We start from the raw sequence: 57,148 nt of genomic DNA, 5'->3' as shown, positions 1-57,148 counted from the left end.
GAGAAAATATTTTATATAGAGAAGTTCAAAATATGATGAGAAAGCGCTGTGATGTGCGAAATTTGACGTCGTTGAAGTTCACATATATTTATGATCATCGATTGAAAAAAAAAAATTTTCATCTGGATAATAATACAAATTTTAACCAATACATTTTTCTTTTAAAAATTTATAAAGTAATGTTATAAATTTTTTTAGACAAAAAGAATAATAATTTATTTAGAAAAATTAAAAATTTTAAAAATATTCAAAAGCCACTCATAGTCTATTGAAAATTGATTTAAAAAATGTTCTTTCCAAAAATATTGGTAATAATATGATTTTATCAAGTTTTGGAAAAATTGAAAGATCATTTGCTACAAGTGCACAATATTTACTTACAAAATTCCGTTTTGACGCCACAATTCTCAATGAATTTACATAATTTTCGGCTTTTGAGCCTAAAATATTCATAAATTTGATTTTTATGTTAAATTAGCTTTTAATCAAAAGGAGAAAAATAATTCGAGGTCATTAATATATGTTGATTATACATTTATTTAATTCTTTTGTTACATTTTCAACATTATGTATAATTTTAATTCCATTGTATTATATTAATTGTTGATGCAATGTTTTCTGTAATTTTGAAAACTGCTTCATTTTCATTGATAAGGTTAATGCTGTTCTAAATCTCCGCATTACTTTTTATATTTGTTGTTAAGTAGCAATATACTGAAAATTAAAACAAAATGTTAAATTTTCATCTTGAATGTTTGAAATTTGTGAAATTCTATAATAGACGTTTCAGAAAACTAATTGTTACAACTATATTTATAAAATATGAATTATTCCAACATTTAAAAAAATAATATTTTAAAATTAAAAAGACTATAAAAAAATAATAATATAATTATAATTATAATAATAATAAAATATGTAGTATTCATAACATTTTAAGTATGTAAATAAAGAAAAAAAATTTTAAATACCTCATATTTATTCAAAAAATGAAGTCTATTAGAGAGCAGTTTAGTTTCCTTTTTTACCTTTAGAACCTGTTGAATGGTGAAAAATTTTAAATTATTTGAGAACAGGAGATTTAAAACAGTATTAAATTAAAGCATGAAATTATCGATAATAGAAATAAAACATATTTTGAATCCATCTTTGAACATTCTATATTCATTGTATTTATATTCAAAATCGCAAAATTTTTTTTCAATTCTACGTTAGCTTTGAACTATTTATCAAAAGTTTATATCTACAGTGTCTTAAAATAAATTTTCTATCTAAATTGAAATCGTCACAAAAATGAGAATAAATACTCCGAGCACAAAAAGCATACCACGACATAAATGTTTTTTACCTTTAGTCTTCTTATTGTCATTCTTTTCTGGAAGTTTGTCTTCTTTCTTCATTGGCTGAGAAATACAACATTCATCTTTTTTTGGCTGTTTTTTTGTATTATTTGTACATCCTTTTTGGAGTTCTTCATTTTTTAAAGATTTCGCATCATCAGTAGTTTTAAAAACCACTATTCCAGCTTTTGACATTTTTTCTTCAATAGTACCACGTTTGCAGTCTTCAATGAATTCCATGGTTATAACCTTAATATTTTTTCCCATTATTGTTTCGATTGCTTTAATTGACTTAGCTACTTTTTCTGCCTTTTTAACTTGTTTTGATTCTTTGTTTGTTTCCTTAATATCTATCTTCACTTCATTTTCTGGATGTGCAAAGAAACCCACAAGTTTAGACAAAATTCCCGATTGTTCAGATGTCTTATCTTCTTGATTATTTTTAATATCGACAACATCTTGCTTTGCACTTTTGGTAATGCTACACTTTTTGTTCACTATATCCTGATCAATATTTTTCAAAGTGTTCTTTACTGTATTATTCTGTTGACACACGGCTTTCCCCTCATTAATTTGAGAAACTTTTCCCTTTAATTGGGTTCCAGATACTTTAGTTAAATCGTCTTGAATCTTTACTATCTTCTCTGTGGTTTCAACAAGACGGTTGCTCGAAGCAAATTTCTTCTCGTCATGCACCATCTTGTCACTATTGATAGAACCACAACTTTCTTTGTTAATAATTTCATTCTGGTTACCACAATCTGATATACGAATTTCAGCTGCACTATCGTTAGTCGTCTTAATGGCTGAACTATTAACATTACTATGAATGCTGGTGGTAGTAATTTTCTTCTCATCATGTACTGTACGTTCTCCACTTAATGACATTGCTTCGGTTATTTTTTTCTCCTCCTGTTTAGTGCTTTCTGATTTAACAGTTACACCAACGGTGGAAGCACTGCTTCTATCAATGGATGAATTCTTGAGTTCAACAAGACGGTCGCTCGCATCAAATTTCTTCTCGTCATGCACCATCTTGTCACTATTGATAGAACCAAAACTTTCTTTGTTATTAATTTCATTCCGGTTACCACAATCTGATATACAAATTTCAGCTGCACCAGCATTACTCATATCCAAAATTTTTTTTTCAACATGTCTGCTACTAGTTGCTGATTCATTCTCGGTATGAACTTTAAGCTCATCTGAAGTGGAAATTACTTTACTAATCTCCTTCTTCTCTCCCGTTTTAGTATTACCTGCATTGACAGCTAAAGCTGCATTTTTTTCTACGTTGATGTCGAATATTTTTTTTTCAACATAACTGCTACTTGTTGTTGATTCATTCACGGCATGCACTTCAAGCTCATCTGAAGTTGACATAATTTTACCAATCTCCTTCTTCTCTTCCTTTTTCGTATTATCAGCATTGTCAGATAAAGTCGTGATTTTAGCATTGCTAGAAGTGAAGATTAATTTTTCTTCTTTACCATAAGAGCCAGTAGAAGAAGTTTTTTGTTCGATATGCAAGTTATTGTCAACTGAGTTAGAAACTTGATTGTCGTTCTCCTTCTTCTCGTCCTTTTTGGTATTATCAGCATTGCCAGTTGAAGTCGTGATTTTAGCATTGCTAGAATTGAAGACTAATTTTTCTTCTTTACCATAAGAGCCAGTAGAAGAAGTTTTTTGTTCGATATGCAAGTTATTGTCAACTGAGTTAGAAACTTGATTGTCGTTCTCTTTCTTCTCGTCCTTTTTGGTATTATCAGCATTGCCAGTTGAAGTCGTGATTTCAGCATTGCTAGAGTTGAAGACTAATTTTTCTTCTTTACCATAAGAGCCAGTAGAAGAAGTTTTTTGTTCGATTTGCAAATTATTGTCACCTGAGTTAGAAACTTGATTGTCGTTCTCCTTCTTCTCTTCAGAAAAGGCAATAGAAGACACGAAACCATAATCGCTACAATCCGTAACTTTATAGTAGTTCTCCTTCTTCTCTTCCTTTTTGGTATTATCAGCATTGCCAGTTGAAGTCGTGATTTTAGCATTGCTAGAGTTGAAGTCTAATTTTTCTTCTTTACCATAAGAGCCAGTAGAAGAAGTTTTTTGTTCGATATGCAAGTTATTGTCAACTGAGTTAGAAACTTGATTGTCGTTCTCCTTCTTCTCGTCCTTTTTGGTATTATCAGCATTGCCAGTTGAACTCGTGATTTTAGCATTGCTAGAATTGAAGACTAATTTTTCTTCTTTACCATAAGAGCCAGTAGAAGAAGTTTTTTGTTCGATATGCAAGTTATTGTCAACTGAGTTAGAAACTTGATTGTCGTTCTCTTTCTTCTCGTCCTTTTTGGTATTATCAGCATTGCCAGTTGAAGTCGTGATTTCAGCATTGCTAGAGTTGAAGACTAATTTTTCTTCTTTACCATAAGAGCCAGTAGAAGAAGTTTTTTGTTCGATTTGCAAATTATTGTCACCTGAGTTAGAAACTTGATTGTCGTTCTCCTTCTTCTCTTCCGTTTTGGTATTATCAGCATTGCCAGTTGAAGTCGTGATTTTAGCATTGCTAGAATTGAAGACTAATTTTTCTTCTTTACCATAAGAGCCAGTAGAAGAAGTTTTTTGTTCGATATGCAAGTTATTGTCAACTGAGTTAGAAACTTGATTGTCGTTCTCCTTCTTCTCTTCCTTTTTGGTATTATCAGCATTGCCAGTTGAACTCGTGATTTTAGCATTGCTGGAGTTCAAGACTAATTTTTCTTCTTTACCATAAGAGCCAGTAGAAGAAGTTTTTTGTTCGATATGCAAGTTATTGTCAACTGAGTTAGAAACTTGATTGTCGTTCTCCTTCTTCTCGTCCTTTTTGGTATTATCAGCATTGCCAGTTGAACTCGAAATTTTAGCATTGCTAGAATTGAAGACTAATTTTTCTTCTTTACCATAAGAGCCAGTAGAAGAAGTTTTTTGTTCGATATGCAAGATATTGTCAACTGAGTTAGAAACTTGATTGTCGTTCTCCTTCTTCTCGTCCTTTTTGGTATTATCAGCATTGCCAGTTAAAGTCGTGATTTCAGCATTGCTAGAGTTGAAGACTAATTTTTCTTCTTTACCATAAGAGCCAGTAGAAGAAGTTTTTTGTTCGATTTGCAAATTATTGTCACCTGAGTTAGAAACTTGATTGTCGTTCTCCTTCTTCTCGTCCTTTTTGGTATTATCAGCATTGCCAGTTGAAGTCGTGATTTTAGCATTGCTAGAATTGAAGACTAATTTTTCTTCTTTACCATAAGAGCCAGTAGAAGAAGTTTTTTGTTCGATATGCAAGATATTGTCAACTGAGTTAGAAACTTGATTGTCGTTCTCCTTCTTCTCGTCCTTTTTGGTATTATCAGCATTGCCAGTTAAAGTCGTGATTTCAGCATTGCTAGAGTTGAAGACTAATTTTTCTTCTTTACCATAAGAGCCAGTAGAAGAAGTTTTTTGTTCGATTTGCAAATTATTGTCACCTGAGTTAGAAACTTGATTGTCGTTCTCCTTCTTCTCGTCCTTTTTGGTATTATCAGCATTGCCAGTTGAAGTCGTGATTTTAGCATTGCTAGAATTGAAGACTAATTTTTCTTCTTTACCATAAGAGCCAGTAGAAGAAGTTTTTTGTTCGATATGCAAGTTATTGTCAACTGAGTTAGAAACTTGATTGTCGTTCTCCTTCTTCTCGTCCTTTTTGGTATTATCAGCATTGCCAGTTGAACTCGAAATTTTAGCATTGCTAGAATTGAAGACTAATTTTTCTTCTTTACCATAAGAGCCAGTAGAAGAAGTTTTTTGTTCGATATGCAAGATATTGTCAACTGAGTTAGAAACTTGATTGTCGTTCTCCTTCTTCTCGTCCTTTTTGGTATTATCAGCATTGCCAGTTAAAGTCGTGATTTCAGCATTGCTAGAGTTGAAGACTAATTTTTCTTCTTTACCATAAGAGCCAGTAGAAGAAGTTTTTTGTTCGATTTGCAAATTATTGTCACCTGAGTTAGAAACTTGATTGTCGTTCTCCTTCTTCTCGTCCTTTTTGGTATTATCAGCATTGCCAGTTGAAGTCGTGATTTTAGCATTGCTAGAATTGAAGACTAATTTTTCTTCTTTACCATAAGAGCCAGTAGAAGAAGTTTTTTGTTCGATATGCAAGATATTGTCAACTGAGTTAGAAACTTGATTGTCGTTCTCCTTCTTCTCGTCCTTTTTGGTATTATCAGCATTGCCAGTTAAAGTCGTGATTTCAGCATTGCTAGAGTTGAAGACTAATTTTTCTTCTTTACCATAAGAGCCAGTAGAAGAAGTTTTTTGTTCGATTTGCAAATTATTGTCACCTGAGTTAGAAACTTGATTGTCGTTCTCCTTCTTCTCGTCCTTTTTGGTATTATCAGCATTGCCAGTTGAAGTCGTGATTTTAGCATTGCTAGAATTGAAGACTAATTTTTCTTCTTTACCATAAGAGCCAGTAGAAGAAGTTTTTTGTTCGATATGCAAGTTATTGTCAACTGAGTTAGAAACTTGATTGTCGTTCTCCTTCTTCTCGTCCTTTTTGGTATTATCAGCATTGCCAGTTGAAGTCGTGATTTTAGCATTGCTAGAATTGAAGACTAATTTTTCTTCTTTACCATAAGAGCCAGTAGAAGAAGTTTTTTGTTCGATATGCAAGTTATTGTCAACTGAGTTAGAAACTTGATTGTCGTTCTCTTTCTTCTCGTCCTTTTTGGTATTATCAGCATTGCCAGTTGAAGTCGTGATTTCAGCATTGCTAGAGTTGAAGACTAATTTTTCTTCTTTACCATAAGAGCCAGTAGAAGAAGTTTTTTGTTCGATTTGCAAATTATTGTCACCTGAGTTAGAAACTTGATTGTCGTTCTCCTTCTTCTCTTCAGAAAAGGCAATAGAAGACACGAAACCATAATCGCTACAATCCGTAACTTTATAGTAGTTCTCCTTCTTCTCTTCCTTTTTGGTATTATCAGCATTGCCAGTTGAAGTCGTGATTTTAGCATTGCTAGAGTTGAAGTCTAATTTTTCTTCTTTACCATAAGAGCCAGTAGAAGAAGTTTTTTGTTCGATATGCAAGTTATTGTCAACTGAGTTAGAAACTTGATTGTCGTTCTCCTTCTTCTCGTCCTTTTTGGTATTATCAGCATTGCCAGTTAAAGTCGTGATTTCAGCATTGCTAGAGTTGAAGACTAATTTTTCTTCTTTACCATAAGAGCCAGTAGAAGAAGTTTTTTGTTCGATTTGCAAATTATTGTCACCTGAGTTAGAAACTTGATTGTCGTTCTCCTTCTTCTCGTCCTTTTTGGTATTATCAGCATTGCCAGTTGAAGTCGTGATTTTAGCATTGCTAGAATTGAAGACTAATTTTTCTTCTTTACCATAAGAGCCAGTAGAAGAAGTTTTTTGTTCGATATGCAAGTTATTGTCAACTGAGTTAGAAACTTGATTGTCGTTCTCCTTCTTCTCCTCCTTTTTGGTATTATCAGCATTGCCAGTTGAAGTCGTGATTTTAGCATTGCTGGAGTTCAAGACTAATTTTTCTTCCTTACCATAAGAGCCAGTAGAAGAAGTTTTTTGTTCGACATGCAAGTTATTGTCAACTGAGTTAGAAACTTGATTGTCGTTCTCCTTCTTCTCGTCCTTTTTGGTATTATCAGCATTGCCAGTTAAAGTCGTGATTTCAGCATTGCTAGAGTTGAAGACTAATTTTTCTTCTTTACCATAAGAGCCAGTAGAAGAAGTTTTTTGTTCGATTTGCAAATTATTGTCACCTGAGTTAGAAACTTGATTGTCGTTCTCCTTCTTCTCGTCCTTTTTGGTATTATCAGCATTGCCAGTTGAAGTCGTGATTTTAGCATTGCTAGAATTGAAGACTAATTTTTCTTCTTTACCATAAGAGCCAGTAGAAGAAGTTTTTTGTTCGATATGCAAGTTATTGTCAACTGAGTTAGAAACTTGATTGTCGTTCTCCTTCTTCTCCTCCTTTTTGGTATTATCAGCATTGCCAGTTGAAGTCGTGATTTTAGCATTGCTGGAGTTCAAGACTAATTTTTCTTCCTTACCATAAGAGCCAGTAGAAGAAGTTTTTTGTTCGACATGCAAGTTATTGTCAACTGAGTTAGAAACTTTATTGTCGTTCTCCTTCTTCTCGTCCTTTTTGGTATTATCAGCATTGCCAGTTGAAGTCGTGATTTTAGCATTGCTAGAATTGAAGACTAATTTTTCTTCTTTACCATAAGAGCCAGTAGAAGAAGTTTTTTGTTCGATATGCAAGTTATTGTCAACTGAGTTAGAAACTTGATTGTCGTTCTCCTTCTTCTCGTCCTTTTTGGTATTATCAGCATTGCCTGTTAAAGTCGTGATTTCAGCATTGCTAGAGTTGAAGACTAATTTTTCTTCTTTACCATAAGAGCCAGTAGAAGAAGTTTTTTGTTCGATATGCAAGTTATTGTCAACTGAGTTAGAAACTTGATTGTCGTTCTCCTTCTTCTCCTCCTTTTTGGTATTATCAGCATTGCCAGTTGAAGTCGTGATTTTAGCATTGCTGGAGTTCAAGACTAATTTTTCTTCCTTACCATAAGAGCCAGTAGAAGAAGTTTTTTGTTCGACATGCAAGTTATTGTCAACTGAGTTAGAAACTTTATTGTCGTTCTCCTTCTTCTCGTCCTTTTTGGTATTATCAGCATTGCCAGTTGAAGTCGTGATTTTAGCATTGCTAGAATTGAAGACTAATTTTTCTTCTTTACCATAAGAGCCAGTAGAAGAAGTTTTTTGTTCGATATGCAAGTTATTGTCAACTGAGTTAGAAACTTTATTGTCGTTCTCCTTCTTCTCGTCCTTTTTGGTATTATCAGCATTGCCAGTTGAAGTCGTGATTTTAGCATTGCTAGAATTGAAGACTAATTTTTCTTCTTTACCATAAGAGCCAGTAGAAGAAGTTTTTTGTTCGATATGCAAGTTATTGTCAACTGAGTTAGAAACTTTATTGTCGTTCTCCTTCTTCTCGTCCTTTTTGGTATTATCAGCATTGCCAGTTGAAGTCGTGATTTTAGCATTGCTAGAATTGAAGACTAATTTTTCTTCTTTACCATAAGAGCCAGTAGAAGAAGTTTTTTGTTCGATATGCAAGTTATTGTCAACTGAGTTAGAAACTTGATTGTCGTTCTCCTTCTTCTCGTCCTTTTTGGTATTATCAGCATTGCCAGTTGAACTCGTGATTTTAGCATTGCTGGAGTTCAAGACTAATTTTTCTTCTTTACCATAAGAGCCAGTAGAAGAAGTTTTTTGTTCGATATGCAAGTTATTGTCAACTGAGTTAGAAACTTGACTGTCGTTCTCCTTCTTCTCTTCCTTTTTGGTATTATCAGGATTGCCAGTTGAAGTCGTGATTTTAGCATTGCTGGAGTTCAAGACTAATTTTTCTTTTTTACCATAAGAGCCAGTAGAAGAAGTTTTTTGTTCGATTTGCAAATTATTGTCACCTGAGTTAGAAACTTGATTGTCGTTCTCCTTCTTCTCGTCCTTTTTGGTATTATCAGCATTGCCAGTTGAACTCGTGATTTTAGCATTGCTAGAATTGAAGACTATTTTTTCTTCTTTACCATAAATGCCAGTAGAAGAAGTTTTTTGTTCGATATGCAAGTTATTGTCAACTGAGTTAGAAACTTGATTGTCGTTCTCCTTCTTGTCTTCCTTTTTCATATTATCTACATTGGCAGTTGAAGTCACGGTTTTAGTATTGTTAGAGTTGAAGACTAATTTTTTTGATTCATCATGAGTGATTCTGGAAGAAGATTCTTGTTTGATATGCAACTCATGCTGATCTGAGTTCGAAACTTGAATGTGGTCTTTGTTTGTCGTTGGTGTTGGGAGAAGTGTTCGGGGTGAAGAATAGCAACAGCAGCAGCCGCAACTATCATATCCTCCTACACCTGTTGTTGATGTTGTTTTATTCGAATCGGCCATGATTGTAAACTATTAGAGTTTTAGAGAATATTAAGAATATTGGTTAGTATGTTATAGCTAACTATTTGTTCTATTATATTATGTATTTAGGATTTTGTCCTGTGTTTATAGGTCGCCTTCCAAATTTTAAAATTGTTATTACACTGTAAAAAGAAAGTACTAATACAGTACTGATTTTAGGTATCAAAATTGAACCAAATGAAAATTTAGTGCCTGAAATCGGTCTTACATTAATACCTTTCTTTTTTCAGTTCAAAGAAAATTGTTTTGCTTTTCGTATTGTTTTATGAAGAATAGAAATATCTTTTAAGATAAATTATATGGTTGAAACAAGACTTTATTAAATATTAAGTAGTTTAATTTTATGATCTTGGTTTTTAATAATTATTTATATCGATTGTAGTTTTTAATTATTTTAAAAACTATTCTCTATATCTGAATAAGTGAAATTTTACTTAGAATGTTTCAAAATTCTGCCACGTAGAAAAGTAAGTTTATATGCACCTAAAAATGAATCATTTTCATTTAAAAATAAGTGATATTTCACCTATTTTTATGTGAATATACACTTATTTTTCTACGTTAAACACTTTTTAAACATTCTAAGTGAAATTTCACTTATTCAGATTTAGAGAGTAAGTTCTGGGAAAAAATGCATTTGGGTATACAGAATGTTTTTTAGTGCGACTTACATCTTTGCTTTTTAGAATCGTTTAAAAAATGTTGCATATATTACGAAAAGACCAGGAATATTTTTTATGCTTTTTATGGAAAGTATTAAAACTATATAACTTCAATCATTCTTATTTAAAGTTGTAATCACATTTTTATCTGCGTACGCCCAGTGGGCAAAATACCATGTTCGTTCTAAAAACATTTTTAGGACGTTTTTAAAACGTTTCCCATTCACGGGATGTTAACAATAACCGTACGTCGTTTCCTTTTGTGAAGTTTCAGTGTTAAAGTTTTTAATGTTTTTCAGACATTTTTTTAAAAAAAAGTTTGTGTAGTAAGAATAAATAAATAAAACTTGTTAAAAGAACTAAAGTTTTTTCCAGCATTTATACATTGTGAAAATGATTTAATCTTAAATTGTTAGTAGGATTCGTAGAGTAGTGGTCAGCGTTCTCGACTTGCTTTGCGTAGTCTGAGGGTTCGAGCTCCAGCAGTGTTAGGTTTTTTCCGCGATATAAATTAATTTAAGTAGGCATAGGTAGATTATATAAATCGAAAAGTGTTATCCAAAAAATAAGTTGGTTGAGAAAAAAAAATTTCATTCAACAAAATTTTTTCATTGCTTAAAAACAATAATTTAGTTGTGCGAAACAAAAAATTTGGTAGACCGAACAAAACGATTCATCAAAAAAATTTAGTTCTGACAACCAAACGGCCTAGTTGCATCGATATTAAATAAAAAGTTTTCAAAACGAACAAGGTTTTTGCCCACTGGGCAACTAATAAAAGTATTATATCGATCAAATATTATTATTAAGAGCATTTGAACCTTCGTGACGTCACAAATCATGGCGCATGACACGCAAACTTCTCAGGTATGTGAAAAGCACAATTTTGAATATTTTTTAAAAAAACCTTTTGGAAAATGTTCAGAATAACATAGACTCTGTCTGTTATGTGCGGAAAATTCAAAATTTTGCGTTTAAAACGTTTTTTAAACAATGTTAAGGTCACAAATCATGGCGCATGACACGCAAACTTCTCAGGTATGTGAAAAACACAATTTTGAATATTTTTTAAAAAACCTTTTGGAAAATGTTCAGAGAAACATAGACTATGTCTGTTCTGTGCGAAAAATTAAAAATTTTGCGTATAAAACGTTTTTTAAACAATGTTTAAGTTGGTTGTCACAAGTAAGTAAAAATACACGAATTGCTTATATGTAGGCCATTTTTGGAACTTAAACATTGTTTAAAAAACGTTTTAAACGCAAAATTTTGAATTTTCCGCACATAACAGACAGAGTCTATGTTATTCTGAACATTTTCCAAAAGGTTTTTTTAAAAAATATTCAAAATTGTGCTTTTCACATACCTGAGAAGTTTGCGTGTCATGCGCCATGATTTGTGACGTCGCGAAGGTTCAAATGTTCTTAATGCACATCATTAATGCAAATAGTTTTTTTAATTTTAAGTGAAATATATTTTAATGAATTTTATAAATATGACAAATGTTTGATACTAAAACACTATTTTCGTTCACAGTTTATTTTATATTCCAATTTGTTAAAATTGTATTACACCAAAGTTAATTAAATTGAAGAAAACTCACTTTGCTTCTTAGAAGTGGTGTCAGCAGTAAATCAGTAGACTGAATAACTCTGAAGTTGAGATACCCGTATTTAAATAATTATTAATCCATCATTATTGTTGTATATTTTACGATTTAATGATTTCTTAATAGATTTTAACAGTTACAAATTGAGTAACATATTTCCAAATTTAATGACAATTGACAAATTGTAGTTTATCTTTTGGCTAGTAGTATATTTCGACCTCATTTGTTTAGTTATTTTGGATTTATTATCAAACTAATAATATACATTTAATGAAAACTAATAGATATGCATAATCGCTAGAAGGTTTTTGCCCCAAGACAATATTGTGAAAATAACTTGTTGCGTTCATTTTTTTGTTAAAAAGTTATATTGTTAAAATTCTATGAAATAGTATTGAGTGTAATATGTGTTATATATTATTTTTATTTATAGATAAAAATTTTATTATGCAGATTTTAATACATTTGAATGTTAATAAATCGAGTCTTTAGTCATTTTAATTTTTATTGTGTGGACTTTTTATTCGGCATAGCATTTAGTATATAATAAAAAAAAACTTGAACTCAATATGATCTTTGTACAATACTCATTTTATTATAAATTGTACTTAAAATGATAAAAAAAAGTAAATTTTAAATAAAAAATAATTTTGTTTAGATATATAGACGTATAACTTTGACTTTCGAAGTTGCTTTTATAAACGTCAAAACTTAACCATAACCTAAAAAAAAATTTATTAGTTGCCAATATCCATATATCATAAGCTTAAAATTTTGCCTGTCTCATTGATGAACACAAGCAATTACAAGAAATTATTTAAATAAAATTTGTTTAGGTTTTAAAAAAATTGGAAATTATCAGCTATTGAAGTTAAGAATTTAAGTAATCGAAGTATAGTAAGTAAACTTTCTTGAAAGATATAAAAATGATAATTGCATTTCAAGCAAAAAGTTTTTCCGCTTTGTGAAAAACAGTTTTTTTTTTAAATTTTTCTTTGTAAATAATAAATAAATATGAATAAAATTTTTGGAGTTAATGTGTTTACATAAACATGATTCGCACTTAAATTTTGGTCCAGTTTCTTTATGTTGTTTTTCATAAAATTAATGGGGGAAACTCGTGTAAAACAAAATTTTGTTACAAGTATTTTTTTTGCTTTAAAAATGAGGTTACTATCTGTAGAATATGACCCTACATTACTAATCTATAATTAAATGTATGAATGTCTATAGTAATCATAAATTTAGCACTTCAGATGCAACCAAATGCAGTTAACTATGAACACGAGATTCCTCTATTCTTTCAGTTTCTTGTCAATATAATTTTATTATTAATTGTCATTAGCAAGCACCATAAGCAAGTGATAGTAAATCTTTGTTTCAGTTCAATAGTTATTTTCGAATACATAACGTCTTCAAAGCAATAGTTAAAACACTACTTTTATGTATCGAAAACTTAATACGCGTTTTTCTCGAAACGTGTTTTTTCGCGCGCCGTGCAATGTAACTCAGCCAATTTTCAACCGATTTTAATCAAACTTACCACAAATTTTCTTTATCTTACTGGCTACTATATGACGAGCTCCTTTCTTTAAAAAAAAATTTTAACAATTGTTTTTGAACATTGTATATAAAAAAACATTGATTTTTTTTTCAAAATAGTCCCAAATTTTCAAAAAAAAATTTTTTAGTTTTCTCTTCGTCATGCAAAGCGTATTCGCGTATTTTAACGGTAAAAATTTTGATTTTTAATTTTAGTTGAGATTTGTGACCTGTAGGCTGCACGGCGCAAAATCAAAGATGCAACTTCAAACGCCTGTAACGCCACCATATTGTAATATTTTTTAATAAAAAAATTTTTTTTATAAAGCTTATATTGTGAACTTTAAGGTATGCTTTACTTTAATTCAATAAACTTTACCAGTTTTTTTTTAATTTCCTAAAAAAACGTGCATTTACACGAGTTTCCCCCCTTAAAGTGTCTCATTGTAAAAAGTTTGAGCACTCTCCCCTATTCAATTTGCATTAAAATTTTTTTTTTATATAATTTAGTTAATAAAAAATTAATATGTAATAAAAAATCAAATCATTTTTTTACTCTGAAAAACATTAATAGGTTTGTGTTTCTTTATAAAAAATTAAAATTTGCTAAGCGCACCACTTTAATATTAATTATAATTTAAATTTTCAATTTATTGTACATTCAATGTATTAGATACAATTTTAACGTAATTAAATAATAAAGTTGTTTTAAATTGAAATAAAGAATATTATAGATCTGGGCTAATTACTTATCAGTTAATATATATTTACCGACAAAGATTATATTCATGTTGAAATCAGAACTATAATTAAAAAAATAATTGATTTTTATTTCATTTACATTTATGAAAATAATAGAAATTTAATGAATAGACAACAAAGAAGATATATTTAATAATTTTTTTATTATTTCAATAATTATATTTAAAATATGAAACATGAATTGAATGATCACTTAGAGGCAGGTTTGAAATAAAACAATTTTTTACATTTCGACAGCGCAGCTGCCCTCTTCAGAAACTACAAATTTATTAAATAATTACAATTAGAATACGTAACATATCGATTTTTTTATAATAATTAATATGAAAGTTGTATAAAATTTAATTACATTTATTTATAACAGTTGTGACGAAAGATTGCAGTTCACTTATGAAATTCAAAACAACAACTCTATTAGCATCCTAGATGTTTTTATTATTATTGACGAAAAAAATCAACTCATTACTCACTGGTACATGAAACACACATTTTCTGAAAGAACTATCAATTATGACTCTAATCATCCTTTTAACCAAAAAAAATGCTATAATTTATAATCTAATTGGTCAAAGAAATATTACTAAAAAACAATTAATTATCCATTGAAATTTAGAAATAAAAATATAACTAAATATCCTATAACAAAAAAGAATAATACCTATTACACAATGATACCAAAGATTTTTTTACCTTATATGTTCCAAACCTTTTTAAAAAAACTTCTTCATATCTAAAAAATCATAGCATTTTATCCATTCCTTGTAAAAACAATAACATGAACCACAATTTAGTTAAAAAAAGGCAAAGATAAAAATAAAAAAGATGAAAATATCAATACTGTTCTTTCTTTATACAGCGTGATTGGGAAGTCGTGGACAACCTCTTATAGATCGATAGAGAAAAAAATTCTAAGAGGGACCATTTGGTTAAAAATTGAAAATTGTTAACCAATTTCGAATAAATAAAATTGGCAAATGTATAAAAATAAGAATAATTATGACGTCATTTTTGTTATCCGTAATGTATTCCGTAAAAAAACAAAAGGCTAACTTCCCATTGAACGAAATGTTGTGATTGGTTAGTTTAAGAGAAAGTTACTAGAAACTTTCGTGATTTAATTTGAAAATGTAAACAGAAAATGTTTACAAAATTATTAAATTAAAAAAGTAATTGTGAAATAAAAAAGTGAAGTGAATTTATAAAATTAACCCAAAATGGAATACCAGATGTTTTCTGCGATTTGTTTAATTCAAGGTAAGTGAAGAAAAAAAAAATAAAAAAAAAATTCCAGGTTAAGTAGGGTTAGTTTGTTTACATTTTTTTCCTTTTAAAAATATTTGTTGATATTAAATTGTTTACGTAATTTTTTTTTTTTTGAAGAGTAATAAATAAACTAATATTTTATAATTAAGAATTAATTCTGGAATCAATCTCTGAATTGATTTCAAATCAATTTATTTTCGATAAAAAATTTTTTCTTAATTATTATTATTATCTGTAAAAAAATTTATTTCAAAAAAAAAATTAATGGGTAAAAAATTCCTTAAAAAAAAAATTTGCAGGTTTTTCGATCATTAAAGAAACGAAAAAAGATAATTTTTTTCCTCTTTTTCATGAATTTGTAATTTTTGAAAAAAACGACCGTCATAACCTGCCATCTGGTGTCTGGTTTCATTACACAACACAAATTATATTATTTTTTTTTTAAAGAAAATTTGACAATATCTTACTATTTTAAATTTTTTAGAAAATCTAATAAATTCTTTAATTTTATCCAATTAAAAAAAATTGATTCTGGAATCAACCTTTGGGTTGATTTCAGAATCAATTTTTTTTTTGGAACGAAAAATTTTTCGTTCCTTAAATATCATCTGCATGAAGATAACCGAAACAAGGTCTAATAGACAAGTGGATACTGCACTCAACTGCTAACCCAAAAATCGTGGGTTCGATTCCTGGTTGTTTCAAATTTTTTTTTTTTACTAAAATTATTATCTGTAAAAAAATGTCATTACAAAATAAAATTTTTCTAAGTTTGAAAATAAGTAGATAAAAAATGTGTACAGTTTTGGATTTTCCAAATAAATGAAAAAAACGTAAAAATTTTTTTTTCTCTACATCATGAATTTTCAATTTTTGAAAAAAACGACCGTCATAACCTGCCATCTGGTGTCTGTTTTCATTAAACAACACAAATTATATTATCTTTTTTTAAAGAAAATTTGACAATATTTTAATTTTCTCAGGAAATCTAATAAATTCTTTAATTTTTTTTTTGGAACGAAAAATTTTTCGTTCCTTAAATATCATCTACTTGAAGATAACCAATACAAGGTCTAATAGACAAGTGGATACTGCACTCAACTGCTAACCCAAAAATCGTGGGTTCGATTCCTGGTTGTTTCAATTTTTTTTTTTTACTAAAATTATTATCTGTAAAAAATGTCATTACAAAATAAAATTTTTCTAACTATGAAAATAAGTAGATAAAAAATGTGTACAGTTTTGAATTTTCCAAATAAATGAAAAAAACGTAAAATTTTTTTTTTCTGTACATCATGAATTTTTAATTTTTGAAAAAAACGACCGTCATAACCTGCCATCTGGTGTCTGTTTTCATTAAACGACACAAATTATATTATCTTTTTTTAAAGAAAATTTGACAATATTTTTATTTTTTCAGGAAATCTAATAAATTCGTTAATTTTATTCAATTAAAAAAAATTGATTCTGGAATCAACCTTTGGGTTGATTTCAGAATCAATTTTTTTTTTGGAACGAAAAATTTTTCGTTCCTTAAATATCATCTACTTGAAGATAACCAATACAAGGTCTAATAGACAAGTGGATACTGCACTCAACTGCTAACCCAAAAATCTTGGGTTCGATTCCTGGTTGTTTCAATTTTTTTTTTTTACTAAAATTATTATCTGTAAAAAAATGTCATTACAAAATAAAATTTTTCTAAGTATGAAAATAAGTAGATAAAAAATGTGTACAGTTTTGAATTTTCCAAATAAATGAAAAAAACGTAAAATTTTTTTTTTCTGTACATCATGAATTTTTAATTTTTGAAAAAAACGACCGTCATAACCTGCCATCTGGTGTCTGTTTTCATTAAACAACACAAATTATATTATCTTTTTTTAAAGAAAATTTGACAATATTTTTATTTTTTCAGGAAATTTAATAAATTCTTTAATTTTATTCTATTAAAAAAAATTGATTCTGGAATCAACCTTTGGGTTGATTTCAAAATCAATTTTTATTGTCAAATATTTTATTTTGTTATCATCAAAAATTTTTGATAATTCAAATATTTAATTTAAATAATTATTTAAAAAATTAATGACAATTATTTTTTCCTTTATCGATTATTTAATTAGGTGAGAAAAATTGAAAAATATTTTTATCTTTTTTTTTAAATTTTATTAATGGAAATATTGTGAAAATAAACCCTACAAAAAGCTGCCATCTACTGGCAATTACGCTCAAACAACACAATTTTTTTAAAAAATATTTTTTTTGACAAAAAAATGGCCTGAATTAAATAAGTTTTATTTCTTTCAGAAAAATAATAAATAGACTTATTTTATGGAATAAAAAAAATGATTCTGGAATCAATTTTTTTGTCGAAAAATTTTTTTTGTATCTGTTTTTTAATTTAATTAATGAAAAATTAATGAAAAAAATCCCTGCAAAAAGCTGCCATCTACTGGCGCTTACTATCAAACAACAAAATTTTTCGAATTATTATTATTTCTTTGACAAAAATATTGTTTTAATTAAATTAGTTTTATTTTTTTTACAAAAATAATAAATTAACTCATTTTATTGAATATCCAAAAAAAATGATTCTGTAATCAATTTTTAGATTAATTTCAGAATCATTTTTTTTGTCGAAAATTTTTTTTTGGTATTATCAAAAATTTTTGTAAACTTAAGTATTTTATTTAAATAATAACTTAAATAATTAATAACTATTAATTTTTCCTTTCTTGATTATTTAATTAAGCGATAAAGATTACAAAATATTTCTATCTTTTTTTTAATTAATGGAAAAATCATGAACATTACATTTTTATTTAAACTTCCTTCTGGCGCACCTTTTTATTTCGCAAACCTCAACTTTCAGTTGTTTCTAACTTCAAAACTTTATTTTTTTTTACTATTTGACGTTTTGGTGCACATAACCAATGATTGGTGATATTTTTTAAATTTTGTACATTTTTAAAAAAACGTTAAAAATTGTTCCCTTTTTGTTTCTTCTTCTTCCTCTTCTTCCCTTCTACAGCTTCAATTCAGGTAATTTATGTTAGTTCAACAGCTAAAATTTTCTTCCTGTAAAACTATTATTTTTTTCAATTTTTTAATAACCGTTTTCCTATTCAAACAAATTTTGAAAGCATATTTTTTTCATAATGTAAGTTATAAAAATCCATAAAAAATAGAAATGAGGTTAAATATTTAATTAATTATTATTATTATTATTATTTATTTATTTAATTTGATTGTGAATTTTATTTAATATAATTTTTTTAAAATTAATTTTCATTTTTTGAATTATCATTTAACACAATTTCCTTTTAAACGAGTTTTGATTTAACAAATTTTGAGAAATTCAAAGAAAAAAAATAGTTTTTTTAAGAAACTTTGCCAAATTTTTGAAATTCGAGAAATTCAACGAAAATAAGTAATTTTTTGAAAAATTGATAATTTTTTCATCCCATACTCTTCCCATACTTTTTCAAAACTAAAAATTTGAGAAATTTGACTAAAAAATTGTTTTTTAAAAAAATTCATTTTTTTAAGTGACTTTACCAAAAGTTTGAAATTTGAAAAATTCAATGAAAAAAAATTGTTTTTTGAAAAAATTAATTTTTTTAATAGAATTTACCAAAAGTTTGAAATTTCAAAAATTCAACGAAAAAAAGTATATTTTTGAAAAAAATAGATAATTTTCGCATCCCATACTTTCTCCATGCTTTGGGGTAATCCATAAAGCATGTGATACTTTAGGGGGTAGAGGGGGGGGGTCAGCAAAATATCACACTCCATATTAATCGGTATTGGAAAAAGCATCACAAGGGTGAGGGGGGGGTGTTAAAATTCTGAAAAAATGTATCACATGCTTTATGGATGACCCCTTTTTCAAAATTTTGATATGTGGCAAAAAATTTTTGTTTTTTAAAAAAATTAATTTTTTTTAAGAAACTTTTCCAAATTTTTGAAATTTGAGAAATTCAACGAAAATACGTAAATTTTTGAAAAAATTGATAATCTTTCCATCCCTTACTATTCTAAAAAAATTGTTTTTTAAAAAAATTCATTTTTTTAAGTGACTGTACCAAAAGTTTGAAATTTGAGAAACTCAACAAAAAAATTGTTTTTGGAAAAAATTAACTTTTTTAAGAGAATTTATCAAAAGTTTGAAGTTTCAAAAATTCAATGAAAAAAAATTGTTTTTTGAAAAAATTAATTTTTTTAAGAGAATTCACCAAAAGTTTGAAATTTGAAATTGTTTTTTGAAAAAAATTATTTTTTAAAGAGAATTTACCAAAAGTTTGAAATTTGAAATTGTTTTTTGAAAAAACTAATTTTTTTAAGAGAATTTACCAAAAGTTTGAAATTTCTAAAATTCAACGAAAAAAAGTATATTTTTGAAAAAAATAGATAATTTTCGAATCCCATACTTTCTCCATGCTTTGGGGTAATCCATAAAGCATGTGATACTTTAGGGGGTAGAGGGGGGGGGGGGTCAGCAAAATATCACACTCCATATTAATCGGTATTGGAAAAAGCATCACAAGGGTGAGGGGGGGTGTTAAAATTCTGAAAAAATGTATCACATGCTTTATGGATGACCCCTTTTTCAAAACTTTGTTATGTGACAAAAAAAATTTGTTTTTTAAAAAAATTAATTTTTTTAAGAAACTTTGCCAAATTTCTGAAATTTGAGAAATTCAACGAAAATAAGTAATTTTTTGAAAAAATTGATAATCTTTCCATCCCTTACTCTTCCACACTTTTTCAAAACTAAAAATTTGACAAACTTGACTAAAAAAATTGTTTTTTAAAAAAATTCATTTTTTTAAGTGACTGTACCAAAAGTTTGAAATTTGAGAAACTCAACAAAAAAATTGTTTTTGGAAAAAATTAACTTTTTTAAGAGAATTTACCAAAAGTTTGAAGTTTCAAAAATTCAACGAAAAAAAATAAATTTTTTAAAAAAATAGATAATTTTATCCTCAAAGAAATCCTCAAACTCGTCCTAAATTTGATCCTCAAAGAAGTCTTTAAACACGTCTTAAATTTAACCCTCAAAGAAGTTCTCAAACGCGTCCTAAATTTGATCCTCAAAGAAGTCCTCAAACTCATCTTAAATTAAATCCTCAAAGAAGTGCTCAAACGCGTCCTAAAATTGATCCTCAAAGAAGTCCTCAAACACATCTTAGAATTGATCCTCAAAGAAGTCCTTAAACACGTCCCAAATTTAACTCTCAAAGAAGTTTTTAAACGCGTCCTAAATTTCATCTTTAAAGAAGTCCTCAAACTTGTCCTAAATTTAATCCTCAAAGAAATCCTCCAGCTCGTACTAAATTTGATCATAAGAGAAGTCCTCAACTACTTCCTAAATTTGATCCTCAAAGAAGTTCTCAATCGCGTCCTAAATTTGATCCTCAAAAAAGTCTTTAAACACGTACTAAATTTAACCCTTAAAGAAGTCTTAAACTTGTCCAAAATTTAACCCTTAAAGTTGTCCTCAAACACATCTTGAAATTGATCTTCAAAGAAGTCCTGAAAATCGTCCTAAATTTGATTCTCAAATAAGTCCTTTAACACATCCTAAATTTAATCCTCAAAGAAGTACTCAAACACGTCCCAAATTTAACCCTTACAGAAATCTTAAACTTTTCCTAAATTTAACCCTCAAAGTTGTCCTCAAACACATCTTAAAATTGATCTTCAAAGAAGTCTTCAAAATCGTCATAAATTTGATTCACAAATAAGTCCTTTAACACATCCTAAATTTAATCCTCAAAGAAGACCTCAAACTCGTCTTAAATTTGATCCTTAAAGAAGTCCTTAAACACGTCCTAAAATTAACCCTTAAGGTTGTCCTCAAACACATCTTGAAATTGATCTTCAAAGAAGTCCTGAAAATCGTCCTAAATTTGATTCTCAAATAAGTCCTTTAACACATCCTAAATTTAATCCTCAAAGAAGTACTCAAACACGTCCCAAATTTAACCCTTAAAGAAATCTTAAACTTGTCCTAAATTTAACCCTCAAAGTTGTCCTCAAACACATCTTAAAATTGATCTTCAAAGAAGTCTTCAAATTCGTCATAAATTTGATTCACAAATAAGTCCTTTAACACATCCTAAATTTAATCCTCAAAGAAGTCCTCATACTCGTTTTAAATTTGATCCTTAAAGAAGTCCTTAAACACGTCCTAAAATTAATCCCAAAAGAACTTCTAAAACACATCCTAAATTTAATCCTCAAGGAAGTCCTCAAACTCGTCTTAAATTTGATCCTCGAAGAAGTCCTCAAACACATTTAAAATTGATCCACAAAGAAGTCTTTAAAGACGTCAAAAATTTGATCCTAAAAGAAACCTCCAACTCGACCTAAATTTGATTCTCAAAGAAGTCCTCAAACCGAACAGGACCAATTGGAAAATTTTTTATGCAATTTAGTATATAAAAGTGTTGTTAAATGGGTTTACCAAGGGTATAGCGTAACTATTGCGTGCGTCTACCGTGGGAAAAGCGTAGCTCTTGCGTAAGTCTACCGTGGGCATAGCGTGGATCTTCCGTGGGCATAGCGTGGCTGTTCCGTGGGCCTACCGTGGGCATATCATGGATCTACCATGGGTCTACGCGTGGGCATAGCGTGGCTGTTGCGTGGGCCTACCGTGGACATAGCGTGGGTCTACCGTGGGCATAGCATGGGTCTACCGTGGGCATAGCGTGGCTGTTGCGTGGGTCTACCGTGGGCATAGTGTGGATCTTCCGTGGGCCTACCGTTGGCATAGCATGGATCTACCATGGGTCTACCGTGGGCCTACCATGGGCATAGCGTGGGTCTACCGTGGGCATAGCGTGGCTGTTGCGTGGGCATAGCGTGACTGTTGCGTGGGTCTACCGTGGGCATAGCATGGCTGTTGCGTGGACTATCGTGCGTGGCTGTTCTGTGGGTCTACCGTGGGCATAGCGTGGCAGTTGCGTGGGCATAGCATGGATCTACCATGAGTCTACCGTGGGCATAGCGTGGCTGTTGCGTGGGTCTACCGTGGGCATAGCGTGGATCTTCCGTGGGCCTACCGTGGGCCTACCGTGGGCATAGCATGGATCTACCATGGGTCTACCGTGGGCCTAGCATGGATCTACCATGGGTCTACCGTGGGCCTAGCGTGACTGTTGCGTGGGTCCACCGTGGGCATAGCGTGGCAGTTGCGTGGGTCTACCGTGGGCATAACGTGGCTGTTGCGAGGGTCTACCGTGGACATATCATGGCTGTTGCGTGGGTTTACCGTGGGCATAGCGTAGCTGTTCCGTGGGCCTACCGTGGGCATAGCATGGATCTACCATGGGTCTACCGTGGGCATATCGTGGGTGTTGCGTGGGTTTACCATGGGCATAGCGTATCTGTTGCGTGGGTCTACCGTGGGCATAGCGTGGATCTTCCGTGGGCCTACCGTGGGCCTACCGTGGGCATAGCATGGATCTACCATGGGTCTACCGTGGGCATAGCGTGACTGTTGCGTGGGTCTACCGTGGGCATAGCGTGGCAGTTGCGTGGGCCTACTGTGGGCATAGCATGGATCTACCATGGGTCTACCGTGGGCCTACCGTGGCTGTTGCGAGGGTCTACCGTGGACATATCATGGCTGTTGCGTGGGTCTACCGTGGGCATAGCGTGGATCTTCCGTGGGCCTACCGTGGGCCTACCGTGGGCATAGCATGGGTCTACCGTGGGCATATCGTGGGTGTTGCGTGGGTTTACCATGGGCATAGCGTATCTGTTGCGTGGGTCTACCGTGGGCATAGCGTGGATCTTCCGTGGGCCTACCGTGGGCCTACCGTGGGCATAGCATGGATCTACCATGGGTCTACCGTGGGCATAGCGTGACTGTTGCGTGGGTCTACCGTGGGCATAGCGTGGCAGTTGCGTGGGCCTACTGTGGGCATAGCATGGATCTACCATGGGTCTACCGTGGGCCTAGCGTGACTGTTGCGTGGGTCTACCGTGGGCATAGCGTGGGTCTACCGTGGGCATAGCGTGGACATACCGTGGGCATAGCATGGATCTACCATGGGTCTACCGTGGGCATATCGTGGCTGTTGCGTGGGTTTACCGTGGGCATAGCGTATCTGTTGCGTGGGTCTACTGTGGGCCTAGCGTGGCTTTTCCGTGGGTCTACCATGGGCATAGCGTGGACCTTCCGTGGGCCTACCGTGGGCATAGCATGGATCTACCATGGGTCTACCGTGGGCATAGCGTGGCTGTTGCGTGGGCCTACCGTGGGTATAGCGTGGCTGTTGCGTGGGTCTACCGTGGGCATAACGTGGATCTTCCGTGGCCCTATCGTGGACCTACCGTGGGCATAGCATGGATATACCCTGGGTCTACCGTGGGCCTAGCGCGACTGTTGCGTGGGTCTACCGTGGGCATAGCGTGACTGTTGCGTGGGTCTACCGTGGGCATAGCATTGATCTACCATGGGTTTACCGTGGGCCTAGCGTGGCTGTTGCGTGTGTCTATCGTGGGCCTAGCGTGACTGTTGCGTGGGTCTACCGTGGGCATAGCGTGGCAGTTGCGTGGGTCTACCGTGGCTGTTGCGTGGGTCTACCGTGGGCATAGCGTGGATCTTCCGTGGGCCTACCGTGGACCTACCGTGGGCATAGCATGGATATACCATGGGTCTACCGTGGGCCTAGCGTGACTGTTGCGTAGTTCTACCGTGGGCATAGCGTGGCAGTTGCGTGGGTCTACCGTGGGCATAGCGTGGATCTTCCGTGGGTCTACCGTGGGCATATCGTGGCTGTTGTGTGGGTCTACCGTGGGCATAGCGTGAATTTAATTAAATAAAAATTTTTGTGATTTTTACTTGATTTTCACTTATAATCTGAGTTAAAAATTATAAATAATTATTCAATTATTACTTATTCAGATATCGTTGATACCTGTACTGTGCGAATAGTGATATAAAAAAATTGATTTTTTAATTTAAATAGAAAATTTTATTTATTTTGTGTAAAGATGAATACGACACAACGTCAACATTACAGATTTATGAGATAATGGGTGAATATACTGCTCGGCACTATATGGAAATGGTGATGTTGTACGGCGAACACGGCTACAATGCTCACCAAGCAGCTATCGCGTTTAGGCAGAGGCACCCTGAACTTCGTCCGAACCATAATACCATTCTCAGAACCATCCAAAGAGGAAATGAGAATGGTAATTTGGTCCCGGACAACAGGAACAGGGTGGGTGCACCTCGGACAGCGAGAAACCCTGCGAATGAGGAGAGGATTCTCCGCTATATAAATCAGCACCCGACGCACAGCATACGACAAATGGTGCGTGCCCTGCGGCTCAGCTACTGGACAGTTCAACAGACCTTAAGAGGCGACGGGTAATGTGTTTATTATAAACGTGATAAACGCTTTTCTTTTTCCTTTTTTCATCCCCTTATACAATCACCTAATTGTGAATTTCTCTTATCCATTACTTATTAATCCATTCATTGTCGCATTTTTTTTATCCATCTATCCAGAAAGTAAATTCCGTAATTTTCCCTCTTTTTAATTCCGAGATTCAAAGTGGGAAGTAGAAAGTGTAGAATAGGATGTGAAATATGAGAAATATATTAGATAGTGGAATATGAAAAGTGATACGTTGAAATGGGATGTATGAATGAGAAGTAGAAAGTTGGATATGAAAAGTGTAGAGTAGGATGTGAAATATGAGAAATGGATAGTTGGATATGAAATGTTATAGTGGAAAATGGGATGTAGAAAGTGTAGGGTAGGATGTGATACATGTGAAATAAATGTAGGATATGAAAAGTGATTTGTGGAAAATGGGATGTAAGAATAAGAAGTAAAAAGTGGAATGTGAAAAGTGCATAGTGAGATGATAAATATGTGAAGCAGAGAGTGTCATGTAAAAAGTAGGAAATGGAAAGTTGGTTGGAAAAAGTGGAAAAGTTATGGAATTGACTTGATGTCCTTAATTTCCTTTAACATCCTTTGTTCCTTTAACAGTTTACACGCTTACCACTACCGCCAAGTTCAAGCCCTCCACGAAGGTGATAACGAGAGGAGAATGGCATATTGCCGGTGGCTTGTCGCTCAACACGAGCAGGACCCGACATTTAGGGACAGGATCCTCTACACGGATGAGGCCACGTTCCCAAGAAGTGGAACTTTTAATTATCACAACAACCACGAGTGGAGGCACGAAAATCCACATCTTGCGATACGTGTCCGACACCAGAGGAGAATGTCCCTAAATGTCTGGTGTGGTGTTGTAGGAGATCGTCTTGTAAGTATTTTCAGATTTATGCATAAGATATTAACATAAGTCTCAAATCTTCAGCATAAAGCTTAAGTTCTTACGTCTTAAAATTTATGTTTTAAATCGTAAAACTAAAGATTTAACTGTAAGTTTTAAAATTAAAATTTTTTTAGACTTAAGCAAAAGATTTTAACATAAGACTTGAAACTCCAGCATAAAGCTTAAATTATTAAGTCTTAGGACTTATGTTTTAAATCGTAAAACTGAAGATTTAAGCATAAGTTTTAACCCTTTGCAGCATAGTGGTAACCCAGATTACCAATTTTCAGTTCTCAAATTTTCTCGTCAGATTCAACCTCTGTTTCAAGTAAACTCAAAAATCTTTTTTTATTGATTAACCAAACATTGTTAAATGTAAACAAATTAATAATAAATGCAATTACGTAAAAATTATAAACTTATATTATAAATATATTTATATATATAGTTATAATATAAAATTATAATTAAATAAATTTTCAAAATAAAAAAAAAATTTTTGGTCAAATTTTTTTTAACTAAAGTTACCGACTAACGACTTTCAGGCGATTTCGATCAATTCTTAAAAGTTCATCCGCCATATTGGATCCGCCATTTTGAATTCTGGAAAAAGAACAACAGATTCGTAATCAGCGATCCAAAAAGCTTTCAAGTAACGACTTTCAGGAGATTTCGTTAAGTTTTATAAAATTCATCCGCCATATTAATTCCACCATTTTGAATTTGGAAAAATAACATCAGATTCCTAATCAGAGACCCCAAAATCCCACAAGTAACGACTTTCAGGCAATTTCGATCAATTCTTGGAAATTTGTCCGCCGTATTGGTTCCACCATTTTGAATTCTGAAAGATGATATCTGACTCGTAATCAGCGACCCCAAAAGCCTCCAAGTAACTACTTTCATGCGATTTTGTAAAGTTCTTAAAAAAAGTTCGCCATATTGGATCCGCCAATTTGAATTCTGGAAAAAAAACAACAGATTCGTAATCAGCGATCCAAAAAGCTCCCAAGTAACGACTTTCAGGAGATTTCGTTAAGTTTTATAAAATTTATCCGCCATATTAATTATACCATTTTGAATTTGGAAAAATAACATCAGATTCCTAATCAGAGACCCCAAAATCCCACAAGTAACGACTTTCAGGCGATTTCGTTAAATTCTTAAAAATTTGTTCGCCATATTGCCTCCGCCATTTTGAATTTTAGAAATATAACATCAGATTCGTAATCAGCGACCCCAAAAGCCCCCAAGTAACTACTTTCATGCGATTTCGTTAAGTTTTTAAAAATTCGTCCGCCATATTGGTTCCACCATTTTGAATTTAAAAAAAAGACATCTGATTCGTAATCAGCGACCCCAGAAGCCCCCAAGTAACGACTTTCAGGCGATTTTGTTAAGTTCTTAAAAAAACGTCCGCCACATTGGATCCGCCATTTTGAATTTTCTAAAAATATAATCAGATTCCTAATCAGCGACCTCAAAAGCCCTAGGTAACGACTTTTAGGCCATTTTGATCAATTCTTAAAAATTTGTTCGCCATATTGCCTCCGCCATTTTGAATTTTAGAAATATAACATCAGATTCGTAATCAGCGACCCCAAAAGCCCCTAAGTAACTACTTTCATGCGATTTCGTTAAGTTTTTTAAAATTCATCCGCCATATTAATTCCACCATTTTGAATTTGGCAAAATAACATCAGATTCCTAATCAGAGACCCCAAAATCCCACAAGTAACGACTTTCAGGCGATTTCGTTAAATTCTTTAAAAATCGTCCGCCATATTGGTTCCGCCATTTTCAATTTTCTAAAAATATAATCAGATTCCTAATCAGCGACCTCAAAAGCCCTAGGTAACGACTTTTAGGCCACTTTGATCAATTCTTAAAAATTTGTTTGCCATATTGCTTCCGCCATTTTGAATTTTGGAAATATAACATCAGATAACTACTTTCATGCGATTTCTTTAAGTTCTTAAAAATTCGTCCGCAATATTAGTTCCACCATTTTGAATTTTGGAAAAATAACATCAGATTCCTAATCAGGGACTCCAAAATCCCCCGGGTAACGACTTTCAGGCGATTTTGATCAATTCTTAAAAATTTGTCTGCCATATTGCTTCCGTCATTTTGAATTTTGGAAAAATAACATCTGATTCGTAATCAGCGACCGCAAAAACCTCCATAAGCCTTTTTTTAAATTAATGTTGTAATGTAATGTATGCCGCAAAGGGTTAGAATTAAAGTTAAATTTTTTTAGACTTAAGCATAAGATTTTAACACAAGACTTAAAACTCAGAAGTCTCATGTTTTAATTTTTAAAACTGAAGATTTATGCATAAGTTTGAAAATCCAAATCCCTAATTTACAGATTGGTCCTTTCTTTTTTGATGGTCATTTAAATCGTCGCATGTATGCACATTTTATAAGCCATGAATTGCGTAGATTGTTGCAAGAGGCTGGACTTACGCAAGAGGAGATTGATAGAATTTATCATCAGCAAGATGGTGCTCCACCTCATAGGCCGGAGGAAGTTCTCAACGAAATTCGAGAAATTTTTGGTGAACGTATTATCGCTTTGGGTGCTGAGCGAGAGTGGCCACCGCGGTCCCCAGACTTGAATGTTTTAGATTTTCATGTCTGGGGACAAGTAAAGGATTATGTGTACCGGGTAGAGATTGAGACAATGGAGCAGTTGCGTACTCGAATTCTGGATGGTTTCGCAACAATCACACCGGAAATGTTGCGTCATTCAACTCAAAGCGTTATCCGACGCGCGATGTGTTGTATCGAGCACAATGGTGGAAATTTTGAACAATTTTTATAATTTTTAGAGTCACATTAGTTTTTCCACTATTGCTTCAATTATCTTCTGCTCTTTTCTTTTTTATTATTATATTTCCTTTGCTTCTCTTTCTCTATTGTTTGATTTATTGTTTTTATATTTGATTGTGTTTTTAGTAAAACTTAATTTAAAAACCACTGCCAAGTTGAAGAATGAACTTTTGTGTTTATAAAATAAATATACTTTGCTCCGTCATGGATATCTTTTGTAATCAGTTTATTGTAACTTATTTAGTATTATAATAATTCTAAAGGCGTTAAATTTTATTTTTTGTGCGTTTGCAGATAGATTTCTAACATCAATAACTTCGTAATATTTTACAATAAAGGGTTCAATAATAATAGGTCAATTGATACGTTTTTTAAATATTATCCAAGTTGTTCATAATACTTTTAAAGTTACATAAAGAGTTTTTAAAAAATAATGAAAAAATGGCAGGTTTTTCAAAAAATTGTCTACTTCAACATATTAATAACTTTTAATAAAATAACAGTAAGATATTCGCTATTATGGCTCAAAAGATGTGTCTTAAAAAACTCTACAAAATTAAAGATAAATATTCATAGGTGTCCTAACATTTTTTTAAAGCTATGGACAAAAAAATTATTTTTCAAAAATTTTTAAATCCAAAAAAATAATAGTTAATCTTTATTAATCTAATTCAAAGTACTCTCATTATTTGTCTCAATTTAAAAAAAATCGAGTTTGAAAAATTTCGGTATTAAGGGGGTCATCCTGTGTGATGGGTTCAAAAAATCGATTTTTTTTCTTTTGCATAAATGTCATCTATAACATATTTAGAATATGTGGATAAAGCGATTTTTTGATACACAACGTCCTTAAAAGGTTATAGCACTGATAAGGGGTCATCCATATATCACGTGATACCTTTAGGGATGGGAGGGTGGTTGGCAAACTATCATGGTCCATGGAAATTTAATTTTTTAACAGTAGAAAAAGTATCACGCAGGGGTGGAAGGGGGTTTAAAATACCTAAACTATGTATCACGTGATATGTGAACAACCCCTAAGTCAGTGTGCTCAAGAGCGCGGTTATAAGCGTTCTTAAACTTGCAAACGTGTTTTTCTCGAAACTACTTTTTTGAACTGGCGTCCATGATATCTCAGAAACCACTTGACCAATTTTGATCAAATTTACAGGGTATGTTCAGCACATGTGTGGCTATCGCTCGAACTAGAATAATTAAAATAGGTCAGGTAGTTTTCTCTTTATACGACAAAATTGACATAAAAATCGTGATTTTTTGAAAAAAAATTTCAAAACCGCATAAAAAATTGAATTTTTAATATTTTCAAGTAGTCATAGTTCCGGCGATAGCTACTGCCTTACAGATTAAAACGCTATTATACTTTTGGATCAGTCAATCAGTCGGAATTGTAGACGCCGATGGACAACTGTCTAAAAACCAAGGTTACTTCTTTGTATTATAAGTCGAAAAGATTAAAGTATTTTTACTTGAAATAATTTGTACTTGTTGTTGAAATCTCACTAAATGTACAGTAAAAAATTCGAAGTTCTATGTTTTTATAGTTTTGAAAAGAAAAATGGCAAAAATAAGTGCCAACACACGGGGTGACCCCCTTAAATAATTAATAAATTATTTTAAAAATAACTTTAAAAGTCAATAAAGTAAGTAAGTGTTTATTATTATTATTATTTATAAATTTAAATTAAAAACTTTTTTATTGACAATCATATTTTGGATCATAATCATCATCATCATCATTTTTTTTCTTGTATTTTTTTTTTGGTGCTGGCCTCCCTCCAAACAAATTCCTCAATTTTTCAATTTTCATCTTCTTTTTTTCTTCTTCAATTAAGTCCTGAAATGTATTTAAAAATTGTTCTATTGAGTTTTTTTTCACAGAACTTGGATCATAAGACTGCAATTATCAACATTTACAAAACGAAAAGTTAAAAAATAATCAAGTACCCAAGCAGCACATAATATTACGTTAAGGGGGGAAATTCGTGTAAATGCACGTTTTTTCAGGAATTTTTTATAAAAAAATAGTAATTTCGATTGAATTCAAGTAAAAAATACCTTAAAGTACACAATATCAGCTTTATAAAAAAAATTTTTTGTTAAAAAATATTATAAAATGGCGGCCTAACAGGCGTTTGAAGTTGCATCTTTGATTTTGCGCGGTGCAACCTACAGGTCACAAATCTTAACTAAAATTAAAAATCAAAATTTTTACCGTTAAAATAAGCAAATCGAAATCGCCTGAAAGTCATTACTCGGGGGTTTTTGTGGTCGCTGATTATGAATTTGATGTTATTTTTCCAAAATTAAAAATGGCGGAACCAATATGGCGGACAAATTTTTGAGAATTGATTGAAATCGCCTGAAAGTCGTTACTCGGAGGATTTTGGGGTCGCTCATTACGAATCTGATGTTCTTTTTACAAAATTCAAAATGGCGGAATTAAGATGGCGGACGAATTTTTAAGAATTGATCAAAATCGCCTAAAAGTCGTTACTCGGGGTTTTTTGGGGTCGCTGATGATGAATTTTGGAAAAAGAATATCAGATTCGTAATCAGCGACCCCCCAAAAACCCCCCATGTAACGACTTTCAGGCGATTTGGTTAAATTCTTAAATAAAAATTAGTCCGCCATATTGGATCCGCCATTTTGAATTTTGAAAAAAACATCAGATTCGTAATTAACGACCCTGAAAACCCTCGAGTAACGACTTTTAGGTGTTTTCGATCAATTCTTGGAAATTCGTCCGCCATATTTGTTCCGCCATTTTGAATTTTGGAAAAAGGACTTCAGATTTGTAATCATCGACCCCAAAAACTCCCCGAGTAACGACTTTCAGGCGATTTTGATCAATTCTTAAAAATTCTTCCTTCATATTGGTTCCGCCATTTTGAATTTTCTAAAAATATCATCAGATTCGTAATCAGCGACCCCAAAAACCCCCATAAGCAATTTTGTTTTTAAAAATAATGTTGTAATTTAATGTATGCCGCAAAGGTATACAAATGTTTTTTAAAAAATGGAACTCGTCATGCAATAGATAGTAAGATAAAGAAGATTTGTGGTAAGTTTGTTTTAAATCGGTTAAAAATTGGCTGAGTTACATTGCACGGCGCGCGAAAAAACACGTTTCAAGAAAAATGCATATGAGTCGCCGGAAAGTAAAACCACACATAAAATTCTGACTCCTATTGAATTAACATGGCCGTCAGAATTTTATGTGTGGTTTTACTTTCCGGCGACTCATATAAAGTTTTCGATACATAAAAGTAGTGTTCTAACTATTGCCTTGAAGACGTTATGTATTCGAAAATAACTATTGCACTAAAACCAAGATTTACTATCACTTGCTTATGGTACTTGCTAATGACAATTATATTGAATAACGTGCCGTTTTTCTCACACTAGTGCGAGTAAAGAGAGGAAATGATACTTTTTATAACACCTTTCGTCAACAACTCAACTACATCGCTGTCTTTTACGCACTAGTGCTTAAAAGGAGGGGAAATCGTACTTTTACGCACACTTTCCCCTTCCATCACAGCAATTTAGTCGAGTTTTTGACGCAAAATGTTATAAAAATTATGTATGGGACATGGGCACAAATAGGGGAATCTTGACTCGCGTGAATGTGCGCTAATTTCCCTTTTATCCACTTTTGAATTTAAAGTAGGGTCGAAAAATGTATTAAAATATTGAAGATTTTGAAATGTTACTTTTCTAATTTTTTTTATTTTTTGTTTTTTTAAACGTTGACAACTTCAACCTCATTTTGAATATTTCTAAATTGACAATCGTTATTCATTCAAATGTTTAAAAATTAAAAACTAAGCACAAGAACAATTTACTTGTTTAATGCTAACCATCTGAGGTGTCTAAACAGCTATTAAACTTATAATATATTTATCTCTAATCAAATCTCACTCTGTCGCCCCCTCCCATCCCTCTCTCTCTTATTTCTATATAGGTAGTCTCATCAAAATTTTCACAGAGTATTTGAAAACATTCTTACATTTGCATCATCCTCCTCTTCATTTGAATTTGTTGTAGAATTACCATCTCTACTCTCAGGAGTAAAACTACTTCTTCTTTTCCCCATCCTTAAAAGCTCTGAAAAAGTATTATAATAGCTTACGGTAAGAAATTAAGAAAGAAGATATTCGAAAAACTTATAAAGCGTCGCGAAAGAAGAGACATTAAAAGCAAACAATTATAGGAGATGTTTTAAAATTTTTAAGTAATAATACACAAAGAGGATCAATTTATTTAAAAACAAATAATGTTTAAGTCACCATTATATTATAAATAAATAATAAATAGGTGTTCATTTCAGGATCATTTAGCTTCCTTATTATAATTCACTTGTATTCAAGATTAAAAGAACGACTATTATCATTTTGATAGGGAACAGCGTGGAAATGGAAGTATGGGCAAAAGATGGCAAAGTATGGCCAACTATGGGTTAAACATGGCCAAAAGCTGACAAAGTATGGCAACAGTATGGCAAAAGTATTGCTAATGACCGAATCCCATAGTTAAAGTATGGCTTCAAAAAAAACCATTTTTTTCAATTCTCCAACTATGGGCGAACTATGGGCAAAGTATGGCGAAGTATGGGAGGCGAAAAAAACACTCTATTTTTAAATTTTTGAACTATGGGCGAACTATGGGCAAAGTATGGCGAAGTATGGGAGGCAAAAAAAATCATTTTTTTCAAATTCTTCAAAAATATGGGCAAACTATGGGCCAAGTATGGCGAAGTATGGGAGGCGAAAAAAACACTCTATTTTTAAATTTTTGAACTATGGGCGAACTATGGGCAAAGTATGGCGAAGTATAGAAGGCAAAAAAAATTATTTTTTCAAATTCTTCAAATATGGGCGAACTATGGGCCAAGTATGGCAAAGTATGGGAGGCGAAAAAAACACTTTTTTTTAAATTTTTGAACTATGGGCAAACTATGGGCCAAGTATGGCGAAGTAGGGGGGGCGAGAATAACACCTTTTTTTAAATTTTTGAACTATGGGCGAACTATGGGCCAAGTATGGCGAAGTATGGGAGGAGAAAAAAATCATTTTTTTAAAATTCTTTAAATATGGGCGAACTATGGGCCAAGTATGGGAGGCGAAAAAAACACTTTTTTTAAATTTTTGAACTATGGGCGAACTATGGGCCAAGTATGGCGAAGTATGGGAGGCGAAAAAAACACTTTTTTTAAATTTTTGAACTATGGGCGAACTATGGGCCAAGTATGGCGAAGTAGGGGGGGCGAGAATAACACTTTTTTTTAAATTTTTGAACTATGGGCGAACTATGGGCCAAGTATGGCGAAGTATAGGAGGCGAAAAAAATCATTTTTTTAAAATTCTTCAAAAATATGGGCAAACTATGGGCCAAGTATGGCGAAGTATGGGAGGCGAAAAAAACACTCTATTTTTAAATTTTTGAACTATGGGCGAACTATGGGCAAAGTATGGCGAAGTATGGGAGGCAAAAAAAATTATTTTTTCAAATTCTTCAAATATGGGCGAACTATGGGCCAAGTATGGCAAAGTATGGGAGGCGAAAAAAACACTTTTTTTAAAATTTTTGAACTATGGGCAAACTATGGGCCAAGTATGGCGAAGTAGGGGGGGGGGCGAGAATAACACCTTTTTTTAAATTTTTGAACTATAGGCGAACTATGGGCCAAGTATGGCGACGTAGGGGGGGCGAGAATAACACTTTTTTTTAAATTTTTGAACTGTGGGCGAACTATGGGCCAAGTATGGCGAAGTATGGGAGGCGAAAAAAACACTTTTTTTTAAATTTTTGAACTATGGGCGAACTATGGGCCAAGTATGGCGAAGTAGGGGGGGCGAGAATAACACTTTTTTTTAAATTTTTGAACTATGGGTGAACTATGGGCCAAGTATGGCGAAGTATGGGAGGCGAAAAAAACACTCTATTTTTAAATTTTTGAACTATGGGCGAACTATGGGCAAAGTATGGCGAAGTATGGGAGGCAAAAAAAATTATTTTTCCAAATTCTTCAGATATGGGCGAACTATGGGCCAAGTATGGCAAAGTATGGGAGGCGAAAAAAACACTTTTTTTTAAATTTTTGAACTATGGGCCAAGTATGGCGAATTAGAGGGGGCGAGAAAAACACTTTTTTTAAATTTTTGAACTATGGGCGAACTATGGCGAATTAGAGGGGGCGAGAAAAACACTTTTTTTAAATTTTTGAACTATGGGCGAACTATGGGCCAAGTATGGTGAAGTATGGGAGGCGAAAAAAATCATTTTTTTCAAATTCTTCAAATATGGGCTGACTATGGGCCAAGTATGGCGAAGTATGGGCTGCAAAAAAAATCAATTTTTTCAAATTCTTCAAATATGGGCGAACTATGGGCCAAGTATGGCGAAATATGGGAGGCGAAAAAAAAACTTTTTTTAAAATTTTTAAACTATGGGCGAACTATGGGCCAAGTATGGCGAAGTATGGGAGGCGAAAAAAACACTTTTTTTAAATTTTTGAACTATGGGCCAAGTATGGCGAAGTAGGGGGGGCGAGAAAAACACTTTTTTTAAATTTTTGAACTATGGGCGAACCTTTGGCCAAGTATGGCGAAGTATGGGAGGCGAAAAAAATCATTTTTTTCAAATTCTTCAAATATGGGCGAACTATGGGCCAAGTTTGCGAAGTATGGGAGGCGAAAAAAAACCTTTTTTTAAAAATTTTTGAACTATGGGCGAACTACGTGCAAGGTATGGCGAAGTATGGGAGGCGAAAAAAATCATTTTTTTCAAATTCTTCAAATTTGGGCGAACTATGGGCCAAGTATGGCGAAGTATGGGAGGCGAAAAAGACACTTTTTTTAAAAATTTTTGAACTATGGGCGAACTATGGGCCAAGTATGGCGAAGTAGGGGGGGCGACAAAAACACTTTTTTTAAAATATTTTTGAACTATGGACGAACTATGGGCCAAGTATGGCGAACTACGGAAGGCAAAAAAAATCATTTTTTCGCCTCCCATACTTCGCCATACTTGGCCCATAGTTCGTCCATATTTGAAAAATTTGAAAAAAATGATTTTTTTTGCCTCCCATACTTCGCCATACTTTCCCCATAGTTCGCCCATAGTTGGGGAATTGAAAAAATGGTTTTTTTTTGAAGCCATACTTTAACTATGGGATTCGGTCATTAGCAATACTTTTGCCATACTGTTGCCATACTTTGGTCAGCTTTTGGCCATGTTTAACCCATAGTTGGCCATTCTTTGCCATCTTTTGCCCATACTTCCATTTCCACGCGGGGATATGGTCTAAAATTGTTAAATCGTTTATGATTAATATGTTAAAAATAAAAAAAGCGATTAATTTTATAAATATTGGTAAAATGTTTTAGATATTTTAGGTATTTTAGGTATTAATGATTACAATAAGCATACAAAATTTCAGAACAATCCGTTAAAACGTTTCTGAGATAATTTGTACACAATATTTTGTGACATACACACACATACATCTGGACATTTTCTCAGGACTTCATATACAGGGTGTCCCATTTTAATCTATCAGGCGAAATAACTTTTAATCAGTTGATTTAACAAAAAAATGTTTTAGACAAAAGTTATTGTGCTCACAGAGGGACATCCAGTGGTAAACTTGAATTTGACCTAAATGACCTAATTTAGGTCATTTCAAGGTCAACTAATTTTTTTTAAATGGAACTACCTACTTTTTATGCCGGAAATCGATAAAGCAGGAAATTCCACGTCGAAATCTTTGATGCACTTTTTTTCGATAGATCGACCTATTTATGACAAATAAGTCATTTAATAATTATTGCATTTGGCGAAATAACTTTAAACTAATTAATTTTACAAAAACATGTTTCAGGCAAAAGTTGTTGTGCTTAAAGGGGAATATTCAGTGATGATCCTAAATTTGTCCTAAATGACCTGAATTAGGTCATTTCAATTTCAACTTATTTTTTTTAATGGAACCAACTATTTTTCATGTTACAAATAGGAAGAGCAAGAAATTCCACGTTGAAATCGTCTAAGTACTTTTTTCTACGGGTCGACCTATCCAGGTCAAATAGGTCATAATCAATTTCACCTTCAAGGCCTTGGTTAGATCTAGTGTTTTTGACATAAAAATTCTTGCCCTGACGATTCCTTCCATAAAAACTTGATCTTTCTTCATGAAAAATTATTTGACATAGACTAGATCTAACCAAGGCCTTGAAGGTGAAATTAATTATGACCTATTTGACCTGAAGAGGTCGACCTGTTGAAAAAAGTACTTGGACGATTTCAACGTGGAATTTCCTGCTCTTCCGATTTGTAACATGAAAAGTAGATGGTTCCATTAAAAAAAATGAGTTGAAATTGAAATGACCTAATTCAGGTCATTTAGGACAAATTTAAGGTCATCACTGAATATTCCCCTTTAAGCACAACAACTTTTGCCTGAAACATGTTTTTGTAAAATTAATTAGTTTAAAGTTATTTCCCCAAATACAATAATTATTAAATGACCTATTTGTCCTAAATAGGTCGATCTATCGAAAAAAAGTGCATCAACGATTTCGACGTGGAATTTTCTGCTTTATCGATTTCCGGCATAAAAAGTAGGTAGTTCCATTTAAAAAAAATTAGTTGACCTTGAAATGACCTAAATTAGGTCATTTAGGTCAAATTCAAGTTTACCACTGGATGTCCCCCTGTGAGCACAATAACTTTTGTCTAAAACATTTTTTTGTAAAATGAACTGATTAAAAGTTATTTCGCCTGATAGATTAAAATGGAACACCCTGTATATTAATTCTAGATGGAAATGAGTCCATATAACCCAATTATATAAAATCAAAAAACGTCACGAATGCAAAGCTTCCTTAGGAGGAAACAAAATTGATTTTTATATTACAATTGTATATTACAAATGTTATAGATATTTATGAACAATTTATCAAGGAAATTAAGATGGTGTATAGAAAATTCACATTAACACACGGAAAAAAGTACAACTGCATCTGAGAATATTTTCGCCATAACAGTTAAAAAATTCATCAAAAATGAACGAGCGATATTGTATTGCCAAAATGGCTGACCAGAAAGATTGAACTCTAAATTCACTGTAGCCGAATTGGCTAATCTTTCGGCTTCTGCGGTGAAACTTATTCACAGAGTTGGATGTTTCGTTTCTACATATTAATTATATTCCCAAACAGCTCGTTCTCGTCATAAAATTTTTTTCAGTGCACAAAAAATAATGGATGGTTTTTTATACAATGTATTACTCGGGGGTTTTCGGAGACGTAAATTACGAATCTGATGTTAGTTTTTCAAAATTCAAAATAGCGGATCCAATATGGCGGATGAATATTTAAAATTAACTTTAAAATCACTGGAAACTACTTACCAAGAAATTTTGAATACATTAAGTTTTTTCAAAAGTCGTGCAAAATATGGCATCTGCTAATTTGTATTTTTAAAAACTGACATGAGATTATTAATCAGCAACCACGAAAACCCCATAATTTAGTTATAACAAATTACGTGTGATAGGAGTGCTTTAAATGTCTAATAATTAAAAACTACTTAGATTTTATTCCAATATTCATACGACTTATAATAAAACAGTACTTTTCATTTGTTTATTTATATCAATATAGTTATTTATGTAAAATGAAAACTAAAGATTGTATTTCATCAATCTCTTAAAAATTTAAAGATGATTATTTTAAGACAAGAAAATCGAAAAATAGTTAAAAATTATTAGTTTTAGGCTATTTTCAGTGATAAATGTATATCCTGTCTCAGAAGTGCTAGACGAATGAGAATTTGTCATTTGAAAAAAAATATTGAAACAACATTAAATGGAAAAATTAAGCGTTTCTAACGCAAAATTAAATATTGGATTCATGGAAAAATAAATTGTTTATCTAATTTTTTTAAACAATTTAATAAAAAAACAATTTTTAAAAACTTAATACCAACATTCAAAGGAACGTAGAAAAGTAAGTACCTTTTTACTTTACAACTTTTTCAACCAACCACATCTTTTTGTAATAAATAAAATAATAATATAACAATGATAATAATTGTTGTTTTAGGTTATCTCGGGTAGCCCCATACTTTCGTGTACGAAAATCTCCAGAAGGGTTTTTAAAATGAAACAAGATGGTTAAAATTCTATTAAATAATAATTATGCTAAATTGAAATTGGCTTAAATTAGAATTATTTTAAATAACAAATTTTGTTAAATAAAAATTCGTTTAAAAAGAAATTGTGTTAAATGGTAATTTAAAATATAAAAATTCATATAAAACATAATTATATTTAATTAAATTCAAAATAAAATTCAATAAATAAATAATAATAATTAAATAAATAAATAAATATTTAATCTCTTTTATATTTTTTATGTTTTTTGATAATTTACATTATGAAAAAAAATTGTGCTTTTAAAATTTCTTTGAATCCGAAAAAGGTTAATCAAAAATTGAAGAAAATAATACTTTTACAAAAAGAAAATTTTAGCTATTAAAATTATGTCATTTTAAAATAATATTATAGAATCACCTATGTAGTAAATAAACATAACAACAAAAATTACCTGAATTGAAGGTGAAGAAGAGAAAAAGAAGAAATGAGAAGATTTTCAACGTTTTTGAAAGAATTTGAGGGATTTAAAAAATATCGCAAACGTTGGTTATGTGCACCAAAACACAAAATAATAAAGAAATAAAGCGATGAATCTTGAAACACTTGAAAGTCGAGGTTTGTGAAGTAAGGGACAATTTGGTAAATAAAAAAATGAAATAACGCAAATGCGATTTCATTTAATATTAATTATTATAATTTTAAAAAAAATAAAAATATTTAAGAAAAATTGCTTATTTTACACGTTCCTTTACGCCACGTTCCTTTGAATGGCAGTATTGGGTTTAAAAAAATTTATTTTATTAAATTGTTATTTTTTTCGGTTATGCTATCAACCCAATAGTTTTATTATAGTTATATAATATATTATTATAGATAGTATTGATTGTTTTTTAATTCTCAGAGCATGATGTATCGTACAATTTTGAGCTAATTGTTGATAACAATTTATTGCAAAAAGGTGTCAATAGATAAAAAAGTTCGAAAGAGAAAAGTTGCTTCCATTTCCACACTGAAAAGGATTTAGTTGGATCAAATAAAAATTATTTGATCCAAATACATCATTTACTTATCCATTATCCAATAAATATGTATTTGAACCAAATACACATTTACTAAACCTAAGTATAAATGTTATTTTATCGAGACATATAAATAATAATTTGTATCAAATACAAAGTATTCGAATCAAATAAATGGAATATTTCAAACTAATAAATAATAATTTAAATCAATTATGGATATTATTCTCGATATTATTTCATTTTTTGAAATATTTACTACACATAAGTATTTTATTTTGGCGTATAAAATAAATAGTAATTCGAATCAAATACAAAGTATTGAAATAAAATAAATGGAATATGCAAAGCTAATAAATAATTATTTGAGTCATTTATGAAAATTATTTGATTGAATACTGCATGTTTTTTGATTCAAATAAATATTTATTTGCATGAATAAAATATTTTTCTTGAAAAAACTAATAATTTTCTTGAATTAAATATTCGATTACTTATCATAAGTAATTGATTTTATTGAAACTAAAACCTCTTTAATTGTTGCAATTATTATTTTATTTGATCCAAATACATAATTTATTTTCACAAAATGTAAGAATTTTTGATTCAAATAAAGCAAAATTTGAATTGAATAAATAACCTATTTATTTACGAATTCTTCCATTACTAAATTAAATTCTTACTCAAATTGAATTTATTAAATAGAGTTCTAATTAATGAACTGGCGAATATAGATTTAAAGTAATAATAAAAAAATTAATAAAAAAAATTTAAAAATATGTAATCTATTATTATTTTTCATCTTTTCAATGAAGTTTTCATCCGATAGAACAAAATTTCTCAAAGTTGAAGGAAAAATATTAATATTTAGCCGAGTTGAACTGACCTTATCCATTGAAAGTTATTAAACAGTAGCAAAACTGTAAATTAATTAGTACATGTAATCTATTAATATTTTCCACCTTTTCCACGTTGTTTTCATCCGACAGAAAAGAATTTCTCAAAGTTGAAACAAAAATATTAATATTTAGCCGAGTTCAAGTGAAGTTTGTTTTGGTCGGTGAAAATTGTTGGTTAGCAGTTTTTGTGTGCAATTTAATTTCTAAGAAATAATTCCGTGAGTGCTGTACGCTAAAAAAAAAATTTTTTCTTGTTTCAAAAGAAGACTGAAAAGTGCAGAAAAATATGTCAAAGACAAAGTAACTTGACTAAAATTGTTCATTAAGATGTTATATGAAAATGTAGAACGTAATATGGTGTTTGGATCACGCGCTTATTTTTGTGTGTGATGTGACGCTAAACGACGTGTGAAACATGGTTAACTACATATTTAATTAACTACATTATAAAATAATTAGTCAATTAATTTTTTTACAGAAAAAAATGGTAACTCGGATAAATAGTTATCATTTTTAACGAACTTTGAATAATTGTGTTCTAGCGGATGAAAACTTCGTGGAAAAGGTGGAAAATCTTGGTAAAAAAATTCTACAATATTATTTGTATTTCCGTTCCGGTTTTATCTTATATAATGAATAACGGTTACTTGAACTCGGCTAAATATTAATCTTTTTTAACGAACTTTGACTAATTGTGTTCTGGCGGATGAAAACTTCGTGGAAATGTCGAAAAACCTTGATAGAATAATTTTGAAAATTTATATCTAACTCGGTTTCGGTTTAATATTAATCAACGAATAAAGGTCACTGGAACTCGGCTTTATATTAATCTTTTTTAAATAACTTTGACTAATTGTGTTCTAGCGGATGAAAACATCGTGGAAAAGGTGGAAAAAATATTAATTAACTTCATGTACAAGTTTATTTGTAGTTATAATGCAGTTTAATCACTTTTAGCGGATAAATTTCACTTGAATTCGGCTAAATATTAATATTTTTGTTTCAACTTTGAGAAATTCTTTTTTTTTTATAAAAACTACTTGGAAAAGATGGAAAAATTATTAATTGACTACACGTACCAATTTATTTGTAGCTCTAATATTGTTTAATATCTTTTAACGGATAAAGTTCACTTGAACTCGGCTAAATATTAATTTTTTTGTTTCAACTTTGAGAAATTCTGTTCTGTCTAATGAAAACTACGTGGAAAAGGTGGAAAAATATTAATTGACTTCATGTAATAATTTATTTGTAGTTCTAATGCTGTTTAATATCTTCTAACGGATAAAGTTCACTTGAACTCGGCTAAATATTAATATTTTTGTTTCAACTTTGAGAAATTCTTTTTTTTGGATTAAAACCACTTGGAAAAGGTAGAAAAATTATTAATTGACTACACGTACCAATTTACATGTAGCTCTAATATTGTTTCATAAAATTTAACGGATAAAGTTCACTTGAACTCGGCCAAATATTAATATTTTTGTTACAACTTTGAGAAATTCTTTCTTTTTGGATAAAAAATACTTGGAAAAGATGAAAAAATTATTAATTGACTACACGTACCAATTTATTTGTCGCTCTAATATTGTTTAATATCTTCTAACGGATAAAGTTCACTTGAACTCGGCTAAATATTAATATTTTTGTTTCAACTTTGAGAAATTCTTTTTTTTGGATTAAAACCACTTGGAAAAGGTAGAAAAATTATTAATTGACTACACGTACCAATTTACATGTAGCTCTAATATTGTTTCATAAAATTTAACGGATAAAGTTCACTTGAACTCGGCCAAATATTAATATTTTTGTTTCAACTCTGAGAAATTCTATTTTTTTGGATTAAAACTACTTGGAAAAGATGGAAAAATTATTAATTGACTACGTGTACTATTTTATTTGTAGTTCTAATGCTATTTAATAACTTTTGAAGGATAAAGTTCACTTGAACTCGGCTAAATATTAATTTTTTTGTTTCATTTTTGAGAAATTCTGTTCTGTCTGATGAAAACTACGTGGAAAAGGTGGAAAAATATTTATTGACTTCATGTACTAATTTATTTGTAGTTCTAATGCTATTTAATAACTTTTGAAGGATAAAGTTCACTTGAACTCGGCTAAATATTAATATTTTTGTTTCAACTTTGAGAAATTCTTTATTTTTGGATAAAAACTACTTGGAAAAGATGGAAAAATTATTAATTGACTGCATGTACTAATTTATTTGTAGTTATAATGCTGTTTAATAACTTTTGACGGATAAATTTCACGTGAACTCGGCTAAATATTTATATTTTTGATTCAACTCTGAGAAATTCTTTATTTTTGGATAAAGACTACTTGGAAAAGATGGAAAAATTATTAATTGACTACACGTATCAATTTATTTGTAGCTCTAATATTGTTTAATATCTTTTAACGGATAAAGTTCACTTGAACTCGGCTAAATATTAATTTTTTTGTTTCAACTTTGAGAAATTCTGTTCTTTTAGATAAAAACTATGTGGAAAAGGTGAAAAAAATATTAATTGACTACGTGTACTAATTTATTAATAGTTCGAATGCTATTTAATAACTTTTGAAGGATAAAGTTCACTTGAACTCGGCTAAATATTAATATTTTTGTTTCAACTTTAAGAAATTCTGTTCTGTCTGATGAAAACTACGTGGAAAAGGTGGAAAAATATTAATTGACTTCATGTAATAATTTATTTGTAGTTCTAATGCTGTTTAATAACTTTTGACGGATAAATTTCACGTGAACTCGGCTAAATATTAATATTTTTGATTCAACTCTGTGAAATTCTTTTTATTGGAAAAAAACTACTTGGAAAAGATGGAAAAATTATTAATTGACTGCATGTACTAATTTATTTGTAGTTATAATGCTGTTTAATAACTTTTGACGGATAAATTTCAAGTGAACTCGGCTAAATATTTATATTTTTGATTCAACTCTGAGAAATTCTTTATTTTTGGATAAAGACTACTTGGAAAAAATGGAAAAATTATTAATTGACTACACGTATCAATTTATTTGTAGCTCTAATATTGTTTAATATCTTTTAACGGATAAAGTTCACTTGAACTCGGCTAAATATTAATTTTTTTGTTTCAACTTTGAGAAATTCTGTTCTGTCTAATGAAAACTACGTGGAAAAGGTGGAAAAATATTAATTGACTTCATGTAATAATTTATTTGTAGTTCTAATGCTGTTTAATATCTTCTAACGGATAAAGTTCACTTGAACTCGGCTAAATATTAATATTTTTGTTTCAACTTTGAGAAATTCTTTTTTTTGGATTAAAACCACTTGGAAAAGGTAGAAAAATTATGAATTGACTACACGTACCAATTTACATGTAGCTCTAATATTGTTTCATAAAATTTAACGGATAAAGTTCACTTGAACTCGGCCAAATATTAATATTTTTGTTACAACTTTGAGAAATTCTTTTTTTTTGGATAAAAAATACTTGGAAAAGATGAAAAAATTATTAATTGACTACACGTACCAATTTATTTGTCGCTCTAATATTGTTTAATATCTTCTAACGGATAAAGTTCACTTGAACTCGGCTAAATATTAATATTTTTGTTTCAACTTTGAGAAATTCTTTTTTTTGGATTAAAACCACTTGGAAAAGGTAGAAAAATTATTAATTGACTACACGTACCAATTTACATGTAGCTCTAATATTGTTTCATAAAATTTAACGGATAAAGTTCACTTGAACTCGGCTAAATATTAATTTTTTTGTTTCAACTTTGAGAAATTCTGTTCTTTTGAATAAAAACTATGTGGAAAAGGTGGAAAGAATATTAATTGACTACGTGCTCTAATTTATTTGTAGTTCTAATGCTATTTAATAACTTTTGAAGAATAAAGTTCACTTGAACTCGGCTAAATATTAATTTTTTGTCTCAACTTTGAGAAAATCTTTTCTTTTGAAAAAAAACTATGTGGAAAAGGTGGAAAAAAATATTAATTGACTGCATGTACTAATTTATTTGTAGTTCTGATGCTGTTTAATAAATTTTGACTGATAAATTTCACGTGAACTCGGCTAAATATTAATATTTTTGATTCCACTCTGCAAAATTTTTTTTTTTTTGGATAAAAACTACTTGGAAAAGATGGAAAAATTATTAATTGACTACACGTACCAATGTATTTGTAGCTCTAATATTGTTTAATATTTTTTAACGGATAAAGTTCACTTGAACTCGGCTAAATATTAATATTTTTGTTTCAACTTTAAGAAATTCTGTTCTGTCTGATGAAAACTACGTGGAAAAGGTGGAAAAATATTAATTGACTTCATGTAATAATTTATTTGTAGTTCTAATGCTGTTTAATAACTTTTGACGGATAAATTTCACGTGAACTCGGCTAAATATTAATATTTTTGATTCAACTCTGAGAAATTCTTTTTATTGGAAAAAAACTACGTGGAAAAGGTGGAAAAAATATTAATTGACAACGTGTATTAATTTACTTGTAGCTCTAATATTGTTTAATAAATTTTGACTGATAAATTTCACGTGAACTCGGCTAAATATTAATATTTTTGTTTCAACTCTGAGAAATTCTATTTTTTTGGATTAAAACTACTTGGAAAAGATGGAAAAATTATTAATTGACTACACGTACCAATTTACATGTAGCTCTAATATTGTTTCATAACTTTTAACGGATAAAGTTCACTTGAACTCGGCTAAATATTAATATTTTTGTTTCAACTTTAAAAAATTCTGTTCTTTTCAATAAAAACTATGTGGAAAAGGTGGAAAAAATATTAATTGACTTCATGTAATAATTTATTTGTAGTTTTAATGCTGTTTAATAACTTTTGACGGATAAATTTCACGTGAACTCGGCTAAATATTAATATTTTTGATTCAACTCTGTGAAATTCTTTTTATTGGAAAAAAACTACGTGGAAAAGGTGAAAAAAATATTAATTGACTACGTGTACTATTTTATTTGTAGTTCTAATGCTATTTAATAACTTTTGAAGGATAAAGTTCACTTGAACTCGGCTAAATATTAATTTTTTTGTTTCATTTTTGAGAAATTCTGTTCTGTCTGATGAAAACTACGTGGAAAAGGTGGAAAAATATTTATTGACTTCATGTACTAATTTATTTGTAGTTCTAATGCTATTTAATAACTTTTGAAGGATAAAGTTCACTTGAACTCGGCTAAATATTAATATTTTTGTTTCAACTTTGAGAAATTCTTTATTTTTGGATAAAAAGTACTTGGAAAAGATGGAAAAATTATTAATTGACTGCATGTACTAATTTATTTGTAGTTATAATGCTGTTTAATAACTTTTGACGGATAAATTTCACGTGAACTCGGCTAAATATTTATATTTTTGATTCAACTCTGAGAAATTCTGTTCCTTTGAATAAAAACTACTTGGAAAAGATGGAAAGAATATTAATTGACTACACGTACCAATCTATTTGTAGCTCTAATATTGTTTCATAACTTTTAACGGATAAAGTTCACTTGAACTCGGCTAAATATTAATATTTCTGTTTCATTTTTGAGAAATTCTGTTCTGTCTGATGAAAACTACGTGGAAAAGGTGGAAAAATATTTATTGACTTCATGTACTAATTTATTTGTAGTTCTAATGCTATTTAATAACTTTTGAAGAATAAAGTTCACTTGAACTCGGCTAAATATTAATTTTTTGTCTCAACTTTGAGAAAATCTTTTCTTTTGAAAAAAAACTATGTGAAAAAGGTGGAAAAAAATATTAATTGACTGCATGTACTAATTTATTTGTAGTTCTGATGCTGTTTAATAAATTTTGACTGATAAATTTCACGTGAACTCGGCTAAATATTAATATTTTTGATTCCACTCTGCAAAATATTTTTTTTTTGGATAAAAACTACTTGGAAAAGATGGAAAAATTATTAATTGACTACACGTACCAATGTATTTGTAGCTCTAATATTGTTTAATATTTTTTAACGGATAAAGTTCACTTGAACTCGGCTAAATATTAATATTTTTGTTTCAACTTTAAGAAATTCTGTTCTGTCTGATGAAAACTACGTGGAAAAGGTGGAAAAATATTAATTGACTTTATGTAATAATTTCTTTGTAGTTCTAATGCTGTTTAATAACTTTTGACGGATAAATTTCACGTGAACTCGGCTAAATATTAATATTTTTGATTCAACTCTGAGAAATTCTTTTTATTGGAAAAAAACTACGTGGAAAAGGTGGAAAAAATATTAATTGACAACGTGTATTAATTTACTTGTAGCTCTAATATTGTTTCATAACTTTTAACGGATAAAGTTCACTTGAACTCGGCTAAATATTAATATTTTTGTTTCATTTTTGAGAAATTCTTTATTTTTGGATAAAAACTACTTGGAAAAGATGGAAAAATTATTAATTGACTACACGTACCAATTTATTTGTAACTCTAATATTGTTTAATATCTTTTAACGGATAAAGTTCACTTGAACTCGGCTAAATATTAATATTTTTGTTTCAACTTTAAGAAATTCTGTTCTGTCTGATGAAAACTACGTGGAAAAGGTGGAAAAATATTAATTGACTTCATGTAATAATTTATTTGTAGTTCTAATGCTGTTTAATAACTTTTGACGGATAAATTTCACGTGAACTCGGCTAAATATTAATATTTTTGATTCCACTCTGCGAAATTTTTTTTTTTTTGATAAAAACTACTTGGAAAAGATGGAAAAATTATTAATTGACTACACGTACCAATGTATTTGTAGCTCTAATATTGTTTAATATTTTTTAACGGATAAAGTTCACTTGAACTCGGCTAATTATTAATATTTTTGTTTCAACTTTCATAAATTTTTTTTTTGGATAATAACTACTTGGAAAGGATGGAAAAATTATTCATTGACTACACGTACCAATTTATTTGTAGCTCTAATATTGTTTAATATATTTTAACGGATAAAGTTCACTCGATCTCGGCTAAATATTAATATTTTTGTTTCAACTTTGAGAAATTCTTTATTTTTGGATAAAAACTATTTGGAAAAGATGGAAAAATTATAAATTGACTACACGTATCAATTTATTTGTAGCTCTAATATTGTTTAATATCATTTAACGGATAAAGTTCACTAGAACTCGGCTAAATATTAATTTTTTTGTTTCAACTTTGAGAAATTCTGTTCTTTTGAATAAAAACTATGTGGAAAAGGTGGAAAGAATATTAATTGACTACGTGCTCTAATTTATTTGTAGTTCTAATGCTATTTAATAACTTTTGAAGGATAAAGTTCACTTGAACTCGGCTAAATATTAATTTTTTTGTTTCAACTTTAAAAAATTCTGTTCTTTTCAATAAAAACTATGTGGAAAAGGTGGAAAAAATATTAATTGACTTCATGTACTAATTTATTTGTAGTTCTAATGCTATTTAATAACTTTTGAAGGATAAAGTTCACTTGAACTCGGCTAAATATTAATTTTTTGTCTCAACTTTGAGAAAATCTTTTCTTTTGAATAAAAACTATGTGGAAAAGGTGGAAAAAAATATTAATTGACTGCATGTACTAATTTATTTGTAGTTATAATGCTGTTTAATAACTTTTGACGGATAAATTTCACGTGAACTCGGCTAAATATTTATATTTTTGATTCAACTCTGAGAAATTCTTTATTTTTGGATAAAGACTACTTGGAAAAGATGGAAAAATTATTAATTGACTACACGTACCAATTTATTTGTAGCTCTAATATTGTTTAATATCTTTAAACGGATAAAGTTCACTTGAACTCGGCTAAATATTAATATTTTTGTTTCAACTTTAAGAAATTCTGTTCTGTCTGATGAAAACTACGTTGAAAAGGTGGAAAAATATTTATTGACTTCATGTACTAATTTATTTGTAGTTCTAATGCTATTTAATAACTTTTGAAGGATAAAGTTCACTTGAACTCGGCTAAATATTAATTTTTTGTCTCAACTTTGAGAAAATCTTTTCTTTTGAATAAAAACTATGTGGAAAAGGTGGAAAAAAATATTAATTGACTGCATGTACTAATTTATTTGTAGTTATAATGCTGTTTAATAACTTTTGACGGATAAATTTCACGTGAACTCGGCTAAATATTTATATTTTTGATTCAACTCTGAGAAATTCTTTATTTTTGGATAAAGACTACTTGGAAAAGATGGAAAAATTATTAATTGACTACACGTACCAATTTATTTGTAGCTCTAATATTGTTTAATATCTTTAAACGGATAAAGTTCACTTGAACTCGGCTAAATATTAATATTTTTGTTTCAACTTTAAGAAATTCTGTTCTGTCTGATGAAAACTACGTTGAAAAGGTGGAAAAATATTTATTGACTTCATGTACTAATTTATTTGTAGTTCTAATGCTATTTAATAACTTTTGAAGGATAAAGTTCACTTGAACTCGGCTAAATATTAATTTTTTGTCTCAACTTTGAGAAAATCTTTTCTTTTGAATAAAAACTATGTGGAAAAGGTGGAAAAAAATATTAATTGACTGCATGTACTAATTTATTTGTAGTTATAATGCTGTTTAATAACTTTTGACGGATAAATTTCACGTGAACTCGGCTAAATATTTATATTTTTGATTCAACTCTGAGAAATTCTTTATTTTTGGATAAAGACTACTTGGAAAAGATGGAAAAATTATTAATTGACTACACGTACCAATTTATTTGTAGCTCTAATATTGTTTAATATCTTTAAACGGATAAAGTTCACTTGAACTCGGCTAAATATTAATATTTTTGTTTCAACTTTAAGAAATTCTGTTCTGTCTGATGAAAACTACGTTGAAAAGGTGGAAAAATATTTATTGACTTCATGTACTAATTTATTTGTAGTTCTAATGCTATTTAATAACTTTTGAAGGATAAAGTTCACTTGAACTCGGCTAAATATTAATTTTTTGTCTCAACTTTGAGAAAATCTTTTCTTTTGAATAACAACTATGTGGAAAAGGTGGAAAAAAATATTAATTGACTGCATGTACTAATTTATTTGTAGTTCTGATGCTGTTTAATAACTTTTGACTGATAAATTTCACGTGAACTCGGCTAAATATTAATATTTTTGATTCCACTCTGCGAAATTTTTTTTTTTTGGATAAAAACTACTTGGAAAAGATGGAAAAATTATTAATTGACTACACGTACCAATGTATTTGTAGCTCTAATATTGTTTAATATTTTTTAACGGATAAAGTTCACTTGAACTCGGCTAAATATTAATATTTTTGTTTCAACTTTAAGAAATTCTGTTCTGTCTGATAAAAACTACGTGGAAAAGGTGGAAAAATATTAATTGACTTCATGTAATAATTTATTTGTAGTTCTAATGCTGTTTAATAACTTTTGACGGATAAATTTCACGTGAACTCGGCTAAATATTAATATTTTTGATTCAACTCTGAGAAATTCTTTTTATTGGAAAAAAACTACGTGGAAAAGGTGGAAAAAATATTAATTGACAACGTGTATTAATTTACTTGTAGCTCTAATATTGTTTCATAACTTTTGAAGGATAAAGTTCACTTGAACTCGGCTAAATATTAATTTTTTTGTTTCAACTTTGAGAAATTCTGTTCTTTTCAATAAAAACTATGTGGAAAAGGTGAAAAAAATATTAATGGACTACGTGTACTAATTTATTTGTAGTTCTAATGCTATTTAATAACTTTTGAAGGATAAAGTTCACTTGAACTCGGCTAAATAATAATTTTTTTGTTTCAACTTTAAAAAATTCTGTTCTTTTCAATAAAAACTGTGTAGAAAAGGTGGAAAAAATATTAATTGACTTCATGTACTAATTTATTTGTAGTTCTAATGCTATTTAATAACTTTTGAAGGATAAAGTTCACTTGAACTCGGCTAAATATTATTTTTTTTGTTTCAACTTTGAGAAATTCTGTTCTTTTCAATAAAAACTATGTGGAAAAGGTGAAAAAAATATTAATGGACTACGTGTACTAATTTATTTGTAGTTCTAATGCTATTTAATAACTTTTGAAGGATAAAGTTCACTTGAACTCGGCTAAATATTAATTTTTTTGTTTCAACTTTAAAAAATTTTGTTCTTTTCAATAAAAACTATGTGGAAAAGGTGGAAAAAATATTAATTGACTTCATGTACTAATTTATTTGTAGTTCTAATGCTATTTAATAACTTTTGAAGGATAAATTTCACTTGAACTCGGCTAAATATTAATTTTTTTGTTTCAACTTTAAGAAATTCTGTTCTGTCTGATGAAAACTACGTGGAAAAGGTGGAAAAAAATATTTATTGACTGCATGTACTAATTTATTTGTAGTTCTAATGCTGTTTAATAACTTTTGACTTTTAAATTCACTTCAATTTTTTTTTTTGTCAATTTAGTTAATAATAACAAAAATCCAAAATTCAAATGAATTTCTGTTATAATAATCATAAGGAATAAGAAAAAAATTTTGTATGATTTTTCAAATGCGAGACAAAATACTGAAATAAAAAAAAATGAAAAAATTTTAATTGGTTTAACTATCATATATCTAATACAATTTTTTTTCAAGTTTTTTCATCCCTTATTACAGTAATATATTTAAGGAGGCTTTTTTCTAAAAGCTTTTTTAAAATAACTATGCTGTCCCCATTTACCCCAAATTTTGGGGTAAATGGGGACAGTCAGTTTCATGCATTTAAAGCTTATCTAAATTTTTTTCTGCTAAATAAAATTAATCCTGGCAATGTAAACAACTTCGGTCTCATTTTCGTCCTCATTTTCATTTAAATGTTAGTCCTTAACTTTGTCCTCATTTTTGTTTTTCAAGTTAGTCCTCATTTACATTCTCAAGTCAATTCTCATCTTTGTCTTAAATTCGTCCTCATTTTTGTTTCAAGTTAGTCCTCAAATTCGTCCTCATTTTCATTCTTAAGTTAGTTTTCATCATTGTCCTTATTATCGGTAGAAGTTAGTCCTGAACTTTGTCCTCATTTTCTTTCTCAAATTAGTCCTCAACTTTGTCCTCATTTTTTTTCTCAAATTAGTCGGCAAACTTCGTCCTCATTTTTGTTTTTCAAGTTAGTCCTCAAATTCGTCCTCATTTTCGTTTCAAGTTAGTCCTCAATATCGTCCTCATTTTCGTTTTCAAGTTAGTCCTTATTTTCTTCCACAAGTCAGTTCTCATCTTGATCCTTTAATTCGACCTTATTTTCGGTTCAAGTTAGTCCTTAAATTCGACCCATTTTCATTCTTAAGTAAGTTTTCATCATTGTCCTCATTTTCTTTAGAAGTTAGTCCTGAAATTTGTCCTCATTTTCTTTCTCAAATTAGTCCTCAACTTCGTCCTCATTTTCTTTCTCAAATTAGTACGCAACTTCGTCCTTATTTTCGTTTCAAGTTAGTCCTCAAATTCGTCCTCATTTTCATTTTTCAAATTAGTCCTCAGTTTCGTCCTCAAGTCAGTTGTCAGCTTTGTCCTTAAATTCGTCCTTATTTTCGTTTTTAAGTTAGTTCTCATTTTCGTCCTCAAGACAGTTCTCATCTTTGTCCTCATCTTCGTCCTCATTTTCGTTTTTGAAGATAGTCCTCATTTTCGTCCTTATTTGTGTTTTTCAAGTTAGTCCTCATGTTCGCTCTCATTTTCGTTTCATGTAAGTCCTCATTTTCGTCCTCATTTTCGTTTCCAAGTTAGTCCTCAAATTCGTCCTCATTTTCCATTTTCAAGTTAGTCCTCATTTTCGTCCTTATTTTTGTTTTTCAAATTAGTCCTCATTTTCATCCTCAAATCAGTTTCATCTTTGTCCTTAAATACGTCCTCATTTTCCTTTCAAGTTCGTCCTTAAATTCGTCCTCATTTTCTTACTCAAATTAGTCCGCAACTTAGTCTTTATTTTTGTTTTTTAAGTTAGTCCTCATTTTCGTCCTCAAGTTACTTCTCATCTTTGTCCCTATATTCGTCCTCATTATCGTTTGAAGTTAGTAATGAACTTTGTCCTCATTTTCTTTCACAAATTAGTCCTCACTTCGTCCTCATTTTTGTTTTTCAAGTTAGTCCTCAAATTCGTCCTCATTTTCGTTTTCAAGTTAGTCCTCAAATTCGTCCTCATTTTCGTCCTTATTTTTGTTTTTCAAATTAGTCCTCATTTTAATCCTCAAATCAGTTCTAATCTTTGTTCTTAAATTCGTCCTCATTTTCGTTTCAAGTTAGTCCTCAAATTCGTCCTCATTTTCGTTTTCAAGTTAGTCCTTAATTTCGTCCTCATTTTCGCTTTCATTTTCGTTTCTAGTTAAAGCTCAAATTCGTCCACTTTTTCGTTCTTAATTTAGTCCTCACTTTGTCCTTATTTTCGTTTTTGAGTTAGTCCTCATCTTCGTCCTCATTTTCGTTTTTGAAGATAGTCCTCATTTTCGTTTTTAAAGTTAGTCCTCATCTTCGTCCTCAAGTCATTTCTCATCTTGGTCCTTAAATTCGTCCTCATTTTCGTTTTTGAAGATAGTCCTCATTTTCGTCCTTATTTTTGTTTTTCAAGTTAGTCCTCATTTTCATCCTCAAGTCAGTTTTCATCTTTGTCCTTAAATTCGTCCTCATTTTCGTTTTAAGTTAGTCCTCAAATTCGTCCATAATTTCATTCTTAAGTTAGTTTTCATTTTTTCCCTCATTTTCGTTTGAAGTTAGTCCTTAACTTTGTCCTCATTTTCTTTCTCAAATTAGTCCTCAACTTCGTTTCCAAGTTAGTCCTCAACTTCGTCCTTATTTTCGTTTCAAGTTAGTCCTCAACTTCGTCCTCATTTTCGTTCATAAGTTAGTCCTAAACTTCGTCCTTATTTTCGTTTTTGAGTTAGTCCTCATGTTCGTCCTCAGTTTCGTTCATAAGTTAGTCCTAAACTTCGTCCTTATTTTCGTTTTTGAGTTAGTCCTTAACTTCGTCCTCATTTTTGTTTTTCAAATTAGTCCTCAACTTAGTTTCAAGTTAGTCCTCATGTTCGTCCTCAAATCAGTTCTCATCTTTGTCCTTAAAAATTCGTCCACATTTTCTTTTCAAGTTAGTCCTCAAATTCGTCCTAATTTCCATTCTTAAATTAGTTTTCATCATTGTGCTCCTGAACTTTGTCCTCATTTTCCTTTCAAGTTAGTCCTCAAATTCGTCCTCATTTTCGTCCTTATTTTTGTTTTTCAAATTAGTCCTCATTTTCATTCTTAAGTTAGTTTTCATCATTGTCCTCATTTTCGTTTAAAGTTGGTCCTGAACTTTGTTCTCATTTTCTTTCTCAAATTAGTCCTCAACTTCGTCCTCACTTTCTTTCTCATATTAGTCTGCAACTTCGTCCTCATTTTCGTTTCAAGTTAGTCCTCAAATTCGTCCTCATTTTCGTTTTCAAAGTTAGTCCTCATTTTCGTCCTCATTTTCGTTTTCAAGTTAGTCCTCATTTTCGCTCTCATTTTTATTTCAAGTTAGTCCTCATTATCGTCCTCATTTTCGTTTTCAAGTTAGTCCTTAATTTCGTCCTCATTTTCGCTTTCATTTTCGTTTCTAGTTAAAGCTCAAATTCGTCCACTTTTTCGTTCTTAATTTAGTCCTCACTTTGTCCTTATTTTCGTTTTTGAGTTAGTCCTCATCTTCGTCCTCATTTTCGTTTTTGAAGATAGTCCTCATTTTCGTTTTTAAAGTTAGTCCTCATTTTCGTCCACAAGTTAGTTCTCATCTTTGTCCTTATATTCGTCCACATTTTCGTTTGAAGTTAGTCCTGAATTTTGTCCTCATTTTCTTTCTCAAATTAGTCCTCATTTTCTTTTTCAAATTAGTCTTCACTTTGTCCTCATTTTTGTTTTTCATGTTAGTCCTCAAATTCGTCCTCATTTTCGTTTTCAAGTTAGTCCTTATCTTCTTCCTCAAGTCATTTCTCATCTTGGTCCTTAAATTCGTCCTCATTTTCGTTTTTGAAGATAGTCCTCATTTTCGTCCTTATTTTTGTTTTTCAAGTTAGTCCTCATTTTCATCCTCAAGTCAGTTTTCATCTTTGTCCTTAAATTCGTCCTCATTTTCGTTTTAAGTTAGTCCTCAAATTCGTCCATAATTTCATTCTTAAGTTAGTTTTCATTTTTTCCCTCATTTTCGTTTGAAGTTAGTCCTTAACTTTGTCCTCATTTTCTTTCTCAAATTAGTCCTCAACTTCGTTTCCAAGTTAGTCCTCAACTTCGTCCTTATTTTCGTTTCAAGTTAGTCCTCAACTTCGTCCTCATTTTCGTTCATAAGTTAGTCCTAAACTTCGTCCTTATTTTCGTTTTTGAGTTAGTCCTCATGTTCGTCCTCATTTTCGTTTCAAGCTAGTCCTCAACATCGTCCTTAAGTTAGTTCCCATCTTTGTTATCAAATTCGTCCTCATTTTCGTTTTGAGTTAGTCCTTAACTTCGTCCTCATTTTTGATTTTCAAATTAGTCCTCAACTTAGTTTCAAGTTAGTCCTCATTTTCGCCCTGATTTTTTTTCTTAAGTTAGTCCTCCTATTCGTCCTTATTTTTGGTTCAAGTTAGTCCTCGACTTCGTCCTCAATTTTCTTTCTCATTGTAGTCTTTTTTCGTCTGACAATTTTTAATAGCGATTAAAACAAAAAAGTTATACCTCTTTTTTAAAAAAAGGACAAAAACGGATGAAAAATGGGTAAAATGCTGGGCAAAATTACTTTATTTTGAGAAAATATGAGCAACTATGTATTATCTCTGTTTAAACCACCTTAAATTAACACAAATAACAGTGACTTCCCGCGTGGAAATGGAAGTATGGGGCAAAGATGGCAAAGTATGGCCAACTATGGGTTAAAGATGGCCAAAAGCTGACAAAGTATGGCAAAAGTATTGCTAATGAGGGAATCCCATAGTTCAAGTATGGCTTTAAAAAAACCCTTTTTTTAAAAAATTTTGAACTATGGGCGAACTGTGGGCCAAGTATGGCGAACTATGGAAGGCAAAAAAAATCATTTTTTTCACATTCTTCAAATATGGGCGAACTATGGGCAAAGTATGGCGAAGTATGGGAGGCGAAAAAAACACTTTTTTTTAATTTTTGAACTATGGGCGAACTATGGGCCAAGAATGGCGAAGAATAGGAGGCGAAAAAATCATTTTATTCGAATCTTCGAACTATGGGTGAACTATGGGCAAAGTATGGCGAAGTATGGGATGCGAGAAAATCTTTTTTTTTCAATCTTCCAACTTCCAACTTCCTCCAATCTTCCATAGTTGGCCCATAGTTCGCCCATAGTTCGAAAATTTAAAAAAAAGTGTTTTTTTCGCCTCCCATACTTCGCCATACTTGGCCCATAGTTCGCCCATAGTTCGAAAATTTAAAAAAAAGTGTTTTTTTCGCCTCCTATACTTCGCCATACTTGGCCCATAGTTCCCCCATATTTCGAAAATTTAAAAAAAGTGTTTTTTTCGCCTCCCATACTTCGCCATACTTGGCCCATAGTTCGCCCATAGTTCAAAAATTAAAAAAAAGTGTTTTTTTCGCCTCCCATACTTCGCCATACTTGGCCCATAGTTCGCCCATAGTTCAAAAATTTAAAAAAAAATTTTTTTTTCGCCTCCCATACTTCGCCATACTTGGCCCATAGTTCGCCCATAGTTCAAAAATTTAAAAAAAAGTGTTTTTTTCGCCTCCCATACTTCGCCATACTTGGCCCATAGTTCGCCCATAGTTCGAAAATTTAAAAAAAAGTGTTTTTTTCGCCTCCCATACTTCGCCATACTTGGCCCATAGTTCCCCCATAGTTCGAAAATTTAAAAACAAGTGTTTTTTTCGCCTCCCATACTTCGCCATACTTGGCCCATAGTTCCCCCATAGTTCGAAAATTTAAAAACAAGTGTTTTTTTCGCCTCCCATACTTCGCCACACTTGGCCCATAGTTCGCCCATAGTTCGAAAATTTAAAAAAAAGTGTTTTTTTCGCCTCCCATACTTCGCCATACTTGGCCCATAGTTCGCCCATAGTTCGAAAATTTAAAAAAAAGTGTTTTTTTCGCCTCCCATACTTCGCCATACTTGGCCCATAGTTCCCCCATAGTTCGAAAATTTAAAAAAAGTGTTTTTTTCGCCTCCCATACTTCGCCATACTTGGCCCATAGTTCGCCCAAAGTTCAAAAATTAAAAAAAAGTTTTTTTTTCGCCTCCCATACTTCGCCATACTTGGCTCATAGTTCGCCCATAGTTCAAAAATTTAAAAAAAAGTGTTTTATTCGCCTCCCATACTTCGCCATACTTGGCCCATAGTTCGCCCAAAGTTCAAAAATTAAAAAAAAGTTTTTTTTTCGCCTCCCATACTTCGCCATACTTGGCCCATAGTTCGCCCATAGTTCGAAAATTTAAAAAAAAGTGTTTTTTTCGCCTCCCATACTTCGCCATACTTGGCCCATAGTTCCCCCATAGTTCGAAAATTTAAAAAAAAGTTTTTTTCGCCTCCCATACTTCGCCATACTTGGCCCATAGTTCGCCCATAGTTCAAAAATTAAAAAAAAAGTGTTTTTTTCGCCTCCCATACTTCGCCATACTTGGCCCATAGTTCCCCCATAGTTCGAAAATTTAAAAACAAGTGTTTTTTTCGCCTCCCATACTTCGCCACACTTGGCCCATAGTTCGCCCATAGTTCGAAAATTTAAAAAAAAGTGTTTTTTTCGCCTCCCATACTTCGCCAT

At 30.9% G+C, this 57,148-nt stretch overlaps 2 protein-coding genes and 1 long non-coding RNA gene across 5 annotated transcripts; 2 read left to right on the top strand and 1 right to left on the bottom strand.

Moving 5' to 3' along the window:
• Positions 1–519: 519 nt before the first annotated feature.
• Positions 520–11,642, bottom strand: LOC127277712 (probable serine/threonine-protein kinase DDB_G0282963). The gene is made up of 9 exons (XM_051299020.1): positions 11,616–11,642; positions 8,846–9,338; positions 7,136–8,674; positions 6,623–6,964; positions 5,351–6,451; positions 4,496–5,179; positions 1,349–3,469; positions 972–1,037; positions 520–714 (listed from the first exon to the last, which is right to left on the bottom strand). Exons 2-8 carry the CDS (start codon positions 9,327–9,329, stop codon positions 1,012–1,014), a joined length of 6,297 nt encoding a protein of 2,098 aa, XP_051154977.1. The 5' UTR covers positions 9,330–9,338; positions 11,616–11,642; the 3' UTR covers positions 520–714; positions 972–1,011.
• Positions 11,643–24,235: 12,593 nt separating this feature from the next.
• On the top strand, positions 24,236–28,326 carry LOC127277711 (uncharacterized). The gene is made up of 3 exons (XM_051299019.1): positions 24,236–24,576; positions 25,208–25,487; positions 27,871–28,326. Exons 1-3 carry the CDS (start codon positions 24,236–24,238, stop codon positions 28,324–28,326), a joined length of 1,077 nt encoding a protein of 358 aa, XP_051154976.1.
• Positions 28,327–55,561: 27,235 nt separating this feature from the next.
• On the top strand, positions 55,562–57,141 carry LOC127277713 (uncharacterized). Of its 3 annotated transcripts, none has more exons than XR_007842396.1 (3): positions 55,562–55,813; positions 55,885–56,176; positions 56,249–57,141. It is a non-coding gene; the product is annotated as an uncharacterized LOC127277713 (long non-coding RNA). The 3 variants fall into 3 exon arrangements; XR_007842397.1 differs by having other exon boundaries at positions 55,562–56,176; positions 56,249–56,830; positions 56,903–57,141; XR_007842395.1 differs by having other exon boundaries at positions 55,562–56,176; positions 56,249–56,901; positions 56,974–57,141.
• Positions 57,142–57,148: the final 7 nt, after the last annotated feature.

Source organism: Leptopilina boulardi, unplaced genomic scaffold, assembly GCF_019393585.1.
Source record: "Leptopilina boulardi isolate dan_hultmark-lab unplaced genomic scaffold, ZJU_Lbou_2.1 LbouV2_177, whole genome shotgun sequence".
NCBI classification, from domain to species: domain Eukaryota; kingdom Metazoa; phylum Arthropoda; class Insecta; order Hymenoptera; family Figitidae; genus Leptopilina; species Leptopilina boulardi.
The sequence above is the reverse complement of the archived record's forward strand: the minus strand, read 5'-3'. Positions and strand labels throughout refer to the sequence as shown.

Excerpts from the sequence above, each read along its gene's own strand:
- LOC127277712 (XM_051299020.1), bottom strand. The coding sequence starts at position 9,329 with ATGGCCGATTCGAATAAAACAACATCAACAACAGGTGTAGGAGGATAT. Across the intron at positions 3,470-4,495 it reads CAATCAAGTTTCTAACTCAG|TTGACAATAACTTGCATATC; the intron begins GTGACAATAATT and ends TTTCTAACTCAG. Across the intron at positions 1,038-1,348 it reads TGACAATAAGAAGACTAAAG|GTTCTAAAGGTAAAAAAGGA; the intron begins GTAAAAAACATT and ends ACCATTCAACAG.
- LOC127277711 (XM_051299019.1), top strand. The coding sequence starts at position 24,236 with ATGGGTGAATATACTGCTCGGCACTATATGGAAATGGTGATGTTGTAC. Across the intron at positions 24,577-25,207 it reads CAGACCTTAAGAGGCGACGG|TTTACACGCTTACCACTACC; the intron begins GTAATGTGTTTA and ends TTCCTTTAACAG. Across the intron at positions 25,488-27,870 it reads GTGTTGTAGGAGATCGTCTT|ATTGGTCCTTTCTTTTTTGA; the intron begins GTAAGTATTTTC and ends CCTAATTTACAG.